The sequence below is a fragment of the Grus americana genome, chromosome 6 (assembly GCF_028858705.1).
Source record: "Grus americana isolate bGruAme1 chromosome 6, bGruAme1.mat, whole genome shotgun sequence".
NCBI classification, from domain to species: domain Eukaryota; kingdom Metazoa; phylum Chordata; class Aves; order Gruiformes; family Gruidae; genus Grus; species Grus americana.
Window position 1 is genome coordinate 25,498,189 of NC_072857.1, and position 72,089 is coordinate 25,570,277.

At 38.7% G+C, this 72,089-nt stretch overlaps 1 protein-coding gene across 2 annotated transcripts; it reads left to right on the forward strand.

The window, feature by feature from the left end:
- The first annotated feature begins 4,711 nt into the window (after positions 1-4,711).
- Positions 4,712-60,038, forward strand: AGPS (alkylglycerone phosphate synthase). 2 transcript variants are annotated; one of them, XM_054829646.1, is made up of 20 exons: positions 4,712-4,966; positions 15,074-15,163; positions 19,570-19,660; positions 23,597-23,717; positions 23,799-23,873; positions 25,584-25,655; positions 27,509-27,588; positions 29,742-29,822; positions 32,798-32,923; positions 34,953-35,061; positions 35,453-35,580; positions 38,176-38,227; positions 40,520-40,596; positions 43,539-43,651; positions 45,333-45,402; positions 46,401-46,462; positions 47,985-48,074; positions 48,506-48,605; positions 50,381-50,438; positions 59,731-60,038. In XM_054829646.1, exons 1-20 carry the CDS (start codon positions 4,773-4,775, stop codon positions 59,850-59,852), a joined length of 1,911 nt encoding a protein of 636 aa, XP_054685621.1. In that variant the 5' UTR covers positions 4,712-4,772; the 3' UTR covers positions 59,853-60,038. The 2 variants fall into 2 exon arrangements, with proteins under 2 accessions (XP_054685621.1, XP_054685622.1); XM_054829647.1 differs by lacking the exon at positions 4,712-4,966 and adding an exon at positions 10,965-11,003.
- The last annotated feature ends 12,051 nt before the right edge of the window (positions 60,039-72,089 follow it).

Genomic DNA, 72,089 nt, shown 5'->3' on the forward strand with positions numbered 1-72,089 from the left:
GATGGATGCAGTGCTTTTCCCCCAGGTCTCTGCTGACTATAAAAATGGCAAAAAGCCTAAGTAGGTCTTAGACAAATTGGTTCCTTTCAGGAAAACTTCTTGGCCCATTCAAATATCAACAAACCTCCTCCCACAGCATTAATTACTTGGTGTTGAATGACATGTTCATGAATGGATGTAAGCTTTGTTTTCTCTGGTGAAAAAATAACTAATCCAGAGGTGATCTCAAGGGCTTATGCCCTTTTCCCCCTTTTATTGCCTCATCAGCTTCTTCTGAGCCCATGATTCAGCTGTGGATGTCCCACACCCATCCTGTACCTAGGGCAGCCAAAACCCCACCTCTTCTGTAGGTGGTGGCTTTTTGTACAGGGATACAGAACTAAAAGGTGCTCTAATATATTAGTGTCAATCACATCTGAAAAACAGTTGAACTGGAGAAAGCAAGAACAAACATCTAAACCACACCTTATTCAAGTAGGTGTTTGCTTCTGTTTTAAGCTTGCAAGTAGTGCCATGAAATTAAGACTCTTGAAAAAGTTAGTTTCTAATTTCCCATCTTTCTAGAAAGCAAAAGCTTCTTTAGGTTCATTTTCCCATGGGCTACTATTATGATAATGTTCTTCTGTTGCCCTCAGAAGCAGTGAGGTGAATTAAGAATTACCTTATAACTCAAAGCTATGCTACTTTAAAAGCAAAAAATAGAAATAAATAAAAAATCCCACCACCTTTTTCTGCTACTTAGTAAAGGAACAGCTCAGGTGTGTACGACACTGGCAATTCCTGCTAGTTTCAGCTGGGGCCAGGAACTTTCACAGGTTTCAATAAAACTTTGAAATTTTTCAAAATTTCTTTTACAGTTTAAGTTGAATATAGTACTCTACCTTCTCTTCTAGATGTGTGCACAGTTGCTGTTTCAGCAACTTGTAAGTTGTTGAAGCTTCTAAGGCTGGATGTGTATTCCATCAATTAATTTTCCACATCTGATACGTACATCTCAAGGGCTCCTATGCTACATTAGGTGATTTTCAACAATCTGTTGAACTTCATTCAAAGCAAGAAAATTTACCAGAGTCTTTTTTTTTCACAGCCTGTGTATGGGTTGCACAAGAGTGTAGCCTTTGTCCTTAGCAGCATGTTGCTTCCATGCTCTCCTACAGGACTACTGCATAATAGAGCTCTGAGACACCTTGTTAAGAAGACCTCTCTGAAAGTTTAAAGTGTTTTGGCTATTGTATTTCGTATTACACTGTAAACTCTCTTTAAAACTATCTTTCCTGAAAATGCTAATACGCAGAATCCTGGAAATGCGACTCTTTGATGACATGAGGAGTGCCATGTTAAGCTGGCATCTTGCGCTTGCAGATGCACTCAGGTATGTGGGAAGGACAGCTCATGGAATGGCGAATGCTGCCGCTTTGGCTCAGCAACGATTAGCATACTTCAAACTACCACGTTGTGGATCTGCTGGAATTTTTACTGAAATCCTAGTTCTCTTTGGTGTCACAATTACATTACTTTCAAAATAGTTGTTTGCCAAGTTTTCTTTTCAGCACATCTGCTTATCAGATAGACTTTACATGAGTCAATTAGACATATTTTTTTTAAATATGCCAGTGGTTGACTTCAGGCAAATGATGAGAAACAGTGACCTCATGATCCACCAGTACATTGTGTTACTGCTTCTTTTTATGAGGATTGCCATCCTTCCAAGGGAGCCAAGGATTGCACGCAGAGCACTGGCAGGAACTCAGCATTCTTACTGTGAGCAAAGACCCCTCTTGCACAAAAATGAGGTGTCACTTAGCTATACCTTTGCTCTGCGTAAGACAAGGGCTCTCACTGGTTTCCAAACCATACCACCATGCCTCTACCACCTGCAGTTAAATCACACTTGAAAATTAAGTGGGAACTTTTTGGAGAATTAAGTTCTGAGGTGGTAACAAATATTGCTTATCAGATAGTAGTGGAATTCAATTTTTTACTGGGAACCTCTATGATTAGGATCAAATAAATGATCAATGGGCTCATTATTGTTCCTTACAAGTGACTGTGATATAAAGAAACATTCTAGGAAAAGCCTACTACAATGAATTTGGTATTTCTTTGCAAGTGTTCAGCAGTGTGGAAAGATTTAGTTAACTGTGACTTAAAATCCCCCCAGCTATATCCAGAACTTCAGTAAACAATATGAATGGAAACTCAGTAGAGAGCCATGTTTGTTCCCTACAGACTGCCTCCACAGCAGCAGACAGTTAAGTGCGGATATGCATGAGTTAATCCAGAAAGTAGTATACAAATTACTCACGGTGGGGAAATTTAACTCCATAACCAAACTATCAAACTGCCAGAACAGCTGTTTATGTTGCAGTAATACCAGAAACCTAACCTAAAGCTGAGACCCCATTGCAACTAGCACAATTCCTGCCCCAGGAAAATTATAGACTGTTTTCTAGTCAAAGTACACAAAGAGCATAAAATGAATTAACAACGGTGAGAATAAAAGCAATACAAATAGTGATAATACCTGAGTGGCTTTTATGTACTGCTTTTCATCAGTAGGTCTTAAAGGGTTTGATCCTGTACTGCCTCACAGTCCTTAGTGTATTTGTCTTCAAATCAGTCTCTGTAGGGAGATACTGTTGTCCCTGGTTTATGTATGGGGAGCTATGACTCAGGCACCAATATTGCATGTGAAGTCAGGAACTGAACCAAAGTCTCAGTGCTTGTGCACTATATACTGCTCCCTGGAGAACTTTCTGCTAGATGCTGCTCCCTGGAGAACTTTCTGCTAGTTGCTTAGCTAATGGAAAGGTATCATATTGAAGTATCATGGGAGAAATAGGTCCCTGAAACAGATTGGAAAGAGTGTAAGGTAAGAGTTTTATGAATTTTGACATGATTTTATTTCATATACACGACATAACAAACCTAGGGGTGTATGAGGAAGGAATGAATAAATAAATCAACAATGATAGGCAAAATGTCATCTCGAAAGTATTTGTAATTGCATCAATATTAGCCTTCCACTTCAAGACTTCCAAAAAACTCATCAGCGCCATCGAACTGCAAAAGCAATCATGAAAGTAGGTCCTGTATGACAACTGAGTAGGCTTCAATAGTTGTAAGGTATTTCATGTCACAGGGAAAAAGCTGGAACTAATCTGAGTAAGTCGTCTAGCCCATCACCTTGCCCTAAGCAGAACTGCTTATAACGGTATCATCTCTGATAGATGTATGTTGTCTGTTCTTAATGCTGTCTAATGAAGGTGACTTCGTTCGTTACTTAGGCAGACTACAACAGTTTTTCATTTTCACTGCTATTAGGAAGTAGTCTAATGCTAATAGTGAAGTTATATCTTGCAGTTTGAGCTCATTATTTCTCACCAACATTGCCAGGACATGAAGGGCAGATTGATTGCTCCCTTTCACTTCACAGCAGTCTTTTACACATTTGAAGACTGATAACCTATCTTCCTTAGTCTTCTATAAGGGACTCTGTTTGTTCAGCCATTTTTCATCCTCTGATGAAAAAACCCTGTTCTGTTCTCCTTTAAAATCTTTCCAGTTCCCACATCTTCTCCTGAGTGGAAATTCAAAGCTGACCAATGCACTCCATTGCATGATGGTAAATTCCTAGTAGCAGCCAGCATCTGGGGTTGGTATCACATCTACGTCTTTTCTTAAAGGCCAGTTCTTCTCACTCTTCCAAATCTAGGAACGTGTATAGGATGACCCTCCTCATGACCTTCTTGTTTATCGTTAAGCTGATGGTGGATTTGGACAAGCTGAACAGATTGCCCACCAGTCAGCAACAGGAAAGGCTAGGCTCCGCAGGGCGATGAAGAACCCGCAGGGTACACAGATGTTTTCCCTGAAGCCTACCACCTCCTGTTGGTGCTGATGCTACAGGGTGAATCCCAGCTGTTCCCATGGGGCTCAAACACGGTCAGGATTGACAGTTCTGTACCCAGCCCCGGCTGTCCTGGTGACAGAAAGGGACCTATTCCCACCACTCAGCCAGCCTTTGCTTCGTGGTGTGAGAACATCAGGAGCGTCTCTTCTAGCAATGTATCGCATGGGAAGAACAGCCAGGTTACACAGGCAGAAGCACTTGGCTCAGCAGCTCTCCGCTCACCAGGGCCTTGTGTCCCTGTCAACAATAGCGATAACATCCGTAACTCCTGTAGGATTATCTGTCACCTCACCAACCTATTTCTTAAGTAATCCACCTGTGTTATTGCCATTAATTAGCATTTCATCATTAACTTAGGCAATCCTCATCTTTAAAGAAAGTGCACCTTTGTGTTCTCTCAAGTCTGTTTACAGATCAAAACGGGCTATAATTATAGCACAAGATGTGAGAAGTCTCCAAATAAGCCCTTCTTCTCTCATTTCGTCACGTAAGCCCTGGACCGCTGAGGCAGGCGGCTGTTCTGCCAGGCTGCACAACTGCCAACGGAAACAGGCCTCGGCCTCGAAGCTCTAGCAATACGCGCATCCTCCGCTGCCGCCTGAGGAGAGGAAAGGAAAGCCGAGCGAGGCCGGAGGCCGGCTCCCGGCACAGGGCGGCCGCCCCGCCCCACCTCAACTCTCAGGCGGCAGCAGCGCCGCGCCTCACCGGGCCGCTCCCCCGGGGTGGGGCGAGACCGGACGGGAGGCGCGCGGGCGGCGGTGCATGCCGGGACGGCCCATATGAGGGGAGCGCCGGGAGGCGCCTTCCGCTCCTCCGACCTCTCACCCGGCGGCGATCCGCGGCACAACACGGAAGTGCGATGGCGGCCGCGGCGGAGGAGGCGGCGGGAAGCGGCGGCGGCTCCCCGTCCTCCGCCCGGCGGCGGCTGCGCATTATCTCCGGGCACCTGCGGGGCTCGCCGCGGGCTCCGGAGCGGGAAGCGCTCTCGCCGAGCCCCTGCAAGGCGCAAGGGGGCTCCGCCGAGCCGGCCTCCGGCTCCATCCCGAAGAAGCGGTGGGTGCGGGCGGGGGTCCCTGCGAGGCAGCGGGCCCCAGGCCGCGCCGGGGGTCCGTGCCGGGCTGGGCGGGCTCCCAGAGCGGCCGGCTGCCGGTGCGGGTCGGCGCTTGGGCAGCCTGTGCTGCGGAGGGCGGTCTCGCTCCCGCCCGGGGACGGGTGCGGGCTGGCGGGGCCCGGGGGAGGCCCCGCGGGGTCTGTGCCGGGAGCTGCGGGGCCAGCAGGGCTGGGAGACGTGGGAGGGCAGCGGCGGGGAGGAGGACGAGGCTAAGCCCAAATGTGGGAAAAGCGCTGAAGCGACTCACCACTGCAGGGACTGGATGGAACCGAAGGAGGCTGATCTTCAGCCTCTTGCTTCTGTAGTGAGTTTGTATCAAAATGGAAAGTGGTTCATAGTTACCTTAATAACTGGAGGAAAGGCTGAATGTAAAATACTTTGAGGCTGCTATAATGAAGAATGCAGGATGTGCGAAAAGCAAGATTTGTGAATGGGCTTTCAGTCCTCTGTTCACAGACGTGAAACGTTCACCTCGTGTGAATGCTGACAGCAGCGTGCTCATTCATACGTTAGGCTCTGACTCAAGTGTCTTAGAAATGAATAGTTTTAAGCATATTAACTACCTTCTCTGTTTCTTACTCTGTTTAGTAGTAAGGAATCTCGGGTCACATGAGACCAAGGGAAGACAAATAGATTGTCTAGTTCAAAATTGTTTCACTGGCTCTTAGATTTATTTTTCAAATAGATTATTTTAAATGCTACAGTTATAATACCATGATATAGCCTCAGGTAATTTATCATCATGAGGCCCACCTTTCTGCTGAGGTAGACTTGTATTTGTTTTGTGATTTCCCCTTTCTTGGATGTGGATTTTCTACATGTGTGTTGGCTTACTATCCTGTAAGAGCATTTTAGGGTTTGGGTTACAGGTAACTTACGGCTGTCCATTGAGCTGCATACAGGGGCTAGTATGTAAGTGTACGGAGGTGGTAAAGAGGCAGATTGGGCACGTAGTGGATAAGAGAGTTGTTGCTCCTTTGAGGAAAATCCATTCGGCCCATGGTTTGCTCTGAACTTTTCTCAAGAAGAGAGCAAGGGACAGTCTGAATTATTCTAACAGGCCATTTGTGGCCTGGGGACACAAGCTGAGCTTGCCTGCTTTGTGAGGGCTGGGATGTCATGGGCATGTAGTCAGGTGTTAATGACTTTGAAAGCCTTTAGGCCTCACTGAGAGGGATTTGATGTTCTTGCAGGAGGTGTGTCAAACAGTGCTGCTCATTGGGAGAAATGGCTCATTCCAAAATTGTTGCTTTCCATATTGAGGTTTTTCTTTGGTTCGAATTTAGGAAGAAATCACTGTTTCTGAAAAAATATCAGTTTAGCTAGTGTTCAGGCACTTATTTAAAATTGATTATTGTGTGATTTCTAGAGCCAGTTACTGCATCCTTGAAGAGCAGGAGAGACAGGCTTTTGTGAAGATGCATGTGACCTGAAGGATAGCTTCTTCCTCTGTGGAAACACTGGCATAGTGAACTTAACACCTGTACTTCTACAAGCTATCGACATTGCTCTCCCATATGAGGATTTGCTATAGGATCATAATGGATTCTGTAACTTGTTCTGGATTAGGAATAAAAATTGTGTTACTTCAAGGAGCTTATGATCAAAATGGTACAACTGCTGGATACTTTGCTGTAGGAGTGTAAGGGAGCTGCTGGAAAGCTTGATCCACACCATAGATACAACTGTCTTGATGTACCTAGGGCCCAGCCTTTTTCTATGTGTAGAAGCAAACAAAAAAAAACTTTAAAGGGAGCTGTATCTCTTTCTTAAGGTTCCCTCTGAACATCTGAGATGTGACCGATACATGTTTGAGAGGTTGTATGTGGAAATTATTATACTTAAATATAGCTTGGATATGAAGATCTAGATAGAGTTTGTGTTTGAGGATAATACCTAGGTTTTGAAGTGAGTGATGGGGGAGAAAGCGACGGAATGTCTATACTGATTTGGAGGCTGCAAGTGATGAACACCCAACTCCTGTTCTAGTGACTTCTAGCTAGTCTGGAGCTGATTGATCTAGTCATGAGATCTAGAAGATTGATTGAAAAATCTGGTAAAAATAACTGACTAGATGGGTACAGTGATATGGTGTGGCTTTTATCAGCAACATTAGGACAATCCAAACTCAGATGCTTTTTTCTTGCACTCTTCTGTATGATGATTTAGCTTTTCTGCCTCTTTTGAACTATTACTTTAACTTTTCCTAGTAAAACTGCAGCCAAAAGTACCTGAAGCAAAACTTTTATTATGCCTGTTGCATCTTTCCTGTAATGTTTGAAATGGTGTGAAAGCTACAGACACTATTGCACCAGATTTAGGTGCACTCTCCTCATGGTGCATTTCTTCTGCAAAGTAGAAGACTTCCTATGATAAAAACCCCTTTGTAGTATTTTAGGTGTGTGTTTCTGATCACAAAAATTTTTTTCTGGCTGCTTATCACTAGACAGTGACCTGCAGAAACATGGCTTTCTTGTTAATAGTTCAAAGACCAAACTGTTAAGGATCTTATCCAGATATTATTCATCACCATTGAGGAGAGAAAGGAGAGTATGTGGAATTGATTGAGAGTCTGTGGGTGCTCATCTAATGGTTCCTGTTTCCAAATAAAAATGCCTCTGAAGGCTGAACAATGTGTTTGCAAACTGGCATGTTTAAGGATTGTAATGCGCTTCCTACTTTTTAAAATGACTTATCGAGATGGGAAATTTTCTCTAAAAAGACAAGCAACTCTATACTTGTCTGTGTATTCTCTTGAGGGAAATCTTAGGTACTATGAGAGTGGAGAGATGTTATTTCGTGGTGGCATTCCTGGCTTGAATTTCATATTTTAATTCAGTGTTGCAGTGGAAAATGGGAATCGTAACTATATAATTGTGTTGAAGCCTTAACAAGATGATAGACATGCTGAAAAACTTAGTAAAAAGATTGAGTTGGAAAAGAACTCTTCCTTGAAATTGCTTTTTCTGAACTTTTATGTTATGCTGTTGAGTTTTGTTGAATGGGTATTAGTAACCTTACTTTGAGTGAGACTTGAGTTAAAAACTTACTTAATCTTCAAAATAATGGTATGTATGTGAAGTGTTAACTTTATTGCTTTGAAAGCAGTAAGGTGCTACAACTCCCTAGAACGCAGTTGCAGCAGAGTAACTGTTACGTGTGCTAGAAAGTAAAAGTCCCTCAGAGGTGGAGCCTGCACCGATGTTAATCTTGCCATAATAGCTTGTGTTATAACTTATTCAAATCAAACTTTAAACAATTTGGCCCTTGATAAAAGGGAGTATTGATTGAGTGTAACTAAATGTTGACTCAGTAGCTCGTAGGCTTAAAATTTTTCTGTCCTGGAGCAAGAGAAAGCAGGGCAGGATTTCCTGATTTTCCTGTCTCTGTGTGGAGAAGCTTCTTTCCTGTGGGATGGAGAGGCTTGTGGATCTCTTATTATGGGCATACTGTTATTCAAGGTAAACTAAGAGACTAGTGTATAGACAGCTGCCTGCTCTATATCAAGTTCACATGCAGGTTGCTCAGGGTAATGTGTTAATATTGGCATACCTTCATATAGACACTGGCAATTCTTGGTGTACTTGCTGGTAATGATTATGACTTTATTAAGCAGCAACATGAATTAACTACTAAAGGGTTGGTACTACTTGAATTTAATAAGTAACATCAAAGAGGCTTCATATCTTACCACCAATACTCAGAGCAGTCTTTATTTTAAACACTTAAGTCTTTAGACAACAGTATTTAAGCAGGACTTGGCACTAAACCGAATCGTGGTATAACTGACTTCTAAGTTTAAAGTGGTGGAAACTAGGGCAAAGAAGGAAAGGGCTGGTGGCACTAGAGTCTTAAATCAGGAAAGTAAGAGGCTGTTGCATTGAGGAAGGTGTGACACTTCACAGGAGGTTCTGCGATTGCATCAAAACAATTAATTGCTAGTTGAGGGTAATGCTTGAAGTAGAGGAACAGATAAAGTAAGAAGGTTCTCATATGGAAACATTAGCCTGATAAAAGAAAGTGTTACAATCTGAAGGCAAATGTGACTTTATACGCAACAGTAATTACTGTCTGTCATCTAACTCCAAGTAGTTGAAAGTCAGGCAGATGAAGTGTAAGAGACATGTAAGAATTTAAGTAATATAGCATGTATTATTAGATCATTTGATACCAAGTAAACCAAACAGGATATATTCATTGGTTAAATTTTATTAGAAAAAACCTAGATACAAGATAGAAGTCTAAAGTATGCTTAATATGTAAAGTACAATATGGGTTATTACATGAAAGTTAGTAGCCGTTTACAGCAAAAACAGCAAGAATTTTGTAGATTGACTTCTTGGTATCTACTGAGATCTGAACTGTTATGTACAGGAAAATGAATATGCATATATAGCTATTTAAACTTGATTTGTTTATTTAAACTGAATAGAATGATCTGTTAATGCAATAGACTAGTTACTTGTACTTCCTAGAAGCTATTGTGAGCTGGAGTTAAGTAAGGACATCTGTAGTGTAGATGTATTTGCAGTATAAAACTCTTCTTGACTGGCAGTTGTATATATTGTGTATCCAGATGTTTGATATGCATTTGTGATATGAATTTGAAACTACTGGAAAATTATATCCATAATATAACTTCCATGGGGGTTGAACTTTAGATGCTGAATGTGATGGACAAGCGTAATGCCTCTGTACTGTTGTTATAGCCAAAATTGGCCTGTTGTGTGCAGGTCTTCAGGGTTGATGGTATAGGCCCAAAAGCTTTCTTCAGCAGTTATCTGATGTATTTGCTACTGAGCATGCTAAAAACTCTCTATGCAATAGGCAAAACAGTGTTGTCTAGGAACTAAGCTTATTTTGCTTGAGCGGTTAAATGGCAGACAATTGATTCCTTCATTCACTTTCTTTTAAGATAGTGAAGCAGATTTCCTGGTTTTGCAAGCTTTCAAAAATACTTCTGAAAGGACTGATCTCTAGTGTTTGAACAGTCTTTAAATGCTTGTTCATTTTCTTCCTGAAAGTAGCCATGCACGTGCATTTTTTTTATAGTAGAGTGGGCTCTTCAAAGAGAAAAATGAAACTGGTGTCAACTGTAGTAGTAGGTGGAATAGAGATAAGCTTCTAGTAAACTGTTGCATAAGAATCATGATTGGGCTGTGTACTGAGAAGTGTATGTATATAGATCTTGGCTTTCCTGGGTCTTAAGCTTTCTACAAAAGAATACTAGAGAAATGCCAATTTCCTTATTCCTTGGGGCTTTATTACAGTGTGATGAAGAGTAATGAAATAGTCAAGGCTAGGAACATGTGTAAAGGGAGTTAACATTTGTTTTGTCAAAACAGTTGCTTAAAAAAACAACACACTGCTTTTGAGTACCTAAGCCCTTGAAGTCTTACACCTAAAATCTTGTGTCTGTATTTGCTTACTGTAGATTTAAACTGTAAATATGAGCCCAGGTTTGTGTTGCCATATCAGATATTCAGCAAACAGTATAGTAGCTGAATCAGGTGTATGTGCAGCTGCAGGGATTTAGCTGCAAGTGTGGGCCACAGAACCTATATGTGTCTAAGGTTGTAAAAAGGATGTTATGTGACTTCAGACTTGAGAGTGATTATGTTTGTTTGCTGCAGGGGAGGTCCTCCAAGGGAGAAGTAGTATAAGAATGACAAACAGAGCAGATACTCCCTGCCTGCAGCACAGCATTCTTCTCCAGATGAATGATGCTTTCACAAAGCAGTTCTTGAAGGGATTCCTTGGGCTATGTTCCCTTTCCTAATTTCCAGGCACCTGATAATAATTTACTACTGGCTTCAAAAACACTCTGGAGTGGCTTGTTTACTTGGTAGGGAAGTGTGACTATATAACCCAGAGAGACTGCTCCAGAGGAGAGGGAGAGTGACCTTCAGGTATCAGCTGTGGAAGGGGTTTTGAATTTTCAGCTGGTGGTCCAAGTTGGTAACCAGAAGTCCAGCTGAGGTGAGTTTTGAGGGATTACTGTTTGGGTGTAATGCCTTATCACCATAATACTGCCTCAGTCTTACTGTACCCATGTGCTGAGTTTTGCAAGAACTCTACAACCTGCAAGACTTTTTATATTAGGCAAACGTTGGTGCTTTAGCCCATGTGGTAGCCCTTAAAACTGCTGCTTTAAACTCATTTCCAAGAATGTGCTGGTTCTTGGGTCATGGAACAGGAGTATCTGAGTATTTTGTATGTGGTGTTTTAATGCTGAGCATCAGCTGGTGATTGAATTGAAAGTGCTGGTGATTGTTGTGAGGAAATGGATGTGAGCATCTTGGCTTTGCTCCACCTGACTTGCATTGATTCAGCTGGATTGAAATGCACTGTCATCTTCTCTGAAGACAATGTATGAAACTGTCACTTGTCCTTTGAGTAAATTAGTCTGTCTCAGTTCTGTGTATAAAGTACCAGATCTTCAGATTATTTTGGAGAAGAGGGAAGTTTTGTTGATATTTTTGTACTTAGATAGTATGTTTGTGTAATAAGGCAATTCCATTCTTTGTCAAATCACATGATGCTAACATTTGGAGTTCATTCATTACTTTATGTTCAATGAAATATCAGAACCAAGATAATCTCATAACTTCATCATAAGTGAAAAAACTGTTTACTTCTGGCATTATAATATCAACATGCTTCAGACCTTGGAAAATAAAAAGTTCTAACTATTGGTGATGTATTTGCAGTATAAAACTCTTCTTGACTGGCAGTTGTATATATTGTGTATCCAGATGTTTGATATGCATTTGTGATATGAATTTGAAACTACTGGAAAATTATATCCATAATATAACTTCCATGGGGGTTGAACTTTAGATGCTGAGCTTGGATACTTGTGCTTTTTTTTTTTCAATTTCCTAGGGAGAGACAAGAACTTTTTCAGCTAGTCATCATGCCTCTTGCTAAAACATGGGATTTGGAGAGTGCTGGTAGGTCTGGAGGCCTCCGTCTGCCCAGCTGAATGACCCAGATGCCTGGGGAGCACTGCTTCTGCCAGTGAGCAGGGGGGCCACCCCCCTGGGCTGGGTATGCTGCCACCTCATAAGCTTCTACCCAGTTTGAAGGCACCTTAATGGTCATTTGGGGGCTTAATCTAGTGCCTTGTGCTGTAAGCCGAGCAGTGCCCTGCCCAGTGTCTCCTTGATTATTCCATAGCCAGTTTTCCAGATAAATGCAGAAAACACTTGTTGAACAAATATTTTGCTGTAAAAATCCTTATTGCATCAAGTCAAAGTAATATTTCCATGTTGGGCATTACAATGAAAGTGAAATACTTAAATTCACTTAATGTGGTCACACTGTTTTCATCTTCTATTGTCACTGTTCCCATGGTAATTTGTTTTCTTTCAAGTTTTTTCCGCCTTCAGGCAATATAATCTTGTGTGTGTATATAAATATACATTAAAGTTAAGCAAGCTTTGCTTTATAGTACTTCATACATTTCATTTAACTCTTTTTTGTGGTGTTTACCTGTCACAAGATACAATACTGCTTGTTATCCAAGGGTGGGGGGAAAATCTGACTTTGTTATGAGGTAGCTGAGATGTTTTAGAACCAGCCGTTCTTCTACAAACGTGCAAACTGTTATATTAGATTTTAATTTAATTATTCTCATCACACCAGTAAGAGCTATGTTGTCTGGCAGAATATTTGTGTACTTATTTTATGCAGGTGTAGTTCAACCTGAAAATAAAAGTTAAAACTCAACCTCTGTTCTGCATTTTAAAGCCTGATGAAAGCATGAGGTAGTTTAGGAAAAGCCTACTTTTCTAGGTTGGTGTAAAGGCAAACAACTGGGAATGCAGTCAGCTTAGCAGAAAGACCTTCTATCTGTGTCTTTGTTCAGTGCCTTAATAGTACCTCCCCTGGATTTGGTGGGAAGTAGCTATCTGTACCGATGTCAGGACTAATGATAGTTTCAAAACTGTGCTTTATCAGAGTATCTCATGTCACCAGTTCTTCTAGAGCTTGGTCTTTTGTGTCTTGGTCTGTCTGATTGTCTCCAGCTTTGCAGCTAGTTTCTCTAGCCTGTTTCATGCATCATACTTGGCATTCTTATTTTGGTACTGCCTTGCAAGAGGACTTACCTCTCTAAACCGGAGGGAGGCTGCTTGAACCTTCTTCAGATTTTGCATATTAATATCAAGTCTGTTCTGATTTTACAGTATTCGACAAACTACAGGTATTTAGTATATAGAAATACTACATTTAGTCAGCAGAGGGAGAAATCTTGCAGGGGGAGGACTGCAATGATGGGGATTTGAGGGGAACATTTAGTTTAAAAAACAGTAAAAGCAATGTCATTTGAGTTGGCCAGTTCTGTGTCAGCCTGTTTGCAGCTTGGAACAGCTCAACTGTGTATAACTTAGTGTCTTTGTGGAATTTCTTAGAAATATACACAATATTTATAAATATATATATGTACAATATAGGAATAAGTGTAAAAATAGGTAAGACTGCATAACATGCATTAAGAACACTTTTTCATAGTCTGTCATGTCGGTGCAATAGCATAAGGCATTCCTGTGCTATTGGATGTGAGTGAATCCTTGCCCTTTTCTGAGTGAACGCTGCATGTGTAAAGATGGAGTCTGTTGAGGGAGGAGGCAGCCAAACAGTGGGGCTTCTGTATCTGGACAGCTATCTGCTCAAACAGTTTAATTTTGGCTGAAATTTTAGAATCAGTTCCTCAGTGTGAAAGAACAGCATGGACTGGGTATTTCACAAAACTGCATCAATTACAGAGTACTGAAACTGCTCTACAAAGTTTGCTCGAAGTGCTAAATTTGTCAAAGGCTTGTTGAAGTGTCTGATTCAAACAATTATAATACATGTCCATGTTTTTATTTGATTAATTAAAACCTTGTGTTCAGGCAGTTTGAAGAAAATTAATTTTGATTAAGCCAAGTTTATTTAATTACAACACTGACAGTATGTCAGCAGCCTATGTTAATATTATCTTTATAATGAAGGCCTTTGTTAATCGGTCATCTCCCAGTTATCTTGTACGTAACGCTGGAGTTATAACTGGCTTGAGGCAGTGCTTTCTCTGAATTGCAAGATCTTTTTGAAATGGTCACCCCTGATTGTCATCTTACTCTTACATTACACAGTCAAAGAGCTACGTTCATTGTATATAATGGAGTGAGGAAAATCATCTGGTTTTAGACTTCTTTTAAGATGCCTTTTTATTAAGTAAAATTCAGTTTTTAGGTTGGTACTTAATTTGTAATGTAAATAAATGGGAAAAACTTTTTTTAAGAAAAGTTAGATTAATGTATAATTACTCTTTGTGGCTCTCTGAGTCTTAAATATGTTTACATTGATACATGTCTGACTATCATAATTGAGAGATCCTCTGTTTTGGTATGGTTGTACTTAAGGTACTCCAATTTGGTGGTTTATTTTGGCAGTTGTGGGGGTTTTTTGACATTCCCTTTCTTATGGTGATATGCTTTGAGGTCACATTCAGGTTGTATTTGTTATGTTATTCCTGCAGTTCCTGGGGGTTTTTTTACTTTCCAAAATATATTTTCGATCCAAATGTGTCTGAGTGCCTTATCAAGTGAATGTTATTAAAAATGCAGTGGGATTACAGTAGTGATGCCAAACAACTAAAATTTAAAATTATTCTCTTGACAGAGAATAATGCTAAATGTCTTATTTATTCATTCTGAAAATATTTAGCTATTACCTATTTGTGTTAGTGTTTATGTATGAATTTAAAACCAAGCATCATTCAGACATTGCTTTTGCCAATTTGAGAATATCATCATACAGTGTGCACTGACTTAAGCTGGTTGTTTTTATAAAGCATCTCGCCTTTCAAGTCTTAGGATGCAATCTGAAGGAGTAATAGTTGTGGCTGCAGAATGACTTTTTGCTCTAAGCTATGCACTTTTGATATGTACTTGATCGCTTGAATTACTATCTGATAAGACTTTTTTCCAAAGTCATATAACTGCAAATCATTTTGGGCTTACAACATGCTAACATTCTTACTTATGTATTTTTCTCCCTTTAAGGCAAGAACTTCTGAAGTGGAATGGATGGGGATATAATGACTCCAAATTCATTTTCAATAAGAAAGGTCAAGCAGAATTCACAGGGAAAAGGTAAGTTAAAAATTTATATAACCAAACTATCTTTAGTGATTTTTTTTTTTTGGAAAAGAGTTTAAAAGCCATACTGTTCAATTAATCCCAAGAAGTCAAAAAACTTGCTTTATCTTGTAGAATAGGTTATTAGTTGTTCTGCATTTAAGAAGTTTACTGAATTCTATACACAGTAGTCTAACATGTAGTAAAATAGACTGTGTGGCTTATTAGAAGGCTTATCGAAAGTATTGTAAGGACAAATTAATATGAGTCTTCTCTGTAACTTGATATACTCTGTGCATTAAACTTCCCTTGGAGAATGGAATCGGGCTGAGAATCTGCACCGTGTTCTCTTCTACTCCACTCTCGTGAGACCTCACCTGGAGTACTGTGTTCAGCTCTGGGGCCCCCAACATAAGAAGGACATGGGCCTGTTGGAGCGAGTCCAGAGGAGGACCACAAAGATGTTCAGAGGGCTGGAGCACCTCTGCTGTGAAGACAGGCTGAGAGAGTTGGGGTCATTCAGCCTGGAGAAGAGAAGGCTCCAGGGAGACCTTAGAGCAGCCTTCCAGTACCTAAAGGGGCCTACAGGAAAGCTGGAGAGGGACTGTTTACAAGGGCATCGAGTGATAGAATGAGGGATAATGGCCTTAAGCTGAAGGAGGGTGGATTTTTATTCAGTATTAGGAAGAAATTCTTTACTGTGAGGGTGGTGAGGCACTGGAACAGAGAGATTGTCCAGAGAGGTTGTGGATGCTCCCTCCCTGGAAGTGTTCAAGGCCAGGTTGGATGGGGCTTTGAGGAACCTGGTCTAGTGGAGGGTGTTCCTGCTCATGACAGGGGGATTGGAACTAGGTGATCTTTAAGATCCCTTCAAACCAAAACCATTCCGTGATTCTAAAGCTTTAGATAACATGCTTTATTAAATTTCCAGTTTGTTTTAGGTTTCTTAACCATTGTGCATGATGCTACTTCATCCTCTGAACTTAAAAATGACAGCTGCTCTCAGTTGTATGTTCTGTAGTGGCAATACTTCTGATTTATTATCTACTAGCCCTTTTTACAGCAAGCTTGCTTTTTTTGAGAATTTTTTTTAGGAAATGACATTAAAATTACTTGGGGATCTCTAACTTTCTTCTAGTGTGATTTAATCCTATCACTTGACATCTGAACTGGGGTTTTTTCTGCTTCAGTAGAAAGTAGTCCTGCAGTCTCTTCCCTGGTTTGAAAAGTATACTTTTTGTAAGAGTAAAGAAAAAGAATGGGGAAGAGAAATAAGTCTGAAATAAATACTGTCCTTAAAAAAAAAAAAAAATTCCTTTGTGGTCTTTGAGTTTGTGTAAACTAGCATGAGCTAGTTTGAGTCAAAGCTGCAAAAACCTAACTGGGATGTTGAGCACTTTAATCTGGGCCTGAAAATTAAGAAATTAAGGATTAAAATGCAAAGCCTTGTCTTAGGCACTTGAGTTCACTATATAATATTTAAGAAGATCCTGGTGATCTCTCTCCTCTTGCTGGGATTCTGACTCTTGTCACTTTGTCACTCATATCTTATCTGGGGTAGGTTATGCTGCACAGAAAATGTATGCAGTGTGCTTTGAAGGAAAAAAGGTAAAGAGCTGGACTTGGATTTTTTTCAGGAGGAAGCATCAAGGCTGTTTGACTGATGAGTACCAGCCACTGTTATAGAATGGGGGGAGAATGGTGGTTTTTCTACCATGTGCATTCTCTCTCTCTAACATAGATGATATTAGAAATGCCCTGTTGAGCCACACCAGTGTAGTTTCTGTGGGATAGTTTGTCACAGTGGCAAAAGGAGACTGAAGTGAAAATAGGAGAATAAGCATCTGCAAAGATGCTTATTCTCATCCTTTTAATAACAACTTACAGATCTGTTGTCTATATATCTAATACCTTCCAAGTCTGCTGATACTGTCTGCCTCTACAACATCCCATGGCAGCAAGTTCCAGGTTGCTGTTAAGTACTTGTGTTTTAAACCAAGTATCCCTTACTGTGTTGCAGGATTATGTGAATGATAGTTCTTTACCTATCTACTACTTTGTTGATTATATAAGACTAAATCGTGTCTTCTCTTCCACTTTCTCTCCATACTGAGGAGTCCTGGGCCCTCTAGCCTCTGCTTGTAAGGCCCCTTGGTTTTTACAGTTGCTGTTCTCTGAATGCTCTCTAGCTCTATTATATCTTTTTGGAGATGCAGGGACAAAACCAGTGTGCAGCACTGAAGGTGTGGATAAACCAGGGTTCTACATAGCAGCGAAAAGATGTTAACGGTTTTCTTTCTTATACCTGCCTGGTTGGTGCATAACACTGGTTGCTGTTGTATGTTCTCATAATGCCATGATATTTCCTATACTGACTACCAGTCTGATTCTGCAAAAATATGAAGTAATACTTTTTTTCCTCTTGCTATTATCTGCATCTTATCTTCCATCTTCATCTGTCTGCTCAGGCTTTTTAAGTTCCTGAGTTCCTTCCTATCAGTGTAGTATCTACTTACCCAAAAGAGCTTAATATTATTCACCTGGCTGGAGAGTCCACCGATGAGCATTATGTAAAACTGGTCCTGGTACCAGTGTGTGACAAGCTTCACTCCTGAGTCTGTGTTGGACAGTGATCAATAAACCCTCCTTCTGCTTCTTAACCTTATCTTATCCTTTAGCCTGTAGAAGAAACTTTCCTTCAGTACTGTAGCAGTGTATTTTTTAAATAGCTTTTGGGGTGAACACCTGTGGAAAAGTATAAAGGAGTGTGGAATTTAATGTTCATTGTATCCCCTTTATTCACTCTCTTTTTTCCCACCCCGATAAAACTCCAAGGGTTAGTGAAACAGGATTTCCCTTTGTGAAAGCCATGCTGATTTTCCCAACAGACCATGCTTTTCCATTTGTCAAATGATTTTTTTACTATAGATTCTGCCATCTCACCAGGAATACATGATACTTGGTAGTCTGAGCAACTAAACCTGTTTTTTGGGGGTTTGTGTGTGGGGAGGAGGTCTTTTGGGGGGCTTCTTGCACCATCATTGTGCATACAAAGCTTGCTTCCTGAGCGATCATGCATTGCATTTTCTGCAGTAAATTCACTAACTATGCTGTGGCTTCTGTCTGTGTCTTGACTTAAGTTGTTGGTTTTCTGATAGCTTTAATTTGTCCTTTGAAGCGATTAAGGTTACCCTTGTAAGCTAGCTATAGTAATAGGTTGGCAGTACCAAAAAGTGTGTCTGGAGAGGAAAACACACCAAGCTGGCTTGAATCTCTCTGTACCATTGTTCCAAACTCGTGATGCATATGCATTAAACTTTCATTGCTTATTGCATTTTCCTTTTCATAGAATTCACTTAACTGTTTCAGATGAGTATGATACAATAACAGCTGTCACAGGAAGAAGGACTGAATGCTGTTTTCCAAGCTGAAGAGCTAGCTTGAGTGGAGATATGGTTGTAGCCTTTTATCTCTAGGAATAGAGTAGGGGTATTTTACAATAGGAGAAATGGGAGGTAGCTGACATGAGGAAACAAAAGGAATTGATCTTTCTGAGTAATAAGTGACTTAGTTGTAGAGTTGTTTGCAACAGCAGTGAAGGACAGGGTCATAATTGGATTAACAGTGATTGAATAATCTTGGAGGACCCGTGAGACATAATGCAGTGACCCAAGTGCAAGCTATAGTAAGGATTTTCAGCTGCTGAAAGCTCTTAATACCAAAGAAAGATCTTTCTCCTCAGAGAATGCTTGTGCATATGTAAACGTGCACAAGGTATATGTATACAATTAATAGCAATAGTTTCTACCTGTTTAAGTGTGTCCCTAGCCTTACATTTTTATGTTAACAAACAGCTCCTCTGTCCCTTGTCTGTAAGTCATGTCGCATGACTAAGCTCTTGCGAAAGAGTTTGCAATAGAAATAAATTCACATTGCTTGATGGATTCTGATGATGAGGGAAGAATCTTTAACACTGTTATCAAAACATGTAAGGTCTACTGAGCTGGGTTTGTGTGTCTGACTGCTGGTTACATTGCAGTGTGTCCATACACACGTGGCCTCTGCCTGTAAATGGCATGTATTCTGTGACACTGTTTTCTGCACTACTGAAAGGGAGAGACCTTTCTTAAAAGTAAAGATGGGGGGGTGGGATGTCTGAAAAGCCTTATGCCACAATTCCCAAAGATCATGAAGGAAAATAATACCTAAGATGTTGATAATTGATTTTGTGTGAAGTACAGAAGTTAAATACAATGAAATGTGCAGTTGCATGAAAACTAAATGTGTGGAAGCTTTGCAGGCTTGTAGGTAAAGAATTTGATTTAAAACATAACTATTTGTGCATACCTAGAATCAAAAGAAGTGTATCTGACATACAGTCTTTTAATTTAAAATGACCCTATGTAATATTGACTTTTCAGGTACAGATTAGGTGGTATGGTATTACCAACTTTTAAGGAATGGATAGAAAAAACCTTTGGAGCAAGTCTGGAGCACAAAACTACCTCTAGAGTAAGTAAATAGCGGAACCAGTTCTTTTGAACATTAGTCTTGGTGTTAATCAAGACCACATTGTTAAAGATGATTCAGCTGTTGTCCTGAAGGTCACCTTGCACATGATTTAAATATAGTGTATTACCTCAGTTTTTGAACATTTCATGTAGAACACTTTTCAATGACTTAGCATGACTTGTGGTTCCAGGTTAACTGGTAGTACTTCTATTGGAATGAAAGTCTCTGACACAGGGAGGATTTTTTTGTCCTTATTTGTAGGTTGGTTTTCAGGATTGTAGAAACTGTTAGCCTAGAGGGAGTTGTCTATGCAACATCAATGCTCATGATAACAAAGAGAAGATATAGTGAAGTTAGATTGTGCTGTGTTATCAGTGTATTTAATGATATCCAAGTTCTTACTTGACGGTAATTTTTATTTGTACATGTCTGGGTGCTAAAAAACTGGCTACCAGAATACTCAAGATGGAACTGAAAGTTTTCAGAAAAACAACGCATTCAGAAGGTTCTGGGTTTTGTGAAGCATCTGTATTGCTTTTCAAGAAGAGTAACTTATGTCAGAGGCAGGGAGACCAGACTCCCTTCTAAGAATTCCTTTGAGGCTGCAGGTTCCTGACTAGATAGCATTGGAAGCAGGCTGTGCTTGTACAATGACTGTAGCAATCCTGCTTTGGGTAACAGTTTCACCCGTTTCTCGAGTGAATTCAGGATTGCATTTTCTTTGAAGTAGATAACATTATAGAGCCTGAAAACTCAAATGTTTCTTCAGTCTTCTGTTAATCAAGATATTCTTTCATCTGCTATGACTTGCAGGATCTCCATCTGCCAGTATATTTTGAAAAATAATAATCTTGATGTGTTTTCCTTGACCAGGATTGATCTTAAATGGCAGCTGTTTTAGTTTGCTGTGACCAGAGATCCTGAGAGACACTGTTCCCTTTCTACACATAGAAGAAGTACAGAACAAAGTAAAGTCAGAGGACAAGGGCAGATTATTGAATAGTATCTTGATTCCACAGCACATCTTGCAAAACAGCTCTTCAGGATACCTGCCAGCAGTGTTGAATCCTTTCCTGTTATGTTGTGCTGCTCTGGTTCTGATGTTCTTGTTGCCATCTGAAACAGACTGACTACCTTGACACAGAATAGGACTCTTTGGAGTCTCCAGTATGTATCTGGACTGCTCATAGCTATTCTCAACTACTACTGCAGGTCCCCCATTTTCATGTCTCTGTCATAGTTTCTAGTTTATATTTCAGGTTGTCATGTTATAGTGTTTTTTCACCTTCTACTATCATCAGAGCATGAAGGAACTTGTGTACAGGAGCAGCAGTAGGAAAGGGATCTCTTGGTCCACTTGTCTTTCTATCTCATCTCTTCCTGCCTCTGTTCTGTAAGACTGGAGGGTTCCCTGTTGCATGCATTTTTTCTGTTATAATTAATAATGGTAAATGTACCTGCTTCTGTGATGCTCAAGGCCTGACAACTTTTCTCTTTTTCAGACTAGACTTACCACAGACTGCAATTTAGACCTAGTTCACATAAGCTTCCTGTCTAGCTTCTCAATGCACAAATCTTAAAATCTTTCAGTCCAGTAAGAATAAAGGTGGTATGTTTGGCATTGGGTGTAAGATTTCTATGGACAAATATTAACTTTTAAATCTTGAAGATGAAAACTAAAGGATTGAAATACTTGTGGAAGAGAGATAAAAATCAAGATACTTAAAACTATCTGCAAGGAGTTGTTATAGGCTTAAGTAGTTTGTGTCCCTCTTTATGGAGAGCAAAGATCTTTAAGCACTTGATGTCCAACTGGAATTGATATGATATAGTTCTGTCTATGACAATCCATGAAGAAATAAAAATTTAAAATAGAAAATGTAAGCATAGCTACTGGGCATTTTTTAAGTGGTTTAAAGACCTTTATTTGGTAGCTACTTCTTTGTTTCTCATGTTTCCCAAGTTACTCTGAGCTCTGCTCTTTGGGTTAGTAAACAGCACTGTGTGAATGTGCGTTAGTAGCAGAATAGTAAGAGCTAAGAACAGCAATCCAAGACCTGACGACTTCTGTGCTTATTGTGACTGGCCCCTAAAATCATGATCTCTGAGTAGCAGTATACCTCTCACCTAAGCAACACTTAATCTCAGCTTCTGTATTTGTAGGTGGCAAAGTGAATATGTTAGAGGGAAAAGCCTTTTTCTCAGATGTCTGACACTTTATTTCAAGAGGCATAATATTACCCTTAAAGAAAGTCAGAATACCACGTATCCTCTTCCAGAAGTCGTATCATTGTTAACAGTATCTTTTCATTAGATCACGTCTCCCATACGAAGACTCTAAAACAACCATTTGGCTATCCTTTTGAACCTCTAAATGTCGATAGCTATCAGTCATGAACATCTCAGGCAGATATTGCTTTCTGAATTATTCCTGTAAGCACTCTTAATTTCTGCATAACCTTACATAGTTTCTTGTAGGGTGGACACCAGCAGGCAAGTTCCATCACCATGGATCTTTTAACTACCTGAAAACTTTCCTGTTGAAGGTTAAATATTCCCTTATTCAACTCTTGGTCCTTTGAGACTCAACCCATTCAGAATAGAATGCTGCCGTGGTGGCAGATGGGAGACTATTAATCTCTATTTTCCTTGCTGTTAGCTTGGTGACTGGTGCAATCCTCTAAGCTTTTATTTTAAGACGTGTTGGCAAAAAAGTATCAGGTGTTCTGGAGGTTATGTAGAGCAAAGATAGGCAAAACTATGTTCCAGGAAAGAAAACTTGGATGGGTGGGTATACTTTTTTATAGAAGGTTGAAACTTCAGAAGGTGAAAGAAAAGTGAATTCAATTTTGCTGTTTTCTCTTTGTACTTGTCAAGAAGCGTAGGCTAGGCTCATCAAAGAAATATGTACGTTTCTCTGTGTGGAACATTTAATAAAAAATACCTTTTGGTGATAGGGCTGTAAGTGAGCTCTTTCTCACATCGTTAGGCAGCCCATAGTCTTTCCTGACAGCTTTATAACAAAATTGCAAGAATGTTCCTCTATTTGAGTTTAAGGTGATGTCAGTTAATTTGCTAGCAAGGTTTTTGTGACAGAAATTTGAAAGCACTACACTATGTTTTTAACTAATTTTTGTGCAACTCCTAATTTTTAAGAGTATATTTAAAATAAAAGATGGGGCAGTAGAAAAACTTCCAGTTCTTCTGTTCTTGAGCTTGAGGGACTTTGATAACCAGAAATAAGATTCTTGACCAACTTTTCTTTCAAAGTAGCAGTTGAAGTCCAGAAGTTAATTTTTAGTCATAAGACAAGCTTTATATCTAATTAAAGATCTCCTTAATTAGAGACCACTTGTAATAGAAAACATATTCCTTTATGGTGGCTACCCATAGAAAAGTATAAATGAATTTATTTGCTCTATTTTTAAGGAGGAAAAAAAGCTTGGTTTTTTGGTGTTTTTTCTTTTTTGAACCTTCAAAGCACTTAAAAGCATTACACTTAATGTCTACAAAGATCTTATTTTTTTGGAACTGGATCCTGTTAAGAATCCTCATTCTCTAAGTGGGTTTAAAAAGTCAACAGATGAACGATGTTTTTATGTGCCTGATATCTAAATTGGACTTTACAAAATAGAATTAAGTGGCTAGGTCTGCACTTTGGGAAGCCGTAAGAATAGTATACAAGACATCTGTTGTAAGGACCTGGAAGAATGGGTTGTTAGAAAACCTTAAGCAGGGGTTCTCCCTCTGGACTTACAGAATCTTGATTCAAGGCCTCTTGGTAAGCCAGAATGTCCAGTGTAGCTTCTTTGAATGAAAAACTTTTCTCCAAAGTGTTGATCAGGACTTCTAGTTTTAACCTTTTTTTATTTTTGTTGTACAGAAATGCTGTAAGAGTGAACCTACCTTTAATGAACTTATTTTCTTGTATTGTAGGCATCCTTAAATGTCAATGACGTACCTCCATCTATTGTAAATGAAGAATTTCTTCAGGATCTTAGAGCCACTAAAATCTCATATTCGCAGGATGCAGAAGATAGAGTATTCAGAGCTCATGGTAGGAGAACTTCATTTATGTAACTGTACTGCTTTCAATGCTTCCTTGTTTGAACTTGTTAACTTATTGTTTGTGTTTCAGGTCACTGCCTACATGAGATATTTGTACTCAGGGAAGGAATGTTTAAGCGAATTCCTGATATAGTTGTATGGCCTGGTAAGCTTTAATTATCTTATTCCCCTTCTGATCTGGGAAGCCATTGTTTACTAAACTCCTATGCTTTCTTGTCATGGGGAAGCTGTCTCTTGGTTCAGTTTCTGTAAAGACAAGTGAAGTCACTGAAGGAATTTTCTCATGAATGGTAACCATGATCATTTAACATCTGGATTGCAGGTTGTGCCTGTGAAATCCCATCACTTTGTGGGGAAGTGAAATTTGTTATTAAATATAGATGAAGTTTCTGTTGACAGCTGAATTCATGACATAAGCAACCACAGTGTAATTTGAACTTGTATGTTCACCAAGAATAGTTGTCTAAACTGCAGTCTAAATCTTGTTTCTTAAAGGAGTATGTGATGGTAGAAGGGTAGTGAAATCTTTGTGTTAAAGAACTTTGTTTTATGACATGCTGTACCTTAAAAAAAGTGTAACACCTGTAACTCCTATCAGAATGCTTTACAAAGGACCATTGACTTGAAGAAAGAGCAGTGCAATCTGAGTACAGACTAGACCCACTTTAAACAGAGTAGTAACTAGTGCTGTTGTAGATAATACGTAGCAGAAAATGCTTGCTTCTATCTAGTAGAAGGATACAAATACTGAAATGGATAGGACTTTATTTGCATGCTTGTGTGAATTTTCTACTTGAATCATGTTTCTCTGGTCACTAGGAACTACTTTCCATATGCCATTTTTCAGTAGCTAACCAAAAAGTCATTGGATCTAAGTCAATTCTGTCAATTTCTGTTCTGCTGTATGAATCCAATTCTTTCCTTTACATTTTATAACTCTTTCTGATATTCTGATAGCTGCACTGCATTAGAAACTCCCAAAAAAATCTGATAAGAACTTACTTTTGGCTAAGTTTTGCTTCCTTTATTTGGGGGGTGGGGGTGGGTGGCAGAAATCACATATGGGAACCATAAAAAGAGGCACTATAAGATGCATCTCATTACTTGAGGACTGGTACTGACATGACAGGACTGGTGACTATGAACAGCACTTGCCACAGCTTTATGCTGTGCAGCTCCAAAAGCAAATGAAATGATTGACTGCTTGTGTTTAAAGCTGCTTTGTACGGCAAGAGCAAAGTAGCCAGAGTTTGTAAGCCTGTTTATTCAGTCCTGCTCACTGTCTGCTGTTTGCACAAACTCATGTACACGCTGTATTTGATCTCTTTTTTTGATTCTTTTCCTTGCCTGTGTGCAAGCATTTCTGCTTCCCTCTTTGACCAGATACAGAATGTATTCTGAAAAAGTAAATTTCAGCAGCAACTATACTTTTGAAACTGAATGTCAGCCAGGAAGAAAAAGATGTGTTGTTCAGCTCTCAGAAGAGACTTATTTCTCACTTAAAATAAATTGGACAGCCTATTTTCAATAAAAGTTTTAAACTTGACTTGTTCTCCAAGAAACTTAGGTTAATTGTTAACTGTTTGGTAGCCCATCTTGCCCAAGAATCTGCAGGAGGTCTCAATCTATGCGTAGAGCAGGAGACTAAGGCTGTAGTTAGCTCTTCAAATGCAGAATTGTTTCAGGTCTAAACTTCACTCTGAAACTCTGATACTTCTGAGCCTAGCTCTTTTTTAGTTCCTAACTCTTTGAAATGTCTTTCTTGGTGTCAGAAGAGGAGCTGCTGCTTATTCAGACTGTAATATTTAGTAGTAAGCACAAATCCTGTTTTTTAACTGTTTGGACTTTTTTTTAGTTTGCCATGAAGACGTAGTTAAAATTGTGGAATTAGCCTGCAAACATAATCTCTGCATAATACCATTTGGTGGTAAGTGTTATGAAATCTCAAATTTGTTTAACATTACTACTGAAAATGTATTCTATTTAAATTCAATTTAAATATATGATCTTAGTAATACATTGTATTAATAATTCAGTAGTTGTTTTTTAGTAGAATTTTAAGTGTAGTCTTAATTTTTTATGATCTTTCAGTACTAAAAGCTGCTGTATTCAATTCAGTGGAAGTCATTAAAAGTATGTCAACACCTTGAATATTGAGTGTGCAAGAGGAGTGATTATAAGAAGCTGAAATCTACCTCTGTGCCATGGAAGCCTTCTAGGAAATAAGTCAAGAAATCCAAATATCTGTTAGAGCTATCATGTTTTTGGACACATTACTTGTGCTCAGTTCCCACAAACATGTACAAATTAGGTTTTTTGTTGTACTATTGAAGCTCATAAGCCCAGGGACGATTGTGGTCAGACACTACTGCAAAATCATTAACCATAATTCTGATTTCCTTTTAGACATTGTTCAGTTTGAAAGTTTATACTCTAACTCCTGTGACAAAGGGTTTTCAGAAAATGCTCTAGGTACAGAGTACAGGTAAAGGCCTGTATAATCTGTGTCCTTCTCAGCCTAAAGAATTTCTAAAGGACTTCAGGTTTTTAGTCATGGATGCTTTTTCTTCTAAGCCTGCTGAATTTGAGTGGTGAGCTACCTTGCTTTGACTTAGAGCTCAGGGAACACAGGATGTTGGCTTTCATGAGCTCATTCTGTGAGAAGCTTTTCGTCAAGAACTCTTAATTCTGTGGGATAAATCTGTGTGGTTTATTTGGTATTTGCTTATGCTGTAGGAGTATAGCCCTAGTTTTTACTAAATTTTAAATTTAACATTTACTGTTTGAGAAGATGAGCATGTCACTTGAAGACAATACCAACTGATGAAGCTGGTTTCTCCCTAAAATGCTCTCACCCTTGTTAGATACATTTGGAGAGATGTAAGACTGCTACCAGTCACCTTTGGTAGCAGTAAATTGGTATAGCTGAAAGCAGCAATATTGACTGTCTCTTGATTGCTGGCCAGGATACAGAAAGATCTTCAGATTGTTTTCCAAATTTGTTTATACTGAACTATGGGCAACTTCTGGAGTTATTACTATAAGGAGTTGGAATTTAAGGAAAATGCCGCCTTTCCTGTCATTGGAAACAAAGGCGACAGGCTTTACTGCTCTTAGTTTTATTAGTTGTTACTGTCTCTGTACTTGCCATTGGTTGTTCTGGTAGCTTGCTGTGGGTCTCCAGCATTCATTCTAGTCTCTCTTCTCCTGTGGCTTTTGTAGCCTTTGAGAAGCCAAAGGCTTCTTGGAGTCTGTTCTGTGTCATCCTATAAACATACATTAGAAATCTCCAGAGAAGCTTGACATTCAGGTTTATCCTTTTTTTTATAGTTTCTTTCTTGCTTTCAGATAAGTATTGCATTCCTGTATTAGGTAGTCTCCTTAAAACAGCTTTTTAAGTAGAAGTGTAGTGGCTTCCATAGTGATCTCAAAAGAATATATAGAAACCATAGGTAGCTTTGTTTCTTGGATAGCTTTTGTTATTTCTTATCCTGCCTTGTTTTAAAACTCTATTCTGGACTTAACAGAAGCAGCTGAGATGGTCACAGAATTTCATGGTTTGTTATCAAGTGCTGTTAAAGCATTGTCAGCTCCAATGCTGCCTTGATTTTGTGAAACCCAGTATGGGAGAAGGGACAACCTTAAAAGGCTAATCCCTTGCCTCAAACAGTTAACTTCGGTGATCTTATTTTGTAAAGTTCAATATCAGAAAGAAGGGAGAGGGGGATGGTATGTGAAGAAGAGAATTTTATGATCAGAATGTCACTTCTGTATTTGCAGGAGGGACAAGTGTCTCCAGTGCCCTTGAATGTCCTGAAGAAGAAAAAAGAACAATTGTCTCACTGGATACTTCACAAATGGTATGTCTCAATTTTTTATTTTTTTTAAATTATCCTATGATTACTGTGAATGGTGACTACTAGAGAATGACACTTCTTTGCAAGAATAAAGTAGGGATGGAAGTATTAATCTCTACCATGCATGATTAAACTTGTACTTCAATTTAAGTGTTACTTTGCTGATGTTAGCCCTGTACTACTTCATATGACCTGTATGTATTTAATAAGAAAAAAAAAATAGGCTTAAGCCTTCTTATAGCAGCTTTAAGTGAAAATCAGAGGAAGCTACTATTCTTCTATATTGGAACTTGTATCTGAGGTTAAATTAAAGGCTACAAGGAAGCTATTTGTTATTGCAGATTTCACTAGTTTTTGCAGACTTAAATACTTAAAGGTTGCTAAGGTGACCTAATATCTATAAATCAACTTGAAGGATTAACTTTAAAGAAAAAACTTAGATTTTTTTGTAGATAGCATCTTGAGAATGTGAAGTTCTTAGCTTTATGGCAGTCTAGATATTCAGTTCAGTAAAATTCAGTGCTAGTTTTCATCTTTCCATTATGAAGGGGCTTTATAATTTTAAAGTGATACTTTTATGACTACATAGTAGTGAGATGCTTCAGAAACAATTCTGCATCTTTGATGTAAGGTGCTACTGCCTCTGAGCATCTGCTGAGCTTATTAACTCCTTTAGCCTTCGAAAGTAAGACCTCAGTTCTGGCTCCATTTTCTCTACTCAGTCAGTGGTGCTTCATTTAAACTTGTTTCTCAGCGTGTCTGGCTACAAAGTGGTATTTTCTGCGAAGGTGGCAGTTAGGTATTGAAAGAGGCTTTTCAGCTGTCTCTATGGAGTGAAATCCAAAGAGTACAATACTGACACATGCCTTCATTTGAACTCATTGATTCATAGCCTACAGCTCTGACTTCTGTCTGGTTTGGAGGTGAGAAAGGAATATGATTAACTCTTATTACCATGCTTTTGTGTCAGCTAGATAGGTAAGTAATACCAAGTCAGAAAACAGACTACTTTCATGTGTCTTGAATGACTCTGCTAGCCAATGCTTGCAGTCATTAATGAAGGGGGGAAATAAAGAAATTAGGGTGAAAAGAAGCATTGTCAGAGTTAAAACCTGGGTGTCTCAGAGCAGTTAAGGTGATTGGCTAAGCTTTACTATTTTGATAGGTACTTAATGGGTATCTTCATCTTATGTAGGGCCTATATTGCATGAAAACTGATTTATAGAAGCATCTTGGATCAGTTAAGCAGTTTGTTGAAACTGAAGGTATCTGAAAGGAGCTGAAATAGCTGGCTTTTACTAATTAGTTAGCCCTGATGTAGAGGGGAGGCAATTGCTTTAAAAGCATAGTTTAAGTTGGACTACAAGATGTCCACATTTGTCATTTGAAAAATCAAGGCAAAGGGAAGTTAGAGCTGTTCTCCTTCTATACAATATTAATACACAAAATTATAGAAGTATACCAGAAGTGTACTTAAGAATGAAGAGTGGAAGCTGAAGCTTCTGTAGTGTCCTTGCTATAAACAAAGCTAAAACCATGTTTTTCTCCTTCACATGGATTGTCTTCACTGACAATTGCGTTCAGTGCACTGTGTAACTTGTAGTGTTTACTACTTTTCCTGTTTAGTAGAATATACTGATGGGACAGTGAGGATCTCATCAGATAAAATGATGTAATCCTTCCAAATATCTTGAACTTCTAAAGTATGTACATACTCTGACATCCTGCAGTATATCTTGTTTTTAGCCTAGTGTGTCAAAAATCCAAGAGCTGAACTGGAAAAACTGAATGCAGTCTATTTAACCCATGGAGTATGTTTAAGAATATGTCTCTTGGTGTATACCTAATGCTCGGATAGTCAAATTCAGGCACCTTAAATCATGTTAATTGCGAAAATCACCGTATTGCTTAACTTCTCTAAGAGTTTTGACTTAATTCTTTCTGGCTTTTCTGCACTGTTTCTGTAAACATTCCTAGTATAAATTGACTAACCTGTTGTGTAGCTGAGTGAGGGGGCTCAGCTTCCACTGCTGTAATAACTGGAGTTGTATTAATAGTAAATTATGTGACCAAGCATGCCGATCTTATAGCATTAGGGAAGGAAATAAACAAAAATCTTTAACATTGATTCTTTGTTTTGATTGGCTTTTCAACAGAATCGGATTCTCTGGATAGATGAGAAAAACTTAACAGCTTGTGTGGAAGCTGGCATTGTTGGACAAGATCTGGAAAAACAGGTATTTTTAACTTGTCGAGCATCTAGTATTTCTCCATATTTTTCTTAGCTGTTCCTCATGTCTTGTCTAAATCATTGAATTCTAGCTTAATTCTTGTCTGTTTTCATGCAGACCAGTGTGGTAAGCATTATATGCATGGCTATGAGCCATATCACGTTGAATGCTGTATTTGAAGAACATTTTAAATTTTTTTCTTTTTAACTCTAGCCACAAAATGTGATTACAGTAAGAAGTTGACAATTCATAGGATGTAATGCTATGCTTTCCATTTCAGACCTTAGATAAACCTTGTGGTTGCAAGGCATGAGACATGATACCAATTAACAGGAAAAACTCAAATTGTCATTTTGTGATGCATGTTTTAGTCATTTTGGCCAGAGGTAGTTTTCCTGGAAAGAGTAGACCATATACCAGATTTGCTGTTGTTGCTGCTGTTTAAGGCCGGTTACAGGAGAGCAGCAGAAAGGGTGGAGAGTTGCCCAAGACAATAGTCCAGTGGAAGATGAGATCACCTGCATTTCGAAGTGACCTCTAGAGGCTTTGAATTGTGGTGTATCAGAGCCACAGCACCCTTCTCAGGGTCCTTCTTGGTGCTTCTCTATAATCAAGCAAGTTGTGGATGTTACTATTCCTCAGGAAATGTAGTACTACTTATTAAAAAAAAATCAAAATTCTAGGACTTGATAGCTAAATATTGTCTAAACTTTTCTTAGTGCTTAAATGTGCTTTACAAATATGCAGAAACTTGAATGGTTTTTTGAACTTTTTTCCAAGACCACTTTTTAGAAGAAAATTTGTCATACTTGACTAACAGAGCTGTTTATGATGAGAAAGATAGCCTTTCCTGCCTTTTTATTTTATTTTCCCTTTAACATTTGATGTAATGTTTCAACCTTTTCAGATCTGTTTTTCAAGCACAGAATTAAAATGTAAAGAGAATATTCTCTGCATTTAAAATGACATTTTTCTAGGGTGGTAGTTTGATATTTCACTACTAGCTATCCTTTAAGTGTCACAACTTTTCCTTTTACTTAAAGTAACAGACAATATTCCTCTGTTGCTTATAGCTCTTATGAGCTGAAATGCTACTGTTGCAGTTATTTTTTGAATATTTTTTGATCAAAACCCTTTTTTAATCAAGTTTTTCACTATGAAAAGAGTACTAGTTGTCCATGTGTTCAATATTGAATATAAGCTAGTATTTGTACAAAGGTTTAATGTATGGAGTTACTGAGCATGTGAGGACTTCTGTGCAATTCCTTCAGTGTGCAAGAATACATAATTAGATCATCTGCTTAAAGCGCATGTGTTAAGTCTATTACATATACCGGAATTCCAGTATTACTAGCAAATGGGATGTGATTAAAGCTAGTACTCCAAGTTGTGCTTGTTTTTGTAGCACAATCATCAACCTTGTAACAGTAACTAAAACAAAGAGCCAAATTCTAAACAAATAATAGATTTGGAAAACTTGGTATTTGTCAAAAGTTAGGCTGTAAATCTTATAATGGGGCATTCAAAATCAATGCGAACTTCACACATTTGTCTATCTTAGCTAGTGACTCTAGTGTGATTAAGACTAGTTCCTGAGGGATGAGAACTTCAGATATTAGTGTACTCTATAGAGGAGCCTCAAGTTACTTGTTTTTGTCAGAACAGAATATGGAATAATAGCTGATAGATAAGGACTAAAGATGACAAAAGGATAATGAAGATGGAATATTTGATACTATTTTTTGTAATAAGCATTATCAATCAGATTGTGATTCTATAGGGAAAGCTAGCACATCCTCATATTTTTCTGGATGAAGCTGTCTCTTGCATCTGCAAAGTCCATAGCATAATCTCCCCCCTGCCCTATAAGTGCTCTTAGCACATACTGTTCATACAACAGGATTCAAGGAGCTTAGACCAAGTGCTTTGTACGTGCGCAGTCAGTTACAGGTTTTCGATAGCATGGTCTTCTGCTGTGCTTGTGTTTATACAACTTGTAGAAATTGCTAAGTTGTGACTGAAGCAAGTTTCTTGTCATCTTGGGGAATAAGGAGGGTGCAGGCTCCAACCCTTCCCTGATATATGACCAGTAAGTATCTAAAGCCACAAGCTCCTCTGGTATGAGAGGGGATCATGAGCTAGATGAATACCATAGACATTACATAGAAGTGACTTTCAATCATTTCAGTTAGAGCTGCTTTATACAGTGGAATATAGTTAATGATCCACATTGTGATATACTTAAATACCTTTGTCCAACTGGATTGTTATCAGTTGGTCAGTGCAAATTGATCATCTCAAATGCACTAACACAGTTATCACTTAATGTGAGACTGTTGGGTCTTTAATTCTTCCTGTCTGACAGCTTTGGTGTTGCAATTCTGAGGGCATCCAATCAACCTCAGGTGCTGTGCAGATGGCAAAGCCAAGCTAATACAGAAAAATGAGAAACAAGTGACTACTTAATGTACAGCAATGTGTGATCTGCATCACAAATAGTTGATGGTGTTGCATACAGGAAGCCCAACCAGATGGCTGTATATTAAAACACATCACTCCTTGAGAGAATTAAGCACAGGCAATTTGCTCACATTTTCTGCAGACCTGCTGCATATCACATTAGGATAGAAAGAACAAGAGATTAAGTGCCTTATTGGCAGCATTCGTGCAAAGTTGGCAGTTACTTAGTTATAATTTTTTCCATATGTATTTGAATTTGCACCTTCTTATGAACAATAGAGGTCTTAGTTTTAAAACTATGGGGGAGGAGTATTATAGGTTCATATGTAGCATAGTGTATGCACAATAGAAGCAGAATCAATTTGCATTTCATTTACATATGAAAGACAAAACTTGTTCCTCAATAAATGGATGTGTGGTCAGGATACTTATTTTTTTTAAACAAAAAACCCCCTAGAATATTGAAATTTGGAGTACTAAGCAAATGCAGGCTGTGTAGAATGTTTTTTTTTTTTCTTTAGCTTGCTGAAAGTGGCTTCTGTACAGGCCATGAACCAGACTCCATGGAGTTCAGCTCACTAGGAGGATGGGTAGCAACACGAGCATCAGGCATGAAAAAAAACATCTATGGAAACATTGAAGATCTGGTAAATAGTTCTAGTATTTTTTTCAAATTAATTATTATGTTTGGAGGTTCAACATTTATAATGAATGAAAGAAAGGGGATAGTAAATTGCAGTTCTCTTAACAAGTGATACAGTTTTGGCATCAAATCTTGACTGAAATGCTTGTTTCCTTGCTTTTGATATTAGTACTCATAATCTGTATTACTGATCTAAAAGTCAGTTCCATTTTGGTGCTCACTGGCTAGCTTAAGGAATTGTCACTCTGCCTCTGGTGCCTTCTTCCACTGTTTTGTGCTCTCTATTAATCCAGTGTAATAATCCTGTTGAACTTCTAGGGTGATTCCAAAAGGCCCACGTTCTCTCCTATGTGCTGTGCATTTCTGAAGTTGTCTAGCTGGATCATCTAACTCTGACAGCAAGCTAGCTCTTTCCAGCTTCCTACCTCTCCCTAGACTAGTAGTTTTTTTCAAATCAGTAGGCTGATCTAATTGACCTTGTGGATCCACTATGGTGAAATTTAATGCCACCACGTGGTCTGTAGGAACCCTGGGGAAGGAAGCAATGGATTTGGGATGGCAGTATTCTACTGTTGAATCTGTTTTAAGCATTAAAATGATTCATCTTTTTATTAACCCAGGTAACTTGTTTTTTCAAGCATACTTTTAAAATTTAAAAATCTACCTTTTCTGTTACAATAAATGTATTGAAGTTAAATCATCACTGTTCAGACTTTACCTGCCTTTTAGCTTCAAACTTCCAGCTTTCTCTCATAGTTTGTACAATAGCCCTTCCACACATATGGGTTTTTTCCTTCTTCTCTGCAGCACACTCTAGGTAATGTATCCCCATCACCTCAGGCTCATAGTTCAGACGTGTTTGTTCTGTGCACAGACATGACACTTTACTATCAGTGACTGAGCATGGCAGGAATGACACAGTTTTTATTCAGCAGGCCTGGCTGAACTAAAACTACTAGAGCTTGCAAAGTGTCATCTGTCCCCTACTGCCTGAAGTGTTACTGAATGGTATAGTTTTGCTTGTACTAGATGTAAAGCAGAAGGCTTTTCTATCATGGAAGCATAACTTCAGGCTAAAACAGCTTCTGAAATTTTCATTAAGAAGAAATAGGGTTGAAAATTGATTCAGAACAGTTCATGAGTTTCAAAATGGCACAGTGAGAAAGTTTCAGGGAAGTGTTTACTTTCTGAGGAAACTGTATCTAGAAACAGTGTGTTATATAAGCTGCCTAAAATCCACTTATTGCAGAATCAACAGTTCGTAAAATGCATATAATAAAATTCTTGAACAGCTCTGAGTGGGATGAAAATTACCTAGCTACCTGTGCTTGAAAGTTTTAAAGCCATTAGTTGAAATTCAGTAATTTTGCTTCATTTAAAGGCTTCACTAAAAAAATCCAAAACTCACCCTTCTTTGGTATAAAATAATTGAATATATGAAATATATTAAAAAAAAAATCTGGGCTCTGTATTACATGTGTGTTAATAAAGCTAGAAGCAATAACACTGGAAAATATTTTTAAACAACTTTCTAGCCTCACGTATGTATCAGTCTTATGGCAGATTTAATAAATTACTTCTGTCTGTCTTCCTAATAGAAATATTTCTGTAGCAACTGATCACTGAATTACATTAGCTTTATCAAGCAGCAGTTCTAAAGCAAAATTTAAGCCCTCACTTTTTTCCCTCTCAATATTACTATGTGTATTCTGGATTAAAATCCTAGTACTCAAAGTACTGTCTACACTGAGAAACAAAAGTTTTAAGTGGTACTGTCTGCATGTAGTCAACAGCTGATTTGATTTGGCATAGGACTGGAAACAACCTGTTGTGTGGGCAAACCATGCTGTGTTAGAAATAATTGTTGGTAACAGTCATCAGGTTATCCCAAAAGTTCTTTGGGCTGCCTATAGAATGTCTAAAGTCTACAAAGCTGAACTGTATCAAGCTTAATACATGTTTTGTAGAAAATAAATATACAAAAATGTGTGCTTAATGCAAGTATTTTTAGTCATTGCATATTGTTTACACAGGTGATCCATATAAAAATGGTAACTCCTAGAGGCATTGTAGAAAAAAACTGCCAAGTACCTCGCATGTCAACAGGACCTGATATTCATCACTTCATTATGGGATCTGAAGGTATAAACACAGTAATTTCACATAACTGCATCTTAATTCAGCTTCTGTAATGGCTTAATTTGAGCATCTTTAATGTTGTGGCTTCCAGTGTGTCTACCAGTGGCATTATGCAGGCATTGTGTTAGGATAATACATTGAGACCTTAATTATGACTGAAGTTAAGCAACTCCGAAGAGTGCTTAAAACAGATCTGTGGAGTTAGCCTATAAGTCTAGTAGCAAACATCATGATTTAGAGGATATCGTGTAAGAATTCACCACGTAAATAGTTGGGACTAAATCACCTACTACTGCAATACTGAATTTTGGGGATTTCTGGTAAATGGTTGTTAGGTTGGGTAACTTGCAAGAAGTACGTCTTGCAATACTCAGTTTTTCTTTTTCCCCCAAAGGAACTCTTGGAGTGGTTACTGAAGTTACGATAAAGATTCGCCCGGTCCCTGAATACCAGAAGTATGGCTCTGTGGTCTTCCCCAACTTTGAACGAGGGGTGGCCTGCTTAAGGGAAGTGGCAAAGCAGGTAAAGAAAAGCCAGATGTTGACTTCACTCAAGAACACAAATTCTAGCATTAGGGGTGTACTGATGCTCTAGCATTTCTGGCAATTGATAACCAAGGATTTGAGATATGAACCTCATAAGTGTAATATGGTCTATGAGGCTTTTGGAAATTTATGCAATTCAGGATTGAGCACGTTCTGAATTTGCTTGGTGTTCTGAGCTAAGTTGTGGATGTGCCTTTTGATGGCTTTTCTTTTCAGTGGGAGTTATTTGCATATCTCAGCACAGAAAATTTGGCTTTGCATCTCCTTCAACGGAGAGCTTTATTCTCAGATTAATTCGGGATTATGTAAAAGGGACCAGTATTTAAAGGAATTAAGTTGCAGCATGCAAGTAAAAGGTAGTAGAATTTATGGCTCTGGAGTGACAAAAGAACAAAAGTCATGCAATGGAAGGATATGGCCTGTGTTTAGCAAACCGTTCCTGAAGCACAGTGATATGTTCAGGTGAGCTGGATATTTTGAGGTGGAATTGTGCTTACACTGTGGTATTTAAATAGAGCCTTCTGAATAGTGTGGTCAGATGTGTTTTCAGGCAGCAAAACTCAGACATGGGTATCCAACCTATGTAATGTTTTCCCTCATGGCTGTGCTTCCAAGCAAATCTACACTGGCTAGCCTCTTTCTTCACAATCTTAGTCTAACTTCTTTGCTCTGTGCAAAACGTATCAAATTTCTATGAATGCTGGAATATACCCTGAATTGGGAAAGTAATTTCAGAAATGTTTTAATTAATGCCAAACTAAACACAGCTTTACATTTTTTCCAGTGATTGGTCTAAATTAATGACTTAATGTTCCAAGCCAGATGTTCAAACTGGTATGTGAATGACATGTATATGCTAGTCAGCAGCACTTGCCAGTTCTTCTGTCGTGCTTCTACTGCTAGTGCTTGTTCTTCCTGTTAAAGGTACCTAAGCAAACTGTTTGGGAATGCTTAATCATATGGCTGATCAACATTTTAAGTTGATTAAGGAACTAGTGTCTTTCCCTACCTGTGGGCTTAGTTAGAAGAGGGGGAAAAAAAGGCACTGTTAGCCATTTAGTGTTGCTCCATTTCTAAGTTTCTGTTGCTGCTGCTGCTGTTTCACTGCTTACTTGAGCCTGAACTACTTATTCCTCTCTTCTGTTGCCCCTCGCATCAATCTTGGTAGTAATTACAATGATTGCTATCTGAAAAGCTGTTTCTTGTCTGTATTGGTCTACTTTAATGTAAGAATAACCAACCTGCAGGTTGTGGGTGGGTTGATCTCATTTAAAACCACTCATCCAGCCTTCTGTCAACCCGCCTGGTGAGCTATCTTAGGAAAAAAGGACATGAAGAACTATCATGTGACTGAAAATGTATTAATGATATGATGGAGGGTGAACACATCAAATCAAGTGATAGAGCAGTATTCTATATCCATGTGATTTAGATGAAGACTAGCCTAAAATTCAGGCTTTATCATATTCCTCTGACCATACATTTCAGTATGACTGGAAGTGGCCACCACAGATTACATGATGTAGGCATGTGTATGACCAGAAATTTGCCTAATTGAAGACAACCATTCTTACTGGTTTTCAGATTTCTGTACAGTGCAGAACCTAGATTGGACCAAGATAGGGATTTTAGTTGCAGTCTGATGGTAGAGCATTAGTGTACTGGGTCTGGCTGGGATGGAGTTAATTTTCTTCATAGCAGCCTGTGTGGTGATATGTTTTGTACTTGTGACCAAAACAACGTTAACACACTAACATTTTAGCTATTGGTGGACAGTGTGTGTACAGTGTCAAGGCTTTCTCCATTTTTCACTCTTCTCCCACCAGGAAGTAGGTTGGGAGTGCACAAGAGGCTGGGAGAGAATGCAGTTGGTACAGCTGACCCCAGCTGACCAGAGATATTCTCTATTGCATAACATTATGGTCAAATAAAACTGGAGGGGAGAATTTTCCAGGAGCTGCCACTGCCTGAGAACTGGCTGAATGCTGGTCAGCTAGTGGTAATTGATTGCTTTTGCATATTTTTGGTGTGTTTTTTTTCCATTTTGCTTATCAAGCTGTCTTCATCTCAACCCATGAGTTTTCCTGCTTTTACCCTTCTGATTTTCTCCCCTGTCCCACTGGGGGGGGGGGGAGTGAGTGCGCAAGCAGCTGTGTAGCACTTAGCTGCCTGCCACAGTTAACCCACAACAATTTTGATGGATTTGTAATGTATGTGTATCTTTGATTACATAGCAACGTAAGCTCGATACCATACTTGATTAGAATATCTTTAGTGATATGGCAATTTAGAAAAACACTCAGTACTTGAAGGCCAAAGATTTTTGGACTATTCCTGTGTCAGCTTAAACTGAAAATTCTCAATGCATTATATCTAGACATACCTAATAGATGTTGCTATTCAAGTGAAAACAAGCTTATAGTCACCTCTTTTCAATTATGATGATGGCCATAGGTCTCTGGTATCAAAGTGCACTTTCTTGTATGTAATTTTTAAATAAAAATTTGGTTGATATGAATTTAAGCAAAACTGTGTACATAATCTTTTTATTCTTCCTCATTTTGTCCTCAAGAGATGTGCTCCTGCATCAATTCGACTTGTTGACAATGCACAGTTTCAGTTTGGTAAGTATGTAGATCTTCTTGAACAAATATCTGTTTCTAATGGTTTTGATTTTTAGTAGCTTAATTCTGTTTTAGGGGTAATTGTTTTGCTCAAAACTAGACAAAGAAGGCAATGAACCTGAAGCTGAAACTCCAGATAGTGCCATAATGTGTACTTTTAGAAACAGAAGGCTATCTTTGTCTCTGGGAAAACAATATCAACTACAACAGCCAGTAAAGAGCCATGCTCTGCATATAAATGCATAAGATTTTTTTGCTGCCTTTCCATTCTTGGCATATAGTCTACTACAGAGTTTGAAATTCTGGAGGAACTTCCTCTGTTTTGCTGTAAAGGAGCAGAGGTGATAACTTTGCAATATAGCACTGGAAACATTTTCTTCCTAAGAGTACCAATGAGAAGTCAGGTATGAAAAAAGAATAATCAGAATGCAGGCACCTTTGATGGTAAGTTGGTTGATTCCTCTAAATCTCATAAAAGCACCACAAGTGATACACAGATTCCTTAGAAGTAGCAGGGTTTTTTAAAATATTCTGATGTGGCAATGATTGTTTGGGTGGGAGAGAGGCAATGACGTACTTGTCCAAAGTGAGCTGTCTATTTTTAAATGAATTTCAGATGTAGTAAATGCCATAACTGTATGCAGCTAGAACTAAGCTGTAGGCTTTAGGAATAGAAAGTCAGTGAAGCTACTAGAAGATTACTGAACACAAAGATTTTGTGAAATTTCAACTAGTTCAAATACCTAAATAGGACAAAATCATTGCTCTGCATGTCTGACATTTTGAGTACTTCTTAGGGAAAGCTGTCATTTTAAACTGTACAATATTTGGCAAAAGATGTGTTCTGGCTCAAGGCACTCTTGAGGAGAACCTAAAGTTCCACTACCCAAAAGCTAATAGTTTACAGAACTGAAGGCCTTGCTGAGACAAAGCTATTTTGATTGTACTTAGAAGATGAAAATGTGAAGTGTGACTGACCTTGAAAACATCTATTTTAATATCACTTGTTCAAGTCAGACTTTCTGAAACTTGTTTTGGACAGAAGCCTCAGTCATGAATCTTCACTTCAAATGGCATTAATATGATGGTGTTGAGAAAGTTGAATTTTGTTTTTCAAACCAAGGAAATCAGGATCTGTAAGATCTGAGAACCCAGCAAGTCTTGCTGATTGCTTTGGTCACTTTTTTTTGTGTTATACTATCTCTGACATGTACAACAGAAGACAGGTGCATTTTTTTTAGTTGGGAAGAAGTTTGACCAATTAGAAGCTTTAAACCCAACACTGAATAATTCTACTTTTTAGCTTTGATCTGAGATTGCAGCTTATGGTAACCTTCCAAACAGCTTCAGGCGTGTCAATATAGATTTTTCTAATAGTTAAGTAGGCTTAAATCTAATGTTTTTTTACAGATTGTGGTTTAATAAATTCATGTCCTTTGGTTATCTGGTGCTTTTCTGTGTGCTTGGAGGCGTACTCCTTGGGGTTTGTTCATATCTGCAGGGAGAGTCCCTCTTTGCTGAAGCTCATGCTTTATTCAGGAGAAAATACTTTTCTGAAATATTTTAGAAGGAAGTATCATGTAAATGGTGCATAGCTTTTTTTTATGAATTGGGCTCACACCATGTAGGCCAGATACAAGAGTGTTAAAATGAAGCAGTAATGGGAGTTCAGAAGTTGCTTGTGACTGAAAACAATGGAACAAATAGTAAGAGAATTTAATCTCAATTAAACCCAGTCCTGAGGCAGAGATGTTAATTTAACAGACTCCAAGACACCATTTATATATCATGGTAATTTTAGTTCCCCATATGTGATTAAGGAAGCAATTACTAGCTTTATGTAGAAAATTTTGCACAAGTGACATAACCGTTAAGGAAACAATTGCTTAACTCCTAACTTGCACCATTTTTGGGCATTGGTTTCAGTGGTTTTGGCATAATGTTAAAAAAGGTCACTGATTTTTGCTTAGTTTTTTAGTGTAAAAACCCAATGAAGTGCTCTTTTAAAAATTTCCATGTGCCTTATACTTGTGAAGATCTAAGCCAGGGCAGCCTTAATTAAAGTGTCAAATAAAATATTTGTGCACAGTTGTATGTATGCCTTTTAAAAAATACAATAAACTTTTCCTAAATCATCTTCTAAATGAGTAGAGAGAAGTCTAATTCTGATAATCAAAATGTTCTAAGTGATTCTTGTAACTTTGACTATCAAGCTATTTTATTTGCCCATTGAAGTAGGAATTTTAAGAGTACTGTTTGCCTTAACATCCTTTTTCCCACTTTTTGCTAAAGGTCATGCTCTTAAACCACAAGTTGCTTCCATTTTTACATCATTTTTGGATGGACTGAAAAAATTCTACATCACAAAGGTAACTTTTGGGGTTTAATACTGTTTGGAACTTTGCATGCTATTCATAAAATTCAAGAGTTTGAGTAATAGATCCTACATTGTAGTATCAGTTAACTCAAGATTCTCAAGGGAGTTTAATCCAAAATGAGATTATCTGTTTGAGGAGTTATTCCATGAGAGCTGTTCTCACTGGTCGTATCTGTAGATGAGATTAATGTGCCTTATCTAACAGTGAGTCAGTGACAGAGCAAGACTGGAAACAGTTTAGCTTGCAGACCACTGATCATCAGTTCATACTGATAGAGTGAGGCTAACACTTTACTATCTTTTCCTCTTCCCAGATTTTGTCAAGGCTTGATCTATCTTGTTAGTACAGTGAGCTAGAATTTTTGGAGAACCTCAGGATATGTCTTGAATTGCCAATATAAATTGGGTTTTCTTGTCTTTCTGGAATTCATCTCAATGAATACTGACTTTAAGAATTATCTGGTGCTAAAATGATTTCATCTAGTCTTATGTATTAAATAACTTTTGTTGCTGATTTTTCCTCCAAAGTAGTTAACTAGAGAGTTCCTGCAAATATGAGTATTCAAATGTAGAAAATTGCATCATCTTGGACTTAGATAACTGTTAGATAGGAGGTAAACATTCTATTCTGATCTGATAATATTGTCTTCAAGGAGCAAGCTTACTTTGAGAGACAGTGGCTAGTGTTGATTCTGCTGCTTTTCCTTGTGCTACTGAAGTAGAAAATGCCTTGTGTCTTGGGACTTCTTTTGCTAGGGAATACCTATTAGGTTTAGAGACAGCCCAAAATCTGTTTTGTCTTCCCTCCCTGATCTGCTGTAGTGCAGGAATATCTAAAGAAGTAAAGGTTTTTACAACAAGATTGCTGTCAGTTTGTAACAATCCTAGTCAGCAGTATCTACTGCTTCTGTAGTCAGCAACAAAGCATCGCTGCTTCTTGGGATGTTGTATCACCAAGGGCTTTGTATGCCAATTCCAATTCTTCCAGCTCTGCAGGAGGAAAAATGTGATGAAATGAGAGGAACACTGTAATACTGATGCAGAGATTCCAAGGTGATGACCGATCTGGACCTCTCATGTCAGGACTCAGTCCTCTGGTGTATGTGAACAACTGCTACTTTAGAGAAGCTCCCAGCTGGGACAGGAAGTAGGAGTAGAGAGAGGAGTGGGTTTAATCATCAGAGACTGATACTGCAGGTGTTAGTGGAACTGAGATACTCAAATTCATCTTATGCTTACTTCATCTGTGAATTGCTCCCTGTAAAAAAATAAATAAAAAATAAAAAAAATCAGAATACAGAACACATCAGACTAACTTCATTCTTTTATCAGAGTAGTCGTTTCACTGATACCACATAAGAGAATAGGGACAAAGTCTTTCTGGTTTATTCTTTCATGCAGTTTGGGACTGTTCACTGATACATGAATACTCTAGGTATTGTTTGTCTATTAGTTAACACTATAGCTAGTTCCTCCAATGCATCTTAAAGAACTGTAAGGTGTTACCTGAGCATTACAGCCAAAAGATGGCAGAACAGATGAAAGGATTAATACTAGATGAAATACAAGTAGCTCTACAATGAGAAGGGACAGTAAATAAACCTTTATTCTGGTCCTTGGAGTTTATCACTGTAGTAACACTATTTCTTTCTATTTGTTACCTATGCTGGGTTTGTAAGACTAATAGATAAGACAGATCCTTTGCCTGGGGAGGTTGTTCTGTTTCACAGTGGTTTTCATGGTGTCTTGTTGGAGTGGTAGGATGCAATATCCTTTTCAGAAATACTAATTTGGCTGTTTCTAGGGCTCACCATATGGATTTGAGCTTGTTGGAGGACTGAGCCACCCCAAGATACTTTGCCTTCTTGGTATTTTGTTGGACCTTCCTGGTACCTTCAGTTAACTTCCAGTACAGTTAATCTATTCAGTTAAGGGAATACTAAAAGGAATAGCAACTAATTAGGATTTTTTTTAGCATAACTGTTGTGCGTAAAGGATGAATTTGAATCTCTTGGCTGTTAACATAACTTCATATAATCTTGCTTGGTGGTTAAGTAACAAGTTACCACAAGCAGAGAAGACACTGGAAGAGATGAATGCCACTGGAAAGGGAAAAGCTTTTAAAAAAAAAAAAAAAGCTGGTCAATATACGTACTAAGAATCAGTTGTTCTAAATCATAAATTTTTACCCTTCTTAACTGTGGAAAGTCATTAAACTTTACTGCAATTTTATATTCACCTCCATTCCTTCTAAAATCTGCTTAGTAGTGGTAATTCACTGGAGCTAATTAATAAGAAAAGGTATGAAGACAATAAGGCTCTTTGTGGACCAGTTGTGAAGATATAACTCTTGACTGTTATGCCTGAAACAAAGCCATACAGACAGCTTGACTGCATTACTATTAAACCTTTAATAGTTTTCTCCCCATTTCCACTGGGATACGTGCCCTGCCACAAGTTTAGAAGTTATTTTCCTTCCATAGTGCTTTTCCCAGCATAGAAATCTTTTGTGGTACACTGCTGATGCAACTATTTTCAGAGCAGTGACACTTACGGTCATCAGTCATCTTCCTGCTCTAATACAGTCCTAGCTGATAGAATATAAATGTCTCCCTATTGCTCAAAGCACTTAATACCTTTTCTTTCTTCAGCATAGTTAGACAGCTGTTATTTCTATCCTGCTTTATATCTGTTAACCTTTTTTCTCCTGTTAAAATCTCTGTTATTTCAGTGGGCTTGTGGATGTTTGTCCTGTCAAGGAAAAACTTGATTGTTTGGGGAGTAAATTTTTGAAAGGTTTCTTTCCCTAGGTGTTCCTCTTGGTTGCAACACCACTTGTTAACCAGAATGCATACTGTATATTTGAAAAGTAAAAACTTGTTTCTTGTGTTCTACCACGTGGGCTATGACATAATAAGTTTTCTTTCTTTGTAGTTTAAAGGATTTGATCCCAACATACTGTGTGTAGCTACATTGCTCTTTGAGGGTGACAGAGAGAAGGTTCTTCAGCATGAAAAACAAGTCTATGATATTGCCACCAAGTTTGGGTATGCTCTTCAAAGAACTTTTTCATATGAAGCTGAGAGTTAACTATCCAGGACAAAATAGGATTACTGTATTTTTATAGTGATTACTGTATGTGTATGTTCTCAATTGACTAGTTTGAAGTGGCGGTAATCAATTAGCTACTGAATGTTTCCTTTGATAAATATGGCTTGTGCTAACTCTTACTGGGTAACTTTACTGAAAAATTTCAGCTGTGTATTGAGAAAATTAAGTATTTGATTAAATATGGAATCGATGCTATTAACATGAAAACTAGCCTTGTAATTGCTTATAGGTATGGAAGCTGCTTGTTTTTGCAATACTAGACTATTTTAAATACAGAAGGGGAAGACAAAATCATAAGGGTAATATTAAAGCTTTGCAGAATTGATGTGAGCATGTGAATACAAGAAGCTTGTTTAAAATAGTTGTTGTTTAGTAAAGGGATGCAGTGCATTTCTGTCCCACAGACTGTTTTCTGTTCTTACAAAGGAATAGAAAACATTCATTGGAGTCGCAGGCTAACTAATGATCAAGTAGCTTCTGTCCTCCTGCTTTGATTAAACATGATTGATGAAAACTATCATTAAATGTGATTTGTCAAGAGCATACTTTTTTCTTTCTTAAAAAGTTATTGCTAATATTAGTCTCGACTGTTGAAATATTACATAAGTATTGTTTTATCCATTTCAAGGCAATCCTTTCTGAAATTTGTGTTTTCATTGTGCTTTCATCGTACTACTTAAAATAGCTTATAAAAGTGGGATTTCATGTGAGCAGCTTGCTAACATTCAGTTATAATAATAACATTGTTCTTAATCTTAAAGAGCGTTTGTGTTATTTCAGTGTTGTACGTAAGAAAAAGCTTCAACTGTGAAGCCTTTTGTGTCTTGGTATTTCAAGATGGTGTATTGGTAAGGCGGGGAATTTATCTGTTAAAAGTTAGTGTAGTCTGTGCTGCTCAGTTAAGGCTATTAAGTGTTTGATAGTTTAACCTGGTCTGAAATGCTAAACTGTTCAATGGTCTAAAATGCTTTAATTCTATCCTTCTCCAGGATGTCTGATTTTATTTTTTCCCCATACACATCTCTTGGATTTATAGGAGCTTCTAGGAAGACTCATTACAGATACACAGCACTTTCTTGTTCTTAGAAACCAATAGCTAAAAACAAACACTTTCATAATGCTCCTAACTTGATAGATTAGTGAAAGCAATGCTTCCTCTTTCTTTTTAGTGCTGTGTCCTTTTTTATCTGTTCATATCTCTTATGCTTTTGGGATCTTAAGTCGGTAGTCTTGCTTTCATGACCTATGAGTATACAAGTGCACAAAGCTAACTTAAAAATGTAGTTACACATGTTCCTATGAACATCAAGGATACACTATATCTAGTTCTATTTCCCCTGCTCTTTTGTGATGTTTGAAGACTGTTACTTTAAGATCACATCAAATGTTTTGTTGTTCATCTCTCTTCAGGTTATGGAATGAAGAGAAATGCAAATAGTTAAAGGTCTGGTCTGAAGTAACTTTTCATTTCTAGTGAAGAAAAGACCCTACTATTTGCAACTATTGTAATACAGCTTAGAGACAGCTCAACTTGCACATATATTTGATTATCAAAGTATTATTTTTAATTCTTTTTGGAAACTGATGGAAAGTTAATTAAATTCTTGTTAATTGCAGTGGCTTGGCAGCAGGAGAAGATAATGGACAGAGAGGATATATGCTGACATTTGTCATCGCTTATCTTCGGGTAGGTCACCTTTTGTCTGCCTGCTGAAGCTTCTGTTAATTGATATAACAAAATATAGAGATGTCTTTTGAAGATGCTTTCTCTGCAATCTAAGTGCAGGTTGCCTTGGATAATATCTCAGACTTCTTCCAGAGGTTGTATCTCTTTGGTTTCTGACTAGTGTTTACTCATGGAACTTCATCAGCACAACATCATAAAAACATTAATTTATGTACTTTTAAAAAAAAAAAACCAGTATCTAATAAGGGGCGGAGAAAATTGGATTGAAGAATCCACTAGGAGCTGCTAAATAAACCAGATCAGAGTTATAAACCTATAGGTTGAATGTAATTGGAGGCTGCATTGAAATACTCATGTGCTCACTCAGCTCTTGCTCTTCTTTGGACATCTACTTATGGCTGTGGTTCAAATCAGAATTCCAAGACAAATGGACCTTTTAGTCTGAACTGCTGCAGCTGTTCTTATGAATTTTAGTCTTACTGTTTAAGAGAGGGTTTGGGGTTTTTTCAGAATAGTATGCACATCCTGAGTGCTAGGTTTTACTTGGCTTTTGTAGTTAGGGACAAATGGCTGAATTTCCCTTTATTTCAGCAGGCTATATGTAAAATGGGCAAAATGTTTGTCTTGATTCTACCTACACAGAAATTGCATTCTAAATAAATATTTCTACTAGGTATTATATTGGTTAGGACAGTGGAGCACTTGGCTTGATGCTATAGTGATACAAATATTTGATTACTGTAGGCATACTGACAGTCTGACAAGTTGTCTGACTATAGCCATGACATCAAAATGTTTGTCATCTGTGTCTTTGAAGAGCTACCCTCTTTCCATAATTATAAACTAATGTCACTGGGATAGGTGAGTGTTTTTGCTAAATAGATGTTCTGTTTTTCTCATACCAACTAAGTTGCTCAACTGTTAGCTGTGTAGCATACACTGAAATCCCAGATGTTGATGCTGAATGTTGCTGATAATTTCCTTTTGCTATTTATTAGGACCTGGGCCTGGATTACTATGTAATAGGAGAATCATTTGAGACATCTGTTCCTTGGGATAGGTAAACTGTGATTATTCTTCAGAATTGCATAAAACTTGTACTTGATTTCATTCAAATTATTCTTAACTCATGCTTGCTCATGGGGGAACTTAATTTAATTTAGGCCTTATGTGTATTGGAGGCTCCCTGATGTCCCTCAAGTCTTGCACCTGTGTGTTCTTGTGAAAGTTGCTACTAAATTACATATCAGAATTTTGTAAATACAATGTAGGCAAGCATTCAGTAATATTTCTACTTAGGTTAGCTTACTGTAACAAACTCAGGACTTGAAATTGCCCAGTTTAGGAAGCTGGACAGTGGTGACAATAGCTATATTGTGTGATGAGAAGCCACATGTGTGGGATCAGCAGTATATTTCAAACAAAAGTTTGTAGTGAAGATAAAAAAATTATTTAAATATATTTAAATATAAGTTTTTTCTTTCCCCAGTAATGCAGGGAAAGGAAAGAACTGAAAAGATAACTTTTGCCCTAGATAAATCTTTTTAAAATTTGAGGACAACTTTAAAGCAAAATTGCTCTTTATTTTACTTTAGCTTTATAGATCTTGAAGTACGCTAACTGCTTAGTCACCAATTTGTTTTGCCTCTCCCTCGTTTCAGGAGAGAATGACTTTTTATCTAAGAACTTAAGAAAATATGTGAAATTGTGCTCACCAAAGCAAACGCTTTCAAAAACTTTTTCTACTTTGACTCACAAGAACTATGTAATTTTCTACAAATCAATCAGTTACCCTGTTCCTGACTGAAGATAGTTGAATAAAATATTAGCTTTACTTGTTTAGTCACTAAATAGATAAATTTCTCTTGTGTATTCCTTCTGTCAGTCTGCAAAGTAGTTTTAAAACTGTGAAATGTCTTAAAAATCTGAATAGTATAGTATAGCAGACCTTCATGGAAGAACATATAAGTAAAGAAATGGTCATTTGAAAAACCAGTGATTTCTTTCAATTGTTCTAGCACTTTGGATGCTTTTGAGCCTGCCCTGGAAGGAAAAAAAAAGCAAGTCAAATAAGTATGGCTTATGACAATAGCTCACTTCCATATTAAATCTATAACACTTCAAGCTTGCAAACTAATGCACAGCTGGAGTATCTCCAGTTTTGGCCTTGCAACATACCAAAGGCCTCAGTTCTCAAGCTTTCTGTGAACTCTATTTGTCAACTACTTTGCCAAAAATTTGAAGCTGTTTTGCTGAGATAGTAAGTAAAGACATACAGAAGTGGGTAAACTCCACTTTCTATTGAATGCTTTTGACTCCAAGCCCTTATGGGAAAGAGCTTTCCTTACAAACTCTGCTTCAGAGTAAACTTGCTATTCAGCAGTACAGAAAAAGCAATACTAGTGAAGTCTTGATAAGGACTATTTTATTCTTAGAACAAAATCTAAGCTACCTAAAACTGGTTCTAGAAGGCAGTCTTCTGTTTTATTAGATTATACTTTTTTAAAAAAGATTATTGAAGCTGAAATTGTGTTTTTTAAGAAGTTGTATACAATAATATACTAAGATTTTATATTTTACAGGGTTTTGGACCTTTGTAGGAATGTAAAGGAAAGGATAGTAAGAGAATGCAAAGAAAAGGGTGTTCAGTTTGCCCCTCTTTCCACCTGCAGGTAAGCTGTGCAACAACTTAATCATTTTTCTTGAATCTTTTCCTTAGTTCTCTTACTAATCAGAGGTCATTATACTTGCTAGCTATTAAGTAAAGTGCACCTATTAATGATTCTACAAACACAAGTAATCTTGATCTTCCTCTTTAACCTGCAAGTGGATTACATGTAAGAGTGAGTAATTCAAGGGATTAGTAGCACTTGATTAGCCATGACACTCTTGATTATATGACAAGAGTCAAGTGTAATGACTTAGAGCTTTAATTCTCAGTCATAGCATTGAGTCACTCATGAAGTATAAGCAAAAAAGGATACAAAACTATTTAAAAAAAAAAGATGCTACCCTTTTAAATAAGTAACCTTATGAACTAATGTCACATAGTGACTAGCTTAATACCATAAAGCTTTGTTTGTAATGCAGTTCTCTTCAACAGGGTGACACAGACTTATGATGCAGGTGCATGTGTCTACTTCTACTTTGCCTTTAACTACAGAGGAATTAGTGATCCTATTCATGTCTATGAACAAATTGAGGTAATGTATATAAGAACAATAGTTAAGGAGGGGAGGGGGAGAAGCTGGATGTTCCTTAATAATAATATATAGTGAACCCGTTGGCCAAGCTAACTGAATTTTGGAGGAAAGATCTCAAAAGTCTGTTCATAAAGCTTTGATCACGAGCAGCCAGGGAAAGATGTGTGCTCTAATAGCACACCAAGTAGAGGAAAGATTGCAAGGTGACTATATTAAACATCAATAAATGAATACTTATGATTACAGAAAAGCTTGAACTGGAGTTTGTTCTTGGATGGCAGAAACACAAAAACCCAAATCCATGGGAAACAAGATTTCCTTGCATTACTTACAAAGCTGCTACTTTCACTTAATACTCAATTAGTCTTTAAAATACATGGTAAAACTATCAAGATTATGCTTTAGTAATAGTGCTGCATGCAGGAAATAATGAATGTAATGGTGTGTCTCATGCTATTTCAGAGGATTAACTGCGGTGGTTATTTCTGTTTAGGCCTAGATAAGTGCTAGTCTGAGTCTGCTGTGTTAGACCAGTTGTACGCTGCTTCGACACTTACCAAAAAGCTCTGGAATAACTCTCTGATTCAGTACTTTGGCTGGTGAAACACTGTACTTGCCTAGTTAGGAGAAATTAATATCCTTGTTACCTTGAAGGTGTAATAGTTAGACGTAGAAGGACTATGACCAAACTGGTTTTCATCCTACTTTTTGGTTCATATGCTAAAGCTTCGGCACCAGAAAGTTGTTAATAGAACTGTGGAGAAATAGTCTATTTGTAATTAGAATATAATTCTTTTCATGCTTATTCTTTAGAAGTTTCTCTTCAACTTGGCAAGTGGATGTAAAGTTTTATCTACAAGTTCTGAGGCTTCTGTGCTGTTGAATCTAGGGCATGGGAGAATGTAATACTTGAGTGCTTATTTAATGAAACTTTATTAATACTTACATATTACCATTTATTTGATTTAGTAGCAGTGTGATCACTTGGATGCATGTGTTCTATTGTAGGTGACTAAATTTAAGCTAAAAAAGTGAGTTTGCCAACCAAGTGTATGCACTCTGTGGCAGACTCAAAAAATCTCTAACTGCATAGGTATAGTTATATGTGTTATTTCTACACTTTTTTGAAAAAATTTTTAGTGCTTGTGCTTAGGAAAGCTTTCTTTGTTACAGCCTTCTAAGCTGTCTAACTATTCATAATCAGAGCTAAATGGGAAAGAAGATTGTAGAGCTTGAAAGTGTTCAAATATTTCTTAACATAAAAATCTAAATTTTGTTTTCTACCACAAACTTCACCCACGAAAGAGCTGTCAGTTCTAAAGTACCTCACTTCCTCAACTGGAATCTTGGAGATCTAGGTCTAAACTCTGGTCTGAATAAGGATCTTGAATCACTCTGGAGACCGTTTTCAAACTTCTTTATTGCAATATTTCTTTTCAGTAGTCACTTAACCATCTTCCAGATGAGCGTCCCAGTGACTAGACTATTCTTGTTTTGGCAAGGGGGAAGTGATCCAGAGTATTCTGTTCAGGAATAAAAAATTTGTTGTAACAGATGCCATTTTAAATGTCTTGGCTTTGATAATGTTTATTTGGAAAATCTCCACTTCCATTTATCTGCAGACTTGAATGAAAATGTTTGCCTGTATTTTGTACCATAATGACTTGTGAAACTTTTCATATACCTGTGTAAATGAGTACGATAGCAAGCATTTCACTAAAAACAAACATCTTGTGCCTTTGCTGTTGAATAAATTCCTTATCTTTCTCATTTAGAGGGCTGCTAGAGAAGAAATACTTGCCAATGGAGGAAGTCTGTCACATCACCATGGAGGTAATGTTCTCAGTATATTAATTTAATTGATACTGCTAAATATTCATGAGTACGTGTGGTGGGTTGACCCTGGCTGGAGGCCAGGTGCCCACCAGAGCCACTCTCTCACTCCCCTCATTCACTAAACAGGGGAGAAAAGGTATAACGAAAAGCTTGTGGGTCGAGATAAGGACAGGGAGAGATCACTCACTAATTGTTGTCACGAGCAAAACAGACTGAACTTAGAGAGGGAATTCATCTGATTTATTACTAAGCAAAACAGAGTAGAGGAATGAGAAATAAAATCAAATCTTAAAACACCTCCCCCCACCCCTCCCATCTTCCCGAGCTCAACTTCACTCCCGGCTTCAACCTCCGCCCCCCCCAGTGGCACAGGGGGACGGGGAATGGGGGTTACGGTCAGTTCATCTCACGGTGTTTCTGCTGCTTCTTCATCCTCAGGGGGAGGACTCCTCTCATCGTTCCCCTGCTCCAGCATGGAGTCCCTCTCATGGGGTGCAGACCTTCAGGAGCAAACTGCTCCAGCGTGGGGTCCCCCACGGGGTCACAAGTCCTGCCAGCAAACCTGCCCTGGCATGGGCTCCCCTCTTCACGGGTCCACCGGTCCGGCCTGGAACTTGCTCCAGCGTGGGCTTCCCACGGGCTGCAGCCTCCTTCAGGTGCCTCCACCTGCTCCGGCGTGGGGTCCTCCACGGGCTGCAGGTGGAATCGCTACACCCCCTCATCCTTCCTCCATGGGCTGCAGGGGGACAGCCTGCTTCACCATGGTCTTCACCACGGGCTGCAGGGGGATCTCTGCTCCGGTGCCTGGAGCACCTCCTGCCCCTCCTTCTGCACTGACCTTGGTGTCTGCAGAGTTTCTTACATCTTCTCACTCCTCTCTCTGGCTGCAAAAGTGCGCTCTCTGTTTTTTTTTCTTCTTAAATATGTTATCACAGAGGCGCTGATTGGCTTGGCCTTGGCCAGCGGCGGGCCCGTCTTAGAGCTGGCTGGCATTGGCTCTATCAGACACAGGGGGAGCTTCTAGCAGCTTCTCACAGAAGCCACCCCTGTAGCCCCCCCGCTACCAAAACCTTGCCACACAAACCCAACACAGTACATAAATTAGTGTGTAATAGATCTGGGGAAAATAATTCACAGGCATTAATTGAAATTACTGGCAGGAATCTCTGGGCATTCTTTTCTAGAAACTTTTCACCTGTTTGCCAGACTTTCTGGGGAAGGGTCCCTAGACCTGGTTTGCTTGATGTCAAGTCACACAATGTGGTATGTTTGAGTACCAGCTTCAAACCTTTGACAGGAGGTCTACAGGCTGAGAACCTGAAAACATAGTTGATCAGTTTGTCTTAAGCAGCTTCTACTGAACCTTGTGTAGAGGTATATTCATTACAAAGACCTCAAATGAGAGTTTCAGTTTTAAGACAGTTTAGTATCCCTTGTGACTAGGTGGATGCTGTTAGCGCTCATTCCAGAGCACTTAAGGAAAGTATGTGCATGAAAGAGCTAGTGACTTTAAACTGGGTTATGTTGCAATCTACCATTTGTTGCATAATTGATGTTATGTAAGTATTGATATTACTAGCTTGCTGTCTGCTAACTTCTGACTACTCATTTTCTTCTCTCGGAGTTTGGGGATTACTTGTCCTGAGTTACTAGCCTCTTTGCAAGCTATTTTGTGCTTTGATATTAAGTTTAAGAGCTAGTGCTATGTATAAGTGATACTTCATGTACCTGATGCTTTACATATGCTTTTCCTGCATATTCAGATAGCTTAATTTGATTGCATGTGTCCTATATAATGCTGTAAACTTGGATGTCAGGAAGACTTGTGAAGTCAGTTTGATTTGCGTAGCTAGCCTCTTTGAGCGGGTTAACTTAATGCATTTCTTCTCTCTGCTCTCTTGGGGCATTGTCTGGCCACAGAAATAAGAGCAAAGAGGAGGAAGTCTAATGGTTTAAAACTAGATTAAAATTTTGTACTACTTAAAAAGCTCTGTGTAGGGAAAACTGAAGGGCAGAAGCTGTGCTTTAAAACATGTTGGTGACTTACTGGACTTGAAACTTTTAACTAAGATGTCTGAAAACAGCCCAACTTTGATAGAAACTGAAATGGACTCTGCTTTAGCAATATCAGGATATTGTAAGATGTGTAGGTCATAATATTAGTGAAAACAGTTTCAGTATTTCTTGTTTAATATGCTCTTATCTTATGATTAAATCTTTAATATGGTGGTATAGCGGACTGGTCAATTCTCACACATGGGATATAGAATTACCCCCTTGATGTACTATTGTGCTCTCCCCTGCTGTGGCAGCTGTATTTTACTGTGACTAGCATTTCATCCATTAACTCGCATGCAGCTGGAGCTTGTCACATGTTTGGATGTATTTGCCCTCACCATATGAAACCTTGCTTACAGCATATGTTGAACAAGGAAAAAAACCTTATGTAGTGTTTTCAAATCCTTGTATACTTGAACTTTCTGACTCTAGAGATATGGAAAAGTTGGTTTCTGTTAGATTTCTTATGCTCCTGTTGTATGCATGACTGCCTCTTATACTGATAAATATTTTGTGCTTTGAATGCTTTTGTCTGGCAGTTCATGGTGTACGATATTAAAGATCCATTTTTTCCTCAGTGCTTAGTAGATGTGCTGCTGAGGATTAGCCTAAATGGTATCAGTTTTATTTACTGACCTTCAGGTCTTGCCACTCTTAGCACTGCTAAGACTGGTCTATTGTGTGGGGTAAAAGAAAATACTGGTGCAATTTTTTTTAGTATTTGTCTTGTAATTGTGATTAATAACAGTTGTTTTCGCTATCTGGAAACAGACAGGCTGGTTTGTCTGCCTACAATCACACTGTGATAAATGGAGCTATTTTAACTCTGGTTTTGTGTATCAAAGAAAACAGATGTAGTCTGGGACTTGAGGCTATAGGAAATACAAAGCCTGCTTAAGTCAATCTTCATATGCTCCTTGAGTGAAGAAGTGGTCATATATGACAGTTTAAAATGTGTAAAGCTCTAAATTACTTTACATCTGCAGAAGCACTAACTGCAGGTAGCGACAACCTACAGTGAGAACTGAAATCATGATACTTTTTATGAAGAGTAACTTCAGAAATACTTTACTTTGGATTCTATTTTAATCTCAGCATCTCTTCTCTCCTCCCCTCCCTTCAGGTTAATGAAAAATATTGTAACTTTAGCCAAGACACACTAAAGGTAGCAATCCTGATGACTTCTTAGATGAATTCCAATGAATTCCCCCAATGAATTTTCAGACTTAAAACTTATAAGAAGCATAACTTTTTTATTTGTTAATGGATTACCTGAAAGATCACACCTTGCAATATGTAACAACAATAACATTCCAACAAAGAAATTGCAGAAGTATATCAATATCAGCCTTGTACAGCAGGCATCTCATAGACACAAGAAGCTGTAGCAAAGCCAGACATACATATCTGGGTAATTTATCCTTCCAATGTAACAATTACTTGTATTTTGGGGTAGAATATCCAGTTTTTTTGGTTTTATAAATCTGGATATCATTTCTATGATACTGCAACTTAAATGACTTTGTCCTTTTAATCAAATTTTCTTTTCTTTTTGAAGTCTTTCTCACTCTTGACTTTCAAATACTTTAATTGGTGAGTGTCAGGAATGGTTTTGCTACTGTAATGTTAGTATTTAACACTTGATAATGTTTCTAGATTATGTAATGAATAGAATTTACACTTAGGAAGAATCTGAGGTGCATGTCTTGGCTATAAAAATACACCCAAAATGCATAGCTGATCAGATAGCCACTTCTTACACAGAGGGAATTCAGCCATTCTCCAGTGCATCAGTAATTGATCTTTATAGATGAGGTTATCAGATTTTTTTATGATCCTAGCAGTCTACTACCTAAATATGGTAGGTCTGTTTCTCACTAAACTTTTTGTGAATGAACTGCTGAAAAGCTTCTTAGTGGTTTTAAAGTAGTTTTTAATGTTTGACTTTGAAGTGGTTTCTTATGCCTCCCATTCAACTAATGCTATGACATAATTTTTGACTTAGGAAAAGTTTTTCAAAGGTATTCAGGAGTTAAGTATCCTAGTTGTAGCATTCCTTGTCTTCATTTCCTACATGAGATTTTAGTCTTGATTATAGTTTTTGCCTTGACTATGTCCTGCCCTTAGAAAGGGATCGTGCACATCTTTGAACATGGCTTTGATCCTTCCGCTTTTCTGGCCAGTGAGTATCTTTTGATTTGAGAGTCATTTAAGTAAGGGTTGCTAGAGCCACAGCGTCTAGAAACTTAACATTTAAAAAGCAGCATTAGGAATGACAATTTCTTGTAGATACAAGTTTAAGTTTAGATAAATGATTCTTCTAATCATTTAGGGCAAGCCCTAAAACCACCATATGATGTGTTGTACCTTGCTTTTCTGAATTCCTGTTTCATACAATACATGCTTTTTTTGTATATGTAAAACAATACGTGTTGAGGAAGTATCAGGACTATACAACTATCACCCCTTTGGGGTACAGCATCAGAAGGGAGCTGGCTGGATTTGGGCCTGATCCCTTCTGTATTAGCAAGCTAAACACCCATGTAAAACTAAGGAACAGTGTAAAAATTAATGATAGCTTGTTTCCCTTGCAGGGACAATTCTAACTGAAACTGGTTACTTAAGGAAACAATTATCAGCTTGTGGATTTGAGGAAAATACCCCCATTTAGCCACTTAACGTATAGAACTAATTTTTGTCCATTTTCTAGACAGATCGACTAGAATAAAGGTTAATGTAGCCCAGGCTCCACAGGTTTAGGTATAGTATCAATTTCCTGGCAGTTTACATAGGAAAACAAAACCAAACAAAAAACCCCAAACAACAAAACCCTAAACCAAACAAAAGCCTAAAACCAAGCAACAAAACTGAAAACAAACTCCTCAAAAAACATAAACCTCCATACGCCTTATTTGCATTCATCTCCATGTTTGACATTGCAGTTCTTTGGCATCATTAAGAGGCTGTGGCTTAAGCTATACACTGCAGTAATTAACCCACAGAAACTACAAAATCTGGAATTATAAAATTCCCTTATAGGACGAGTTGAACACATTCTTTTTTCCTCTACACAGGAAAAATATCTTCTTACTTTTAAGCACTAGAGACTGATCATGCTTGAATCTTAAACCTAGAGCTTGCTCTGCTGATTAGGAGGAGTTTAAACTATGGCATTTGTTAGACATGGAGTAACCTCATGTGAAATAATATAATAATGCAGTTATATCTTCCTCCTTGGTCTGTTGAAATCTTCATAGTCATCTTCAGTGTATTTGCCACCAAATAAATGAAAAGGACTTTCTGATTCATCAACACAGAACTTGAAAGTACTTTCAAGTTGTTTAGATATCAAGTGAAAATGTGCCAGATGTTATGGTGATGGTAAATGTTAATGTAAATGTAGACTTTAGGTACATTGGTCCAGTATACTCCAGCATTACCACAGTATTCGATTAATGCACTGAGCTTTCTCAGTATCGCAGAGTTCTCTCTGGAAGAGTAATAACCCATTAAGCAATTTCTAGGAGCAGAGAGATGCTTTCTGTAGAGACAGCCAGCTTCAGGAAGAGCCTGCAACAGCTGGAAGAGCCTCATCTTCCTGACCTGTTACTGCTTCTCCTCTTGCGGAGCTGTTCTGCAATAACTGCCCCTCTAAGTTGAAAGGGCTGGAGCAGGTGAAGTATGGGGCCATGAGCAGTGCCACTAGAGCCTATTTACACTAGGATCACACACTGCTATAAGTCTGTTCTACATGGGTGTAGAGTTATTCCTGGGATCCATCAGCTACACTAAAACTTTCATTACAAGACTGTGTGCCCAAGTGCACATATTCCAAAAGTGAGAAAACCAATTGCTGCCTGCTATTTGCTAGCTCCATCCTTAGCAGATAGATTTTTTTTTTTTGCAGCCATCCAGATGCATTTTCAAAGATGAGCAAGTGTAGCCTTTATAAGCTAGGAGACCTGTACTCCCATTTTACCTTCTCTGTGGCCAGCGAGTATGTGCTGTCCATACAATTCTCTTTGGAAAAACCATGCACATGGGAAACTGTTGTCACTTTTGGCAGAGATTATAATGTCAGTGCGCGTTTGGTTTTTTTCAAAGGGTGGGCTCTGCAGGAGGAGTATGGTTGCACTATACAAAAGTGTACTTTACTCCCTAACAGATTAGAAGGGCACTGGAAGCGTGCGCAACTCTTCTAATGAAACCAGCTAAGGGCTGGATCAGCATGTGTCACAACTGGGGAAAAGTTACTTATCTAGCTCACGTGTTTTTCTTTCATACATGGACTATAATGATAAAACTTGAAAATACTGCAGAAGTGAAATTGGTGTTGGACTGTCTTTGAGAGTTGGTGCTGAACAAGCTTCTTGGCTTTGTCTGAAGTACTTTGTGTGAAGTAGACTCTGTCATGCTTGGGTGCTTGTACTCTATGTAATAGGCTGGGTTTCAGATTGAAGACTTGTGGCTTCCTAGCAGTCAATGTTTTAAGGCATTAAATTGCTCAGCACCCCTCAGGAACAGGGCACTTGCTACTTGTAAAACTTAAACTAATTCTGTTGCACTTCATCTTGGATAATTAAGATGTAAGATTAGGTGTCTTCAGAGGAAGAAGATGCAAGAAGGAAGGGCTGTATTTGTTTCCAGTTGGGGCAACAAGGATTGTGTGTGTATAGCTGAGTTGACAAGTAGTGACTTGTTAAGCTACTACAAATTGATTGTACAATGTTATGCTGTCTTGAGATCCTTATTGATAATGTTATGTTGCATATAGAATCAGGTGAATTTGATCTGTTTTTAATTGAGAACAGTATACCAGGCTGAGAGCCTGTAAGTGGTAGATGCCTGGTTAAAATCTGGTTCTGTCCACTGTCTCACATCAGTTCTGTATAAATAGCATCATCTAGGCCTAAAACTAAGTCTACTTTCTCTAGGCTGAAACAGAAATGTGGTTTGCTCTAGTCTATGGTAAGATCAGGCTTAACTGAGACCTGTTATTGTTGGGGGAAGTTAAGGCTTCCTTGACCCAAAGCTGTTCTTTGGCTAGGCTTAGAGTGGAGTTAAGCAACTTTGCTACTTGGAATTGGTTTTGCGTTCATGGTAATGTCTCTTACTATTATGGTATTTTGTTTCTGCTTTTCCCTTCTCATCCTTGAAGCTAATTGGATTGTCCTGTGGAGGAGAAACAGAATACTTACAGGGCAGCACTAACTTGAAGTAAAACAAATATAAACATTGTGTTTCTAAATGGTGCTCTCATCTGCACAGAGCCTTTCCTTCACTTGGTCTATTTTCCATTTAATCAGATGGACCAGCTTAGAATTCTAAGATCAAGATTGCTTCAATTCTTTTTAACTCTAATATGAAAACTTGAGTAGCTGAAAAAATCCATGTATATCTTACCAACATAAAGAATAGGAGCAGGGGCTCCAACCTACTGTTATCAAGGGGTTAAAGTCTTTTCATTGAACATGTTTGTGAAGGACTGCTGGTAACTGTAGTACAGCTTTTTTTCTTTCCAGTTCACTAATCAAATGTATGTTAGATTTATTATTGCAAAAGTATAAACCATAGAAAATTTGACAAGATAGATGTGTAAATTATCGCTTTGACAGAACTAATGATGCACTCCAAGCACCTTCTGTTTTCCAGCACTTGGTGAGCGACTTCATTAAATATGCAACGACTGTTTGGTGCTGCTCAGACAGTAGTTCAGTTCCTTGTGGAATTGCATTATTAGTGGAGGTGTAAAAGAGGCAGGCATGCTAGCTGTTGGGCATCCTGCTGTGATTCTAATGTGCTCCATCTTGTTGGAGCAGTTGTTTGCAGTCTTTTCAGGACAATTACATCCATAACCACAGGACACATTCACTGAAACTATATTACAGATAACAGTTGAGAATGGTAATGACTGTTCTTCAGCTGCTTGTGTAAGAGCCAATGTGAGTGACTTGAGGTGATGGTCAAGCCACATCTATGATTTTTTTTCTAACGTAGTAGTAATATTAAAGTATCCCCAGATAAAATTCAACTACATCAACTTGCTCAGACAGTCAAATTGTAGTGATGGTATATTTACAGATAGGGATTTTTTTTCTTGAGCTGGGCTGCAAAATACAACCACAGGTCCTACCACATGACAAATTCTTTTGTCCTTCAGTTAGGATCTTTGCTCTTGACATGCATGCTGCTAATAGTTGTTTTCTAGCAAACTGCAAATTTCATTCTTTCTCACATTACTTGCTTTTTCAGTTGGCATTGTGACTAGTTCATATTCCTTGAGGTATAAACAAATATACTGTGTTCTCCAGAGGTGTCCCTGTAATTTATTATTCTGATGACAGTTTGATGGTTACCCTGAGAACAGGGCACAAAAGATGGCTTGAATTTAGCTTCAGATACTCTTAAAGCATCTGTCTCTCAAAGCTTTACTATATCACATCATACTGACAAATGGCACGTGTTTCAGGCTGACAAGTTAAATGCTATAGTGTGTTTAATGAAAAAATGTCCTTTATTTTGAGTGATCTGTTAATTCAGAGTTGATGACTTGGTTAATTAGTATGTGAACACTTGGCCATTTAACAGGACTATTGTGAGACTAGTGAAATGAGTTCTTAAATGGCTGGTGTTTCAGCTTTGCTTTGTATTTGGTATATGTTGTAAATATCTATCTTTACATGGGAAACTAAGCCCCTGCGTAATGGTGTAGGAGCAATTATGAGCGCATGTAAAAACTTTTAAATGAAATAAGCTATTTTCTTGATTTGAAACTAGGCTTTAAGCCTTCTCCTTAGAAAACAAATTTTTGCTATTTAAACCAAGATGGTTTTAAGTTTGAGTTCTGCTTTTACTTTAAAGCAATCAAGAGGTATAGAGTTCTGTCTTTTAATAATCTCCTCTTCAGTTCCCTAATTAAAATGAGTTTGGCTTTTTAAAACTTACTACCAATTCCCTATTTTAACAGAACATGTGATTTCAGCCTAAGCTTCATCTAAATTTCATAGTTTCTAAAGAAAGTAGACAGTGTGGAACACAGTCTTCCTCTGGGAGTATGCTGAGCTTAATGAGCTTGATAGTCTGGTGGGCTCAATAAATCAAATAAAGCAAAACATTTCTCATTTTTGAATAAAAGCATTTATCACACAGTGTTTATTCATTCATGGTCACAAGATTGATTGGCTCTTAGAATCCTGCCATATATTGAAACACTTTGTTTTTGTTTTTCCAGTAGGCAAATTGCGGAAGCGCTGGATGAAGGAGAGCATCTCTGATGTTGGCCTGGGAATGCTGAGATCTGTTAAAGAATATGTGGACCCCAATAACATCTTTGGAAACAAAAATCTTTTATAAAGCCCTGCACAACATGATGTACTAAAACTTCTTCAAAATTACTGTTGAAATTCCTCCACTTTCATTGTATTGATATCCCAGTAATCAAATATAACATAGACTAAACTTTAAAAACTAGTAACTTTGATATTTTTTTTGCCACCCCTTCCCCCCCCCCCCTCCCCTGCCAATAAAGTGTAAACATCACTCTTAACGTTTATGGATTTTTACTTACAATTCTCTTAAACTCTTAAACAACCCACTGGGCACAAAGTGTATTACTAACCAGGAAATGCAAATTTGGTTTTCCAAGTTTGGTTAGGCAACACAGCTGACAGTATTTTCAATGCTGGATGCTGCCAGATGTTTCTTACTAAAGCATCCCCTGCAAGGAGAACAAAGACTGACAACAGTGTGTTCTACAGAAGCAGCTGCTCAACCCAGCCTTGTGCTAAAGGAAAGCTGCTAGCAGACAGATGAGAGAACACCAAGGAGTACTTCACTGTGCTGAAGGACTAAGTATGCAACAGACTTGTAACCAGCGAATACTTAAAGTATGAATGTAGGGTTTGATCAAAAGAGACAATGTAAGTCAAACTACTTCTAGAAAGTCAGTAGTCTCCCACTGTAGTACTGTTGGAAAAATCTTACACAATTAGCTGTTCTGAGTTGTATTTGCATTGCTGGGATAATCTTAAATTAATTGTAGGTCAGTCACTAAGTTTTGTACAATGGACATTTCTCACTGTATGTTGAAAACAGGTTTGTAACAAAACTTTGCCTTCATCTGTACTTCAGTCTTAGTGTGTATGGTTTTTGCTCCTGTTTTGTTTGTTTTGCAGAGATGCAAAATATCTTTTTGGGTAAAAAAAAAAAGTTTTGGCTATTCAAATGAAACTGCCCAGCACTGTCTTTTGAAACAGTCTCAACAGTTTAATAAAACACTTAAGCAGACAACATACTGTCATCTTGAAAGTGAGATGTCCCATTTTGGTTTTGTACAGTTTCCTATGGCCTTTATGAATCATTTCACTAGTAGCCACCATTTTAATTGTCCATTTAACGTTAAGAAAATGAAATATTTTCTTGATCAGTATCGTATGAGAGTAAGCATTTTTACATTGAAACTTGAATCTTAATCAGTAAAACAAACTAAAAGTGTTTTGTCAATACTCATGATCCATTTTTAAGGTAGGTTCTTTTCTTAAAGCAAATTGTCCAACTTTTTGATAATTAATGTATATGATTGCATAGGATAGAAAAATTACAGACTATCCTTTGAGGACACCATCTCTCTAGACTGCATCACAGCTCTTTAGTGTCAGCTTGGACACCTTTTGTATTGGTAGTACCCTTAATGAGGAGACAAAGAAAAAATTGCATTTTTGTTTTTAAACTATTTTAGAATACTGTCTAATTAGCTCTCAGTTTTGGTAATATACCAAAAAGAGTATAAAATGCTTGAAAAATACTGCATATCAGATGACTTTGAAGTAGTCTAAAGATTAATTTCAATTCTATAACTAAAATGATCAAAAAACATGACTCGGAACATCACTTTAAAATGCATGCTGTCAAGGTACTTAAGGAAAACTTTTTATGATCTGCAGGTCATAAAACAATGTTAATCTGATATTAGCAATGCAGCTAGACTTATTTTGAATGGTCTTTGTTTCACAACATTTCAACATCAAAATGAACTCTTGTATTTTTTGTTTTGGCCCTGATAGTTGACATTTCAGCAGCAACCAAAACAATAGGTGTAGTCTGTTTTTAGGAAAGTTACTCTTCACACTGTGGTTAAGTGTTCCTTAAGTATGCAATGGTGTCTCAGCTAAGTGAATCTCTATGTTTATGCAGGGGACTTCATCTTGCATGCTGCACGATGATGACAACATGGCCACAGCTGGCATCTTGCTGCTGACTTGTATCACTCTGAAATAGAGACATTTCTAGGAGTTGGTAAATATGAAGGGTGTTTATGTGCCTCAATGAAAGTATATGTCTAACTATGAAGAATTAATTTTGAAGGAAAGTATGTGAAGCCTTTTTGCAGAATGACAGAACAAACAGAACTAAAACAAGTAGTCATAGCTTAGTAATACTGGTCTCTTAAGATTTTGACCTAAAGTACTACACAGCTCTGTAACATCCTCTTCAGTTCTTAATTTTCTGACTCTGGTTTCCCCATCCCCCCTTTTTTTTTTTTGTACTGAAATTATCCAGGCAAAGCCTCCTTGTACTCTCTTACTTCTAACTTTTAAATAGCCACTGGCTTCTGAAGTGATTTAAAATGCAGTAAAGGCTTTTACTGCATGTCAGTTGTCCTATGGGAAGGTGAAATAACAGGCTATAAGTGTCTCAAAGCAATGTCACTGGAGGAAAAGATTAACTACAAATGTTATGGATTTTTTTTTTCTAATGGCCACCCTATTGCTGTCTTCCTAATATTTTTCTACCTTATGAACTGGTCAGAGTTTAGTGAAACTGCAGTTAAAACGCATGTATTACTGACTCTCTAATTTCACATTTAAATTCCTAATGAAGAGTAATGCAAATCCAGGAGACCTAGATAGACATAGATCATGACCCATTTAAAAGAAATCTCAACACTAAAGTCTTCCACCACTCTTCCTTCTGTATTCTCTACTTTCTAAAGACTTCACTTCCCTTAGCTGCAGCCTTTCAGAGATGGAGTTTGATCCATGTGGATCAGAAATGTATCTTGGTATAACACATTACTTTTTTGTTTGCTTGACTATTTTGGCCATATGTAAGTTACAAGCAGTTTTAATTAAGCTTGTTGTGACTTCCAATTACACAGCTTCTGCTCTCCTTGAAGGAAGAAAGGTACAGAGTGAGTATGGCTTGACTGTGAAATGTATTTACCTTAGACTTTTATAAAAAAAGTTTTGAGGGGAAAGAAGAAAATCTGTTAGAAATTGATCTGGGTCTAAATCTTACAGTCAAAGAAAAACATATCTCTTCTTGGCTTGACTTACAGTATGTTGGTTGCATTAGAGATGTCATCTTTGCCTTATAGCTGTGAACAGAGGCCAGGCCAAATAGTTCTTCCGTAGCAATGTTAAGTAACTGCAACCAGTTTCAAAGGCAGGGATACATTAGCACTGAAATCCAGAAAACACAAATTGCTTCTCGATCTTGGAAATGTGTGTTTATCAAGGTTGTAATTAACTTTCTGCAAATAAAGCCAAACAGTGTTTGTCATTTTAGTGTGAGATTAACTGTAAAACTTCAGTTGTAATGTTAAGAGATTATAGAACCTTATATTACTAATAAAAAGAAAATGGGCCTAAACAATTATGTGGTTTTGTGCTGAAACTAAAATATATTCTACTAACTTGTCATCTTTGGTTCATTTTAATTGGTGGTGAACTTTCACATAAGGAAAACTATTAGGAAGGCTTTAGCACTTGCAGAGAGAAATGAGATTGCATTTGTAAATGTATGCTAAGGGAAGCTGTGCTTTCATGTCCTGTGTAAAGCAAAATAGGAAAATGAGAGAATATCAGCAAAGGAAGGGCAAAACAACACCTGAGCACTGATCTACTCAGTTCGGAAGTTTCACCTCCCCAGTATTCCCTGTTTGAGGAAAGGGACCGTGTTCAACTGCTCTTGGAAAGTTCTCTCAGTATAATACAGGAGCATACCTTGTTTTACCTAGCTTCCCTGTATTTCAAAGACCTGTTGTATTAAGCTATTGCAACAGGTATATACTTTCCTGCTGTTGCATGCATGTCTCATTTAAAACCTACTTGTGACAGGTCCTGGGATCTGCTTGAAAGTTCTGTGTGCAAGAAGGCACTGCATGGGAGCAGAAGAGGTATTTCTCAGTCATCTGCATTACTGCTGTAAAGCTTTTATGCCCTTTAAGCTAAAATGGCTGAAACTATATCTTGCTCAAAAGAGCTGTTAAATTGTCTTATGTTGATGCAGTCAGTTTCTTCAAGTATTATTCAAAACCTGCAGAGGTCATAGTATGAAGGGGACAGGAGAAGTACATGGTTTAATCTGTAGAACTGTAACCATTTTTCAATATTAACCAATTTCTTATGTGTGTATTCACAGAAAGAGAAAACTATCTGACAAGCATTTTATTTGTTTCCCTTCTGTTAACAGCATAAAAATGTGGTATTTTCACTTAGATGTAGATAGTCTCAATTTGAAGGAGATCTTGGATGATGATATATTTGTCTCAGGATGACAACCAGATCCCATCAGTGTTCCCTTTGTTTAAAATAAGTTTTATAGAAAGTTGGACCTGAACTCACAGCTGTGTAAATACTGTAGGCTCACTGTTTACGGTTTTGTAGTCCCAACATTGACTCTGAATTCCACATTAACATAAATTGATGTCTTTCCCTAGGCTCTTTATGGAGAGACCAGAACTGGCAGGTGGTTGCTTTGTTTGTGTCCAGCTTTAAGGTCTGCCATGGTGCTCAAGAGCAGAGGTGGTCAAAGAGATTTTTCAAAAATGTTTGCCATACTGTCTTTGAAAAATATTGCTGTTGTCATTTTGAAATTATAAATTCATTTCAAAAATGGGTGGGATAAAGTACTTATTGTTACTTGCAATATTTACCAATACAAGTTGCAATAATAGGTACCTCTACAGAAATGCTGTGAAATGTTTCATTTATGAATTTGTTTTTGCACTTTGGAAAAACAAAGCATTGGACTTTTTATGGGAACTCTATGAATGTTTCATTTTGATTCAGAGTAAAGCTAAATTTGTTTCAATTGACTGTTCAGATACTCTGCTATAACATTCCTATTTGAGAAGCATTCAGCATATTTCTGCCTTCATGGTAGTATGCAGTAGTCCCCAAGTATGGGGACAGAACAGCTTTTAAATGAATGTATTTGAATGAATGTATTTGTTGTAGTGTTATAAAGTCTCATAGCAGCCTTCTAAAGGGTAAAATGGAAGTGTTGATCACAGCAATGAAGTTGTAGGTATACAAAAAGATGATGGACAAAACCTTGTGATGTGACTGCAATCATGTAAAGTTTAAGCTGATGCTTCTAGGACTTCAGATCAAATTAGGAAATAAATGAAAAATGTTTGTGTTTAAAAGCCACATTTTAAAATTGAACTATATTTTCTAATGATGAAGAATGTCAAATGATTGTCACAACTTTGCAGTTCAGTATTGTGTGGCTTGTCCTAGGGTGGCTGACCTCCCAGGATGCTTCTATAAAGCAAAACATAAAGTGGATGGTCTCAAGACAGGGCCTTGATAAAGCTGCTCCCATTTCAGGCTGCCGGAAGGGCTTGGCTCTGTTCCCATGGGTAACACCAACATGCTGAGCATGTGGGTATCTGGCGTTGCTACCGCACCAGTCAGTGCTAGCTCAGCAACAAAATGTTCAGAGCAGTTTGAAGACAATGAATGGCATTGTTATGTGCTCAAATGAAGTTCAGCAAATACTGAAAACATAAAAGGGCAGTTTGATAAGTTCAATTATTTATAAATTGGTTATTGATAGTGGCATTGACAAATGCAATCTTGACTAGATGCAAGCCTGAGGATGTGGGAGTAACGAGAAGGTACAAACACAGCCCCTGACCTTTCTCCCTCCCAGCCCGTGGCAGCAGCCAGCAGTTATTTCCTGTCTCGCTCTGTTCCTGCTGCTGTGGAGCAGGAAATCCTGGCTGCCCAGAGGCGAGGGTTAAAAGCCCTTCTGAAACATGAAGTGACACACATGCTCACCTAGCAAATACATCGCAGCTGGGTAAATACATGTAGAGATGAGGCCATAAAAGCTGGTCATTAAGGAAAGTAAATCTGGCTAATGTTAGAAAGCAAATGTAAGGAAGACATGGGCAAGCTGAATGCTGCATGAAAATCTCAGGTTTAGAATGACATTTGTTGACAACACTTAGATATGATACTGACCACACTAGAAGCTTAGAACATAGTTCCATAGTTTGTTCTTTGACTTGCATAGGACAGAATTCTGGGTTTAGCGTAATTTGCTAGGAAAACAAAGCGAATGCAGTCTCTCTGCTTAGTTTGCTCCTCATTGTCCCCACCAAAGCTTTGTGGACAGCTTCAGCTAAACTCAAGATAGAAATCTCAGTGTATTAAATTCTTGCCCTTTTCTGTGGAAAATAATTTGGGCTGGCAAGAAAGATAAAAGCTGAAATGTCAGTTTGACACCAGAGAATCCATGTGGTAAAACCCAAATGTTAGTTGGTGTACATCCATGTCAGATGGTCGGTGTGCTCTGCCTTGTGGCTCTTCTTGGACCCTTAAAATAGTTTGAGTGGGTCAGCCACGAGGAAAACTGGCCTTTTTAGTACTGCTGCTTCGGGAAGTACAGGGCAGCCCTGTTCTTCCAGCCAGTGTGGTTGATTTTTTTTTTTTAAATTAAGATTTTATTAATAAATGAAGGTTTTGCCTTTCTCTGTTCATGCTTGTAACTGTTATGCCTATGTTCTCAGCTGTGCTCAGCTTTCCAGGTTAGTGTATTCTAGTGCAGAAACATGAAGAACAGAAGCTGCTGTCTTCCTTGAGATTGTATTGGAGCTCAGTTTATATGTGCAGAAGTGCCTCAAATGGATTGTAATTGATAGCCTTCTCCTTAAGAGGTGAGATCCCTTTAAAGCATAGCATTAAAAACAGTCTGCAGGGAACCAAGAGCAAGCTGTGAGAAGGGATCGGGGAAAGAGAAGAAATGTTGGAAGAAGACAGCAATAAGCTGGATCTGAATGTGTGTTTACAAAGTCGCGGCTGTTCTCCTGATGAAAAATTGCTCTGGCTTTACAAGTGTGGAGTCCTTCCATGTTGTTACTCACGGTGTGGTTGGGGAAGCAGGGTTTACTGTCTTAGATGAGATGAGTGACTGCTGCCCAAGGGACAGCAGAGAAAGGTTTTCACCAAGGTTTTTACTCCTGTGCAGTGGGAAGGTTAGCATCACAACCTGGAATGTGGAGGCTGTCCATCTGCAAAGCTTCAGCGGGCAGCACAGCCCATCAGCATGCTGAATAAAACCTTCTTTGTACAACTTCACCTGTCTGTTGCATGACTTACTACTAATGAAATAGTAACCAGAAAGCAAAGAGAATTGCTAACAGGGAAAACAGAGCAAGGGCAGTGCAAGCCAGTGTCTTGTTCATTACACTGAAATGAACATCTGGTAGCAACAGCCAGGCAGAAGGGACCTGGTTGCTATAGAGAAACAATAAATTTAGTATGGTAACAAATCTGCTGCCTTAGTTACAATTTAGTACTTTTTTACTGATGAGAGGAAATCACTATCTCTTCATCTGTAGAGCTGTGTGCTGCTCTGCGGACATGAATAAAACATGATATTATTTCCTGTTCTTTTCAGTAGCTTGTGTAAGCCTCCCCTACATATCTGGGCTTGAGTAGCCAGTGTTCAGGTGTTTACAGCTGAGCATTTGTGGGCTGGCCTGCTCAGTCCTGCTACAGAGCTTTGGGTCCTTCCACCCAACCTCTGTCACAGCATGATTTACACCACTAATACCAAAATTATCCTTGTTGCTGTTGCAGAAAGGATAGGCTGATTATTATCTGCTCCTTTGAAAAAATGGTAGAACAACAAGTGTTGCTTTAGGGTTTTTTTGTTTTAAAACCCCATGCTGATATGCTACAGCTGCAGACCAGTCAGCACACAGCAAAGTTAAACCAGCTCTGAATGGTAGGGTAGGGAACCTTGTGATGAATGATGCATTTGTAATGAGTTACACAATTGCAGAGACACTATAGCAATCAGCAAGACCTTCAGCAGCCATAGCACAAGTACTTACCACAAAGTTAAATGCAAATTTCCGTAACAGTGAGCTGAGCAGGCTGTACAGACACAGGGACTCGTGTCTAGGAGTAATTGTATCTAGGAGTGCTTGTATCCCTTAGCCTCTGCGCACAGAGCAGTGTGTTTGGTGCTGATGGTTAGCATCTTGAATTGTAACTGTGACATTACACCTCTTCTGTGAGTCCTAACGATGGGATTTGCTCATTGCTTGCAAATAAGCTCTTCAGAAACAAAATGGTTGTATGTGCTGACTTCCTGGGAGCCAGCTGGGGAGTCGCATGCCAAGACAGCAGAGGTTTGCTGATCTCCTGCCAGGCTGGACTGCGTGAGTGTTTAAATGCAGGGGGAGATTAGCCGCCTCACAAGGGCTGTTTTCATTCTCTGTGTTTGCAAATGCCTGCCATTTTATTCCAGATAGACTTTTCTTGCTTGGGCTGTATATATTCTGGTCCTGAAAGAGGCAGCTTTGTCCTTCACATGGTTTCCATCCCTGCCCGAGTAAATTTCACCTGCCTTCAATGCCTTATGTGTAGGCCCATGCACCCCACCTGTCCTAGCACCCACTGAGGGAAAGTTCTTACCTCCAGGGAGGGAATATTTAAGCAAAGGAGAAAGAAGTCAGACACCACCAAGGGCTGTCCATTTGCAAGACGATGGTCAGCCATTTCCCCACTGCAAATAACTCAACCTATTTCTCCCCCCTCTGCAATGATAACAATGAGTCTCACCTGTATTTCTGTGCCAGGTGAGGAGGAGGTTGGTGCACCTGGTGAGAGGCAGGGGTCAGCCCTCTCCTGGCCCTTGCAGGTCTGTCTGCGGGGGGTGGCTGGCTGGCTGCCTCAGCTGCCCCGGGGTGTGTGGTGAGGCGGGGCGTGGCTGCAGCCCCCAGAGCAGGAGCTCTCCACAGAGCAGTGTGGGTCACCAGAGCGGGCAGAGGCTGGTAGGATGTTCCCTGTTGAGGTAAGAGGATGTGCTTGTGAGGATACCAGTGATTTTAATGTCTCACTTGGCTGCTTGCTGATAGTAATGTGAGGGTTTGGAGCAGATGGCCGGTACGGGTCGGGGAGGGAGAAACCTGCAGTGAGGCTGCCCTTGGCTGGACAGGGTGCCCTGAGGAGGCCCAGTGGTCACAGAGGCTTGGAGGTGACAGCAGAGCAGCAAAAGCTCCTCTCCCTGGGCCAAAATGAAGCTGCATGAGGTATCCTGTCAGAGACAGGCCCTTGGAGAAGGGATGGGGGGAGCTCTTGCCTCAGGGCTGGGAGAGCCAGCTCTTCCCCAGGGGAATGGGGAGCTCAGGAGAAAACCTGAGGATAGTTGTGTGGAACCCAGCTTCCCTTAAGGTGCATCTGTGCGTCCGTGGGTACCTCCTGGCTTTTACTTATGTTTCAGATGTGTTGAGGTAGGGTTTCAATGTGAGACCTGTGAGTCCTGAATGACTTAAAGAGACTATTTCCCTTCTGTGCAGTTATATTAGTTGCTTATGATAATTTGCTTCTGCAAATCAAGTTCCGCCCTTGTTTATAAGCAGCTAGCCCAATGTATCTAACCTGACTTTGCTAATGGATCCATTTTTTGTATGTTGAATGAGCTTGAATTTAGCAACTGCTCAGTTGTGGAGCAAGGACAGCAATTGTTATTCACCTTTGTGCTCTGAAATCACCTGGCGATTTTTAGGAGAAAGTAGTAAAAAGAATGCAAATTTTGCTTGGTATTCTGAGGCTTCTGAAAGCAGGAGCCTTCCATGGTGCTGCTGTGGGTCACTTGTGTATTACGTACTCTGGGTTTAGCCTTTAAAACACCCCTCTCTTATACGTTTTCTGTGGACTTTGAAGCATGTGACTGTGAAATTTCAATGCATGTGCTTACATTTTTGGATGTGAAGAATGGCTCCATTTCAATCTTTGCTGCTTTTTCAAAACAATACATATGAAAAAAACCCACCCCAAAACACCCCAACATTCCTATACAGTGGAAGCTACAACTGAGTTTGCTCTCACCCAAGTCACAGTAGTACAGTGGTTATAACCTGCCTGTAAAACTCCCCAGCTGCTCTAGCTCTTTTCCTGTCGGAAGGCTGGCCATAGAAAAAATTAAGAGTACAGAACTGAAACCAAGATGCAAAATTAAACTTTTATTAAAGTAAATCAGGTCCTGGATTCATTTTAAAGAGTGAGGCAATAAAAGTGAACATATAAAAAATTGCAATTTAAAATAATGTACATTCTTTTTATGTCATTTCTCTGTTTTCAATTTTATTGGTACAACTGAGTTATATTTACTTAAGTTGCATACCTGTGTTTTTCCAACTGTGACGATGGCTTGTGTGTTTGATGGCCTTTGCTTTTGGGATGCAATGGAGAAAGAACGGAGAATATAGTGGCAAAAAGAAACCGCAGAGAGCTCATTACAGCTCCCTGGTTTGCTGCCATCTGGCACCAGTGCAATGTAGGGTTGCCCAGAGGTCTCCTTATTTCATCATAGGGGAGGAAGCCTTGGGCCTCTGCCCCACCATGGGGTGTCCTGCAGTGAGGAGGCAGCTGCTTGTGCTGCAGAGCCCCCACTGCTGTCCTGCAGATTGGTGGAGATCCAGCCCCCTCCAAGTGCCCTGCACGTGGTACAGGGGCAAGAGGGAGAAGGGATGACTGTACGGGCAAGGATGCTGTCTGCGGGCATCAGGGCTGTTTAACTATTAATTAACTATTACTATTAAATTATTTAATTAGTGAGGCTCAGTGTCCAGAGCATAATTTCTCTGCATTTCAACAGCAATGGCAGCAGGAGTGAAACATTTGGATTATATTGAATTGCATTACCTGTTGATATCATCGATATGTGTTGCTTGACTTCACTGAAGATAAAATAGAGGGTCTTCCCTCTTGCTTCAGGATCTGATGGAGTAAGGAGGGAGAACGCTTATTTCCTTTCTGGATTCTTCTGAATGAATTGTCTTTGCATTGAAGAAACTGTAATTCCTGTAAAAGAGCATTTTCCAGTGTGCTCTGTGAGGGAGGCTGCAGGGCAGGGAGAGCAAGCATGTAAGCGGGTGAGCTGCATCTTGCACCCAGAAGGGATGCTGTATTTGTCATGGATGCAAGAGGAAGAATCACCCGAGTGGTACAGAAAAATTCCTTTAGGAAACTAATTTAGCTCTGGTTGTGTAGTTTGCTCATTCTCTCTCTCCATCCCATTTGTTCGCAGAACCGTGGTCTCAGTCTTGCAACTACCAAGCCCCTTCAATTACCATTGTCTTTGAAGGCACACTAATTGTAATGGATCAAGCCCACATCTCTCAATCAGTCCAAAATGCTGCTCTGCTTGTATAGTGGTGCCATCCACAGGTTGCTGGCAAGGTTAGTCACCTCTATCATAGGTACTATAGTTGCTTTCAAGCACAAAAATCAATTTTTCACCTGTTTGTAACTCAAAATTACCCTATTTCTGTGAAGTGTTGGCTAGCAAAGACTGCAGGGGCAATACATTTTAAGGTATCAGGACAGGTTTGCTCAGTGTGGATACAATACTGTGCTCTTCTTCTGAGTTTCTTGTGCGGATTATACCAGCAGAAACAATTTCTGTGCTTCTGGTGGTGGCTTTCTTTTTTGCACGATAGGGACGTTAACCAGGTCTACACTGGCAAAGTTGTGCAGACGTTTTCACGCAGGACAACGTTTTCCTCTATCACTGGTTCTCCTGGCATTTGATAAATTCAAAGAAAACAATTTATCTGTGTTGACCAGTTTATAAAGTTGGAGGGAAAAGGTTTAGGTTATTTCAGCTGGACAAAAGATGAGATTTATAATCAAGCATCCTAAGTCAGAACTGTCCACTCTGGAGCAATCAAGATTCATCAGCTGGAAAATGAACTTACAGCAGATCTGTGCTTGTGCTTCCTGATGCTCCCAGTGTAGACCCTTCTCCCCTCAAATCTGGGGTAAGCTGCGTACTTAGTAGTGGCCTTAATTCACATCAAGGTAGCCTACGTGGAGAATTAATGCAGATTAGCTTCAGTAATACAACCATTGTGTTGTTAATTCATTCCCTAGTTTACCAGACATAGTTAATGTCTCTGTGGATAAAATGCTAAATTATCTATCCTGGAGCTATTGTTTCTCAAAATTTGCACAGTCGAGCACTAGTCTGCAATGCTGATGTTCCCTTCTGGCATTTGGGAATGGGCAAGGTTGTTATTTTGACAACAGGATCCCATTCTTGCCTGCCCCATTGCTGTTGCCCTCTGGCCCTTCCACTTCAGGATGAGAGATGCAAAGGATGCGTCTGCTGCAATGCCAGAGCAGAACAGAGGGGGCTAAAGCTCTTGTGGTTTCTCTGCTGTTACCAGCGTATCACCATCTGGAAATCACTGAGGGAGCCTGTTAATTCAATTTTATTACTGTATATTTTAAAGACTGTCAGAGAAGCCCAGGGCTTTGGGACAGGTCTTCGTTTTAGTTTAGT

Coding starts and splice junctions, on each gene's coding strand:
- AGPS (XM_054829646.1), top strand. CDS start 4,773: ATGGCGGCCGCGGCGGAGGAGGCGGCGGGAAGCGGCGGCGGCTCCCCG. Junction 48,075..48,505: donor GCCCCTCTTTCCACCTGCAG/GTAAGCTGTGCA, acceptor TCTCTTCAACAG/GGTGACACAGACTTATGATG. Junction 50,439..59,730: donor TCTGTCACATCACCATGGAG/GTAATGTTCTCA, acceptor TTGTTTTTCCAG/TAGGCAAATTGCGGAAGCGC.